We start from the raw sequence: 72,089 nt of genomic DNA, 5'->3' as shown, positions 1-72,089 counted from the left end.
TGGCTATAACGGTATCGTGGTTGATTTTGTCGAAGCCCGCGAACAGATCCATGTAACTAGCATCAGTTTGCAATCCGTCGACGAATCCACCAAGAATATTACATTGTTGTGAACGAAGGCAACTAGATCGTTGTCGATTGTTTAGGTATAAAACCTTGCTGGTCGTCTGGAATGTAGAAATCGAAAGAAGAGTTTAAAACGACCAGCTCGAATGGTTTTTTTACGACATCTAAACACGAGATTCATATGAATAGTTGTACCTCCATTCTCGTTGATGACTTTATTGATCTGCCACAGACAGGCGCTTCGGTTCGGTAGTTGTCCATAATACAACTGGCATTGTTAATAAGCGCAGAATTTATGGCAGCCACTACTTGTCAAATACCACGTCAAACCCGGCAAGCTCAAATCGCCCAGAACAACAAAAATGTACATCGATCAGGTCGGAATCACGAATTCTTTCAGCTCAGAAATACACGACACACAAGAGTTCGACCTCCGGTCACCGTTCAACACATGGGCTTTAATACCATGGCAATAAGCACACCACCACCCAGTGTTTTATGGCTTCATTAAATTCTACCCCAGTTCCCTCTGTGGATTCGCCGACCGAATCGAATAATGCTACTAGCATTGATACTCCAACTGTAAGCGCCTCAGTTATAGTGTCTCGGGTTCAGTTGAAATGACTCTATTAACGTTGAAAAATTTGTGCTCGGGTGGAAGTCAGTCGATAGTATTGACTATGCGTCGTGCAAAATAGTGCTTGATGGAAAATGGAAGCCACTAGCCATACACACAGGGTCCGGCACTCCAAGTGTAACCAATTAAAAAGGCTATTGGCTTGAAAAATATTAGTTTTATTTGCTTTAAAGGCCTCGCCTTTAAAGCAAATAAAAATGAAAATAATAACAAAAAATCAGAATCAATTCGCTTTTGCTCGAAATGCCTGCATTTTACCTGGTCCTTGAGACGATCAAAAAACGAACCGCAAACTGCCCGAAGGTGACTTACCGGTATTTTGGCCCACCCACGGACAATGGATTCTGCAGCGTTTCGAGGTTGGTGTATTTTTTACTTCGGACCTTGCTCTGATGAAGTTTTCAGCGATTCTTGTTTCACTTGCACTTTGTGAGACGGTGTCGAGTCTGTTGAAACGTTCATGGTCTGCGACCGAAATATTTGTATGCTCACTGCTTCAAAGCAGCCGCCAGAACATTTCCCTGAGAATATGTCGCATTTATTTTGACGTCATGTTCAATGAAAACAATTGGAAAGCACCCATCTGCGGTTACAGCGGCCCAAACCATTATTTTCGGCGGGTGCTGCCTCCTGGTGGTCAAGCGATGACTTAAGCTCTTGTATGAATGATCGGTCACGTAAACCCTATCGTTTGTGAGTTTGCGAATTGCTCAAAAAATTGTAAGAAAACACGAGGTTTGGAAGTTCCCTCTCAATTCTAACTTGTTCCTGCTTCTGTGTGAGATCATGGACCTTCTGGAACTTCTAAGGCATGACCTTGAGCTGATTTTTCGATATGCGTCGCTCGTATATTTTCAGTTCTTTAATCGTTTGATTGGCACTTCTTCTTGGACTTCGCACAAATAGCTTCTTCACTTTTTGAACAAGATCACGTGACGTTATAGTCTTTTGATGACCACCTATAAGGCGTTTGGCGATGCTACCAGTATTATTATAACGAATTATGGCGCGATGAACAAAAAAACTTTATTCACATTAACGAAATTTGAGCTCACGAACAATCGCTGGTTGCGATGTTTTTTACCTTCACTCTTGTGTACGCTTGTAAACAATATTCCGAACTGTAATTCAGCCTATTTACAGACAGCTGATGCCAGTGTGACAGTTGCGCGAACGGTCTGAAGTTGGTTACACTTCGAGTGCCGGACGCTGCACCTAATGCGTTACGGTAGGAGAGGTAATCATTAACCCTTTCATGCCCAACTTTTTTCTAGTGCATGTGGGGTTATTTAAACTATTTTTACTCGAAAACGGTGGGGTCAAGAAACACAAAAAGCCTTTTTTCATAAAGACAGGTGCTTGCCTCGCAGTGCTAGAAGCTACTCAATTTTTACTTTCCAATGCTCAATATAATTCTCCTACAATATTTACAATAGTCAGCTGGTGTGGAAAACGTAGCCAAAGACAGTCTAAATTGATAAGTTTTATCAGTTTTTAATAATATTGCAACATATCGAAGATATATGAAAAATTCATTTTCCGTCGTCAACGTAATCAGTCCTTGGCAGCACTGCTCTATCGGAATCCAATCAGACTAATTGCAATAGCTTCAGTTCTAGAACTGATCCTTGTAACTGTTAGTACTCAAATGAAAGGCAATAAACACATTTATTAGCCTTACTTGTCTTTGTGAGCACATCTTGCCTGAATCAAAAGTTATAGCTGTTTAAAAACGTTGTTGTCCACAAACAACATGGGCATGAATGGGTTAATTGCTGAACTAAACAGTTGACGTGACAGGTTATGGATATCGAACTACCCCCGGTCAAGGTCAAACGAGTAGACCACTAGTACCCCCATCCAAGCGAATTGATCAATTCACAGGTAAATAGAAACACACATCCACCAACCAGTCATAAAGACATTCGCACCAACGAGAAGATACCATGGCCACAGGTCCAACACCAACCTGTTCCGTCTCATTAAAACACCTGTGCTTGTCCTTAAATCTGTAATAGTCTCATGAAATCAGATGTCACTAATTGGTTGATAATAAAAAAAAACATCATCCTACACAGACCGCACAATGCGTATTTTACCAGTATATTAAACTTCCGAGGTATCAGTTTCTAGTTTATCAAACTGCCGAATGCAAGAAGGCTGAACGGGGAATGGTACGCCAATCGAAAACGAAGAGTCAATCAGTAATCATACTCTGAATATGCTGACTGACGCCCATGAAACAATCATTTTGGAATTTCACGCAGTTCTTCTATACACCATACATCAGGTAACTACACTGCACATGATCGCATATTTATCCCGTTTTCTCTGGGATTTTCTATCATCTATCATGCGAATATGGGCAGTATAAGAGCGTACTATATTATATTGTTGCTAAGCCAAACCAAATGTTTCGATTTCACTAATTTTCATTGGCTTAAAAATGAAATCTTTTTCTTGTGGGATATTCGCTTGTCTAGGGATTTGCTCAGGAACACAATTAGTGTCTCCGTTTTTGGAGCTAGAGTCAATCCGGTGCTAGTTTAGTCCTGTCACTGTATTGTCGGATTTTAATGAGGCGGACCATTCCATAACTAATTTACAAGAGCGTTTTATAAAATGAGTTTTATTATTTTTACCAGGTGACCGTTATTTTATTTAATAAAAATCGAATTTTTGGTTTCAAAGTGTAAATTTTGAGTTATGATGTAAACCGCAAAACAAGTTTTCGGCAAGGTGCCCCTGAAGAATGACTGCCACTTGCCTTATTCTCAGTATTTTGCCAAGAAAATTTCAGGAAATGTTGTTCAATTATGGCATTATTATATGGAAATTGAATGAATACTCTCTGTATCGCCCAAAAAAAATTTCAAATGGTCCTTTTTCCCAAATTAACCTTACCGATAACGATGAACACGAAATATTGCTCTATTGTTCGGGATATTGGTCGCATACTGAATCATAAATTTCTGACGATGTCAAAAGAGTTGTATCATATTGGGGATTCCTTTTATAATCAGCAATGGTGCAATGGTTCCTGAGGAAGTGAAAATCAACCATCATACCTATCATGAATTGGTCTTGGAAGGTGTAGTGGAACCACGGGCCCATGTTCGTTTCGATTCAACAACGTTTCCAACAGGATTCAACACCAGCGCACAACGCAAAATGCATTCTACTGTTGACTAAGAAACACTTTCCAGGATTAATTTCCCGTACGAAAGGGCCAGCAAATTCACCAGAGCTAAACCCGATGGATTATTCTTGTGGCTGAAAGGAATCAAGTTCCAGAACAGCGTAGCGTACAATGCGTTCTTAGGTCGTCTAAAGTAGGCCATTGCAGTCAAAGGCGGACATCTTGAATTTTATCGATGAAATATGAAAATTGAACTATTTTAAGTAAAACGGATTTAATTTGAAATGAATAAACATTTACTTTGCTCAATCTTTATATTGTTTTTCAATTGCAGGACCCTGTAGTTGTCAACTCTTTTAACCTTGAGTATGAAGCTTGTTCAAAAAAGGAATGCAAGACAGGCTCCTGAGAGTTATTGTCCATTAAATCTGGTTCTTGGAAATTTCGAATCGCCTTCTCGAATCGGTGTAATCTGTTAGAATCAGGGGATTCAACTCATCTCTGAGAATGGAGATAAATATTTCTCAAATACATACATGGACACAGATTCATTCTACCATTATTATCACATGACTAGTATTCCAAGATGCATGATCACTTTCGAGTCAACATCATTTGGTCTCACTTATTCTCTGCTAGCCACCATACACTTTACTTTGCCTTTGAGTCCAAAGGCAGTCCGATTCCCGCATATTTAATTTGAAAAGGTAGAAATCCTATTCCACGGCTGAGCGATCGACGTAAATTGTGTCGATTCCGTCCATAAAGCGAAGAAGCATGTGCGATCCCTTGAAGGTGGCTCTGATCCCTTACACATTATATCGTCGTATCGCACTTTCGAACACTATGTTGAAAAATGATTGAAAGTATATCACCCTGCCTCAATCCATCAAAAGAGTCAAATGTCTCATCGGTTATTCTGACGCTTGATGTTGAAATTGTTACATTACTTGGCACACAGATAATGAGCCCACAAGTTCTATATCCACAATGTAGCCAAGAGTTGTCCCAGAGTAAACAGCCGGTCCATCGTTGTGTTCAGCCAATGAGTGTAATCTGTTGTACAGAACACAGAAAGTATTTTATATGTTGAATATATTCAGCAAAAATTTAGTGTTGAACACAGTTTTAAGCGGATTCACATTATCACATTAATTTGTTTTTTAAAGAAAGCGTAGAAGAATGTTTTCGTCTAAAAAAGGGATTCTTCATAAATCATGTTACTAGAAACAAAAATAGTGCGGTCATATTTTTTTGGTTTTGTTAGCTTGGTCCTAGTATTAAGTTAGTGACGGATTCTGATGAGACAAGGTCGAAACTATTCCATAACTAATTTAGTTATAGAGTAGACGAGTCCTTATTCATTTCATTAGTCAGGACGTCACACTATTTCGTTGATAACTCGGCCAAATGTCAGTGGATTGCATTTAAATAGGTTTCAACATCTTTGCTTCGTTCCTAAGAAGTGACACAATGAAAAGTTTGGCCTGGAAAATATAGAATACTCGCGTTTGAGGGAAGTGAATAAAAATAGCAGGTACTGCTCGAACTAATGTGTTCAAATGGGTGGGATGAATAGAGGTGCTAAGATGAATTGCGACACAGTTACCCTGGGTCTTGTGCAAATGTTGTTTTGAACAATTTTCTCCTTAGCGCAAGAAAAATCATTTTTTTCTCCATTAATTGGAAGTCCCTTCCTTGCGGAACATCACGTAGGACTAGGGGCAACACAAATAGGGTTTTCGTTTTTGAAGCTAACGTCAGTTTAGTTCTAGCACTAAGTTAATTTCGGACGCTGATGAGACGAGGTCGAAATGTAAATTCTATGAATATCATTTTTCTTAATTGATTTCCCGTTTAGAAAATTCTTCAAAAAACTCTTACTCGAACAATTCCAAATTCTTCTAAATTTCAACTATTTGAAAACTCTCGTTAAATTAGAAAAAAAATTGATCCATGGAGTCATTTGTCAGATTAAACTGTATTTTCTAAAGCTTGGGTACCATGCATTTTGTACCCGCAATCGCTAAACAATCAAAAGTTTCACATCAAAGGCGTTCAGTGAAAGTGAGTGCAGGTGGTTATTGCATTGAAACTTTCACCTGAAAATTACGAGCAGCTGTGGGTAAGTGTAAATTTGGGCGATGTTTGCCTGCTCTGCGCGCCCGGAAATAGCACACACTGGAACGAACGAATAGAGTATTTTTACTTTCCCCCAGAAGTCTCCTTGAAAATAAATCTTACAAAACTTCCGCTATTCAATCGTCGCCCAGTCGAACATTTCACTTGTGTGCTGTGTCTGGCTTTGCTTTACACACAACCTCCACGGTCAATTCATGTGATTTTGACAAGCGGCAGTGGTGGTTGTCGATTTACAATACATTTTATATAAGAGGGTGTGTGTTGAACGGAATATAGTTTTTAATGGACGATCATAAAACCATCAGAGCCATACTACTAATAAAACTAAGGACCATTTTCGAGGCATACACCACTATTGTAAGATATTTCGTCATACAGCAAAGGTACTTCGTGAAGCGAGACGGTTATCACGTTGTGATCGGCGTATTTTATTCTCATGTCTCATGGAAACTCATGCTGTAGGACAGAAAGTTTACGTTTGCAAAACATAGATCCGTCACTATTCGAGAGAATTTGTTGGTAACTAAGAACAAAGCTAATTATGCCGTGCGGCTTGAAATCCCAAATTTTCTCTTACATAAACTGATGATAAACTGATCAAAATTTAATTTCAGAAACTAAATGGACGCATCTCGACGTATTCTCAAATAGACAGTCGCTTTTGTAACAACGAAGAAACAAACCGGAGATACGGGTCAGACACAACAGTACAGTGAGCTTCATCCAGAATATTCGAATGGCCTCTTTTTCGCGATGCTCTTCTGTCTGGCTGTTGCAGCTTCGCACTCGAATGATTGTACCTCGACGACGGATCAACATGGTCTGAGTGAGTTCGCCGTTTGAATAAACGAGAACGGTATATGTGTACCAAAGCAGAAAGCTAGCTGTCAGTGCTGCCGGCGATTCATCCATTGAAGGGGAAGAATTAGTCATGTTGCGAGCACCATGGCGTCATGCAGTCATATGATTATTTGTTGACTTTTGCTCTAGTTGCAGCAGATCCACTTCATATTTATTTTGATTTATGTAAACTCATGAAGGAGGGGGGTAAAATCTTGCGTTCAACTAGCCACCTGACAGTCGATCAAAGTATATTCCATGTGGAAAATCGTCTGTTGGCAAGAAAGTTCGAAATCGATTAGACAGAAGGAATATAGTGTAAAAAAACTATGCGTGATGATAACAACTCTAGCAAACAATACAAACACCGGTTGGCTTATTAGGTTTTATAAATAAAATGTGAAGCGACATTTGCCAACTATTTAGGCGAATGACATTAGCCCGAATGTTATTCACCCGAGAAACCTTTTTTATATTGGAATTTCCAGGTACCGTACATTTTTAACCGAAAACTAAATTGTCTTATGTGAGCAATGGCAACGCAGAACCAAGGCGATAATCGAAAGATCTACGTTTTGAATGTAGGTAGTTGGTCCTCCCACCAGTCGTGTCTGCGTTTTTATATAAGCGTTCGTTTGCTTTCATGTGATTGCAGGCCTGACCGCGAGTGTGTTTCTCTGATCATGTATGCGATCACGATTGCATGTTTCCATTTGTGACCAGGTTTGTATTATCACGAAGGGCTCGAGCGTTTGTATTTTAATGTGTTTGAGCACGGGTATGGTGTTGTCACATGTGCCTGTGTGTAACTTTACGTATATAAAATCGTTTATATAGCTGCCTGTGGGGTAGCTACGCACATCAATAGTCTTCGGCGATGGTGCCCTGAAACTTATTGTCTAGGGTCTGAGTTTGACATTTTTGTGAGAACTGAAGGCATGTGCCTTATCGCTAGAACCGGTTTCTGAGTGTTGGTGATACGTCATCACGTGAGTACGGACGATTGTATGTTCGCGTTTGAAACGGCGTTTATAAATTTAAAAGTGCACGCGTTGACTTGATCATCGGAGCGTTTTTGTTTGCGAGATCGCAAAAGTAGGTATGGGTGAGTGTGGTGCAGTAGGGCGCCAATCAATATGGTCAAGCCTCGCATCAAACTAGGTACAACCAAGGGGAGCCGTGAAACAGTCAACGCCCGAAAACCCCATGCCGTGAAAATTGAAAGAATTCCAGAAATCGAAACCGCATCCCGACGACAAATGTTGAAGAAATGCATGTGCCACCCCGAAAACAAACTGTGCATTTAAGGATTAATAAAATAATTATCGGGACGGTTACGGTTACGACGGTTACGAAATCGTATACATGTATGTTCGTGTTTTGTCCAGGTTTATATTATCGCGAAAAGCTCGAGCATTTGTATGTTATCATGCGCGTAATTTCACGCCTACAAAAGCGTGTGTATAACGTGTGGCCATTTGTATATTCTAGTAAATTTGTGAATACGCAGGTGAACTCTAAAACAAAATTTTTTTTTTTTTTTTTTTTTTTTTCGAGAGTTGTCCTACTGGAGCTGTAGAGCTAGGTTCTCGGAAGGGCTCCCCGTCAGAATCACATACTACAATTTGCAGACGAGACAGGCAACGTCGCCCAATAAAACACTGCAATAGGCCAATTGTAGCGGGCCGTGATTCTGAATGTGATATTCTTTGTACGGTTCAGGCATGTGCGGGCGTAGGGACTCGGAATCGCGTGTATCATCGCGAAGGGCTCGAATATTTGTACGTTAATGTGCTCGATCGCGTGTGCGTTTGTATGTCGCGTGTGCTAACGTGTAACTTCGCGTGCATAAATTCTATTTCATAACCGTGTGCCTTTTGCATATTCGCGTGTGTTCTAGAATGATCGCGCGCGATCCATATCATTAGAGATCCCAATCATGTCGTCGTAGAACGCGTGGTATAGTGGATATGAGCTTTTTTTTTTTTTTTTTTTGATTGGTCCAACTGAATGTATGGACCTAAATTGCTAGAATAAAGGTTAAAGATTTCCAGACGTGACCGATTCATGATCGCGCATTTGCGGGTTGGCGTTTGAGATCGCGTTTGTAACTTCGTAAGTACTAAAACGTTCACACAATTGCCGCAGTGTTATCAAGTTTACGCGATCGCGGGCATAGGTGTGCGTAGATGATCGCGAAGGGCTTAAGCGTTCGTATGTTGACGTGTTTGTCCCGTGTGCTCGCGTGTATGTGACTTCGCGTGTATAAATTCGATTTTGAAACCCTGCGGCGATTTATATATTCGCGGACCGTCATTCTGATCTTTAGTTTTCGGTGTACGGATCACATTCTGACAGGGAGAGAGTTACCCCATATCACTAGAGTTTCCGGTCATGTCGCCATGGAACGTTTTGTCTAGTGGATATGGTAGTTATTTTTCAATTTTATTATTTTTTTAATAATTAACAAGGACCTAGATTGTTTGTACCGAGGATAGATACTTCCGGACGATCCCGATTCATGATGGCGCGAGCGCGGGAGTTTGTAGGTTGACACTTGAGATCGTGTTGGTAAGTTTATGAGTGCTGAGATTTTCACCTTATCACCGGGGAGTAATCATGTTTGCGAGTTCGTAGGCTGCTTGGAAAATCGCGAGGGGCTCTAACGTTTGTGCGCTGACGTGATTTTGTAATGTGTGTTCTTGAATGGTTGCGCGAACCGTGAGTCTGATATTAAATTTTCAGTGCGCGGTTTGAATTCTGGCAGAAAGTGGGATCGTTTATATCGATAGGGTTCCCGGTCATGTCGCCATGAGACGTGTTGTCTAATAGATATGAGCGTATTTTCTTAATTGGTCCAGCTGAAGGCATGGACCTAGGCTTCTAGGATCAAGGATAGACTTTCGGACGTGACCGATTCGTAATCGCGTGCACGATGGCATTTTTGTAGGTTCCCGCTGAGACCGCGTTTGAGAATGTGTGAGTGTTAAGACGTTCACTATCACCATCGTTGTTGATTCAGCTGAAGGCGGGTGTAGAATGGCAGTATAGGACTCGAAAAGAAGAAATAAAAGACAATATATGAAAGACGTAGTAGATTAGATAGGTACAAGATACAGCTGAAGTTATGATCATCACATGAGACATACATTAGTACTTCAAACACTACTAATACTTGAATAGCCAATCACCACACATAGCACATCCTTTCTCAATTATCTATTTGTTACTGGTTGATTGTTGGTTATGAGCTGGTGAATAGAGGAAAGGTATAGAACAGACAAAAGGCTCATATCAGCCCTCCCGGCCTCCTCGACACACCACTATCGGGGCGTATTGTAATCAACATCTTGAAGCGGGCTTCTTATATAAATCAAATCCTCAGTAGTCATAATGTTTGGTGGATTATTAACATGAGAACTAATTAACCTCTAGTAGTAGAACTTGGTGCAAATAAAAACTAAAAAGAGCGAAGGTCCTTATATTTAGATAACTCTATTGAATATATTGTGGCTTGATGATGTTTACAATACCGTCAATCCCATCAACCTGCGAGAGGGATGAACTCTAAAACAAAATTGTAACAAAAAAAAAATGAGACTAGGTATCCGAAAAAATAGTTTTTTAGAAGGATGATAGGACTGCTCAGTCAACGGCTAAATAGATCTCGGTCCGTCTCGCGAGGCGATGGATCGGACGAAGTGGCGACTGTCTGCCAAGAAAACGCCGGCCCTCGGGAGGACAAAATTTCAAGCAGTTGTTTGTCAGAATAAGATGCTGCGTCGTCCAGTTTGTCCACTCCTATAAAATGTTCAACTGTCAGTGCGTTTGAGTCATCGTTATCTATACTAAACAAACTTCTGATACAAAACGCCTCTGCTGTTTGTGCTATTTATTTTTCGTTGCTTTTACAAAGATCAAATGAAAATGACTCATTGCACTCAATAGTTGCCATGTGATAATTGAGTTTGCAGTGGCCGGTTGAAGCCCTGGTCAGCATGCTGCAGTGATGTTTTGAAAAATCCAGGTTTTTAAAAATCACGCGACACGTTTGTTTTAGAAATGTCTTTGTTTGGCGACACGTTTGTTGATTTCTCCAATAATTGTTGTGCTCGGGCGAAGCCCAGGAGAGCATTTTTTTTAATTCAACTTGTCGAAATTGGTAAGGTTGGCTCAGGACTAACGAAGTCAATCGCTACACCTGTCCCGGCCAATTCGTCAGCCTATTCCGGAATGTCCAGGCATCCAAACAAGGTAGATAGTGTTAACAATGCTTAGTTCTTCGATTTGGTATCGGCATGCGATCACTAGCTTGAACCGTGATTCGTCTGAGCTAAAGGCCTTGCTTGCAGCCTGACTGTGGTACATATTACCTGTATGGTACACACACACATTGAAATCTGTAATGATGATCGCCCTCGACCCTAGCAGCACGATTTAGATAGTCTTACAATATATGCAGCGGCTACCACACTGACTATCGGAGAAGTTTATAACTTCGCCGGACAAGCTCTGTTGAAGGACCCATTGTACCGCACATAAACGCAAAAATTTCTGCTTGGAATACAGTACAGTATCTACCTGGAGAGTGAGAATGTTTCAATCTCATTATACAACAGTAGACACCAGCACCAGTATGTCCCTGCATCAGAGAGCCATCAGTGGAACAGGCCACTAAACTTTTTGCTATCTCTCCATATAGCCAGACAACAACTACTCTCGAGAGTGAATCTTCCATTGGAATGTCCTGTAAGAAAAACTGTCACCATACAAGGCATCCGTATAACAGCATTGGAAGTACAATTGTCATGTAAATCCAATAGATGTATTTAGATTTGGCTCTGAACTCAATGTGCGCAGACCAATTCAGTTTGGAATCCTATATAACTCCAACGTATTTGAATAGATCTGCACACAGTTCAAAAAACTGCGCGGGACTTATTAAGCGTTCTGCATGCACGCTTCATAGATACAGTTAAAACGCATTCGCATCGCTCACCGCTATCGCACCACATACCGCGTAAGCATGTTATCGGCCTAAGTCAAAGATTGTTCCGATTCAAGGTACAGTAAATACCCTGAGGACAGCCACAAATACTCGATTTCCTTATCTCCGTCTGAATCAGTAACGAGCAAAGAATGCGGTTACTAAGCATTGCGTTTGTCCAACCAGAGATACATGCAGATACTCCATCACTGCACGTCACTTCAAGAATAGACTAAAAGGACACATTGTCAAAAGCACCCTCAATATATAGGAAAATAACCAATCTAGATTGCTTAAGTGTGAAGGCCAACACATCGCGAAGCAGTGATCGTGGAGTTCTGTCTTTCGATTTTGAGAGAATTTTTTTGATCATATAGCCTCGTTCAGACCAGACAGTAGTACATAGGTATTGCCAGACAGCCTTCTATGCAGATCTAATGCATCACTTATTTGCACTACGAGCTGGTCAGAAAAAAACCCTGGAGTCTTTACGCTGACGCCAGTTCCAAACTCTTCTCATATCCTGCTTATTTTTTCAAGCTCAGCCCTCCACCAAGGGGTTCCCCTAGTCGATTTAACATTACGAAGCCAACAAGCTTCTTCGTAGGGCGCTACTATGAGTTCGTTGTTTCCACTACGTAATCTAAGTCAGTTGATTAATTGTTGATAAGTATCCATGAAATTTAGTTCCCAACTTTTCCAAAGAGATCCCAGCTTGTAGATTTATAATTCCATATGTAACCGCCTTTAGGTGTGGTACGAATGATCAAACAATATATATTTATGATCGGATAGACGGTTTAGTTTCATATGGAAGCTACCAATTTCTCAGTATTTTGTCCTTAAAAGAAATAGGATGATCCCGAAAAGGAGTTCCTGTCTTACCTTTAAAACCTCTCCTGATTTCCTCCAGCTATGGCGGACCTGGCCTATGATGGCAGAAATAGCAAAAGGACTCTGCGGAATGATGGTTTTCGGAAGAAAACACTACTTAATATTTTTTTACTTCAAGTCGTCTCAGCTACTCAGACTATACTGACTGCTAGCTGCTGATATTTATTTCAGATCGCTATCGAGTATTGATAGCGTTATGTATCGATACGCTTCTTCTCTAGACAAGTAATTTCTACACTGAAAGAAAAGCTTTCTACAGAAACTGTTATACATTGCACTCAACAGATGAGAAATGCTTGCGGAGCAAAGCGTTATGCCTAACGCCTCCTCTCTCCCACCCTCTCAAAAGTTATTCAATTCATTACATTCAGAATATGTAGATATGTACTTCTTGTGTACTCCATCAGCCTCTCAAATTGATGGGCGAGCTGTACCAAATGATGTGATGACCATTTCCATCGCTGCCCATAAGAAATGGAAGCTCATTTTTGCTACAATATGACACAACGCTTTTGTAACCATCAGAAGGTGGTGATCGTTATGCGGCAGATATGCCGAACAATACCAATACTTTGTGTCTATGTTACCGACAGTCAGAGTGACTGTGCCAGCACAGATATCACGAGTTGTGAGCTCCGATGTGAGGCACGCGTCAAGTCTTCTTTGAAGGAATGTAAGCACGAGCCATTTCACGTGGGTTAGTCTGTCTTGTTGTAAGCAATGAAGGCAGTGTTTAGTAACTTTTCAATATAGAAGTTTCCTTTACAAACGTATGGTTATTGAACCAAAGCTATGGAAGCTTTACCTTTCTGTATAAGTCGGAATAGAGTCATAGTTGTTGTACGTTTTTGCTGGAGATTGATTTGTGCAATTTTAACAAATGTTAGAAAACTATACATTTCATTTCCAACATATATTGAGCAACTACCAAAGGACTCCAAGCAATGACCTAATTCGCTGCCGCTCAGTCGGCTTTAAACTAGCTATAGCCATGTTTGAGTAAACCGGACAAACGAGAGGATCACAGGTTTGCTTATAACTTCGGCGACGGGTGGATCAACGCACCGTCCAACGGAACCTCAGCGGCTTTGCGCCGCTTCGGATCCTTGGCCTCGGATATGCGACCAAGTCGCATCATGTTAGCTCCGCTGCATAAGCTGACTTGTTATTGTTCAGTTTATCAAACTTTGGTTAATTATTTCACATTTCCGCTCGCGGATTTGGTTTATTTAGGGTTAAATACACCCTTTTGCCAAAAAAACGGCATTTGAATCGAACCACTATCACTAAAGTCTCTAAACTAGACAATTACCGATTTTATATTATGCTTGAGTGAATGTGGTATTCGGGTTAATGACATTCGGGCGAGTGGTCCATTCGGGTTTATGGCATTCGGGTAAATGGTCCATTCGGGTTAATGACATTCGGGTAAATGGTCCATTCTGGTGAATGGTTTTCGGGTGAATGTCATTCGGGTAAATGACTTTCGGGCGAATGTGAAAGAACCGTACCATTTGCCACTATTTTATTTAGCGTTAATGCTTTTCCAAAAAAAAAAAGCATCTGACCGCACTGCCTGCTCCGAAAGCCGAAGAAAAAGCATCACTGCACATACACATATGTAGTGTAGATGAACAACCTACACAAATAAAAAAAATGTACCGCACGAAATAAACGAGCTTCTGTGTAGCAGCAACTCGGCGTAGAGAACGATGCGAGAAAGAAAATTTGCTATTTGCGGTTGCTGTATAGTCCAGCTCAGGACAGCCCAATTTTATTTTTTTCGTATTTGGTTGAGTGCATGTATACGGATTTTCCATCATTAGTCCTGTATCTGTCCAAATCGTAAATATCTAACGTATGTTGGTAGTCCTACGTCTTTAAGCATAAAAAATCAATTTTTAGATTCTCACCGTCCTAAACATGGCGGGCGGCTTTCATGCAATCCTATTGAGGTATAGTCAACTTACGGCAGACTTTTCTTACGACTTGAAGCATAGGGCAAATAAATTCAACTTAATCGGCGACTATGGACAGTTGGAAACGTAATTATGGCTAATTACCTGTGTTTCTAGTGAGATAGTCCGCATGAAAATCGCGCAGAATACGGCCTCAGTACAACACAAGCCACTAGTGAAGAACACAGGCGCTTCACTTGACCCTTGCGCGACACTCGTACACACATCCACACACACTCACACTACGATGCTTGAACACGTACCCCGAGTAGCAGGAGGCGCAGCGAGTCACGTTCGTTTCAACGCAGCACCACAGTTGGATGTTGCATAGGAGTATGTGTACACTTTCGCTGCTTTTGATTTTTGCTTTGATGTGTGCGTGGTTTGTGCAAGTCAGCCCTCGAACTCGGAAGAAAAATTCAGCAGATTATTTTCAAATTTTCCACATAAAATCGCAACTTTCCACTGTAAACCTTATGCTGCTCGCATACTTCACATCGTAAACTTCCACCACAGATAGTTTTTTCTAGGAAATTTCAATTTTTACAGCTCAAATTTTCCGCAAATCCAGCAGAACCTTCGGACCGAAAATTCCTTCCTTCTTGGCAGAAACTCTAGTGGTGGTCGTGTATTGACAGTCATATCAAAATTGCTGCGACAACGATGAGCGAATCCGACGGTGTTGAATGAAATAAAATGGCGGCGGACGGTTTTATATCATTTCCTTCCGCCGAACGCGTCGCGATTTTGATGCCACACACTTCTTTGCTTAAGCACCATAAACTTGTGAAATACTAATATCGCAATTACGAATTATTGGGACAAAATATTTGGAAGTAGACAAAAAATCCACTTTTTGCAATTTTTATAGAAAACAAAAATTCTGTTTGCTTTTTATTTCATCACAATTGGTAATTTAATTCATCTTCTTTGCACTGACATACCTATTTCCCAGTTAAAACCATCCTTTTTCACGCAACTTATTCATTATGGTTATCACAAAACTCGGAACCATTGATGCAGACACCCGTTAAAATCGGTAAATAGCATGATTCACCGTTCATCAGACATCTTAACGTCGACTCCTCTCACCAGAACGATGCGACGAAAATTTAGTAATTACTTTACACACGTACGCGTATTTTCCACCCGCAAACAAATCGGCTTCGAGAAACGCGACGAAACAAGCACTCTGTTGAACGGTACGGGTTGCGGTCGGTACAATTTGTTTCGAAAGCATAATCGCGAAAGTAGAAGGCAGACGTAATAAAATACACACACATACAAGATATTTCGCTCCGAAAATCGGAAAATATTCTCAGTGAGCGAGGTTCACGTATCAAAACAATGTAGAATATGCTTCCGGCCGACGGGCGAAATGGAAATAAATATTCGCTTGTGATATTTTTCAAGCTCTTATCGAGTGAAATGATTGATGGAAAGTTCCCATCTAGGGTGGTCAGCTTAATTGTGTAGAGCTGCTGTCATTTGACGGATTGAGAAAAAGAAGAAAAATGTAAATAAAAACGCAACATTTCTCGAGTACTTTTTCAAATAGACGTAAGTAACAATGAGAGATTCTCTTTGAGGTCTTTCTCTTCTGTTCATTACTCGGCCATTTCAACATGTACTACTCTACTCTTTGCATAATATTGTAGTAAAAACCGTCGGCTTTCGATATGTACTGGAAAATTAGTACAAAGTGTTGTAATGACGTCGTAATAAACGAAAGAGAAAGTAAACAAAGAGAGGCTCTCAATGTTACTTACGTCCATTTGAAAAAGTACTCGAGATTTTTGTGCAGTTTTTCACAAGCCAAATTTTCATTGAAAATGTATTAAGCTTATCATTTTCAGCGTAAGGTACTCTATGTTTCTTTAAATATAACCTTATACTACGTTCACACTACGAGTTAAAACGTGTTTTAACGCTATCTTGACATTTTTTTTGTTGCTAATTATTATAACGTGTTTTAACTCTAGTGTGAACATAGATGCTTGAAATTAGAAGCAATGTATTTGCGATCACGTAAACTAGCCTCGAAAGCAATTGTTTCACAGCGTTTGTTGATTGGTACCACTTTTTACAGAAACTTTTCTAAATGAAAAGTATGTTTCTATATGCTCCACTCATAATTTCAAGAAAGTTCTTGGCGTAATGCTCTGGAATTTTTAGAATAATATATCCATCACGTTGAAATAATCGCTATAATTAAGGATTGAAGAACTGAAGAATCCAACATTCCTTACAATTGTGATCACTTATTCTACAGGTTTGTTCATAACAGCAAAAAGAGATAGATAATACATGAGAGAGAAAGAGACAGTTGCATTCGAATATCTTTTGAGAGCGAAGAGCGCATAACTGCAGCTGCCGGTGTTGCTCGGCATGAAAAACAAGTGAAAAATTATCTTATCAAACACACACGAAATCTTTCTAATAAATTAGTGTCGTATATTCTGATTATACGATGACTATACTGCCGTGATCCGCATAACAGTCCCATTTGCTATGTGTTTCCTATGCAGGTACTTATAAGACTAAATTTATCGTCTACGGAGAGCAGCTTTAAATGTTGAAAATGTGGGTTGTTGTTTTATATTTAAAGGCAGTCTATTCCATGCAAGAGGGCCAGCTATAAGCACACTTTTCCTTTCCGGTGGTGGTGTGACGAGGAATGGTGAAGTTTCGAGCCCGTTCCAGTTGTCCCTTTTGCAGGTGTTGTTGAAGATACTCAGGCAGAGTTTCCAAGTACCCTAGTCGCATGAAGCTGATGATTCGGTTCTGGTAATTTGTTTCGAGCTCGTGACCGAGAACCCTGTTTCGTACAGCTGCAGTTGAATCTCGTCGACGAATGTTGAAGACAAACCTTACCGCGGCCTTGAAGCATCTGTTTAGCTGTTCCTTGCACGCAGTAGATAGACCAGGGTGGTAGACGACGTCACAATAAGTGAAAAATGGAATCAGTACTGCTTGGACGAGTCTAATCCGTGTGGTAGTGGATAATACTGTAGTAAATTTCCGGAAAGTATGCAGCGTTCCAAAAACCTTTGCTGTGACACCAACGACACGACCTGAAACTTCATGTAACTTTCTGATGAAAAAGTGTCCGAGTAGTTTACCGCCAGTTACCAGTTCATTGAGTCACCCCCCGAAACAGTTAAAAAAAAGTTTTCTTCAGCAACACTTCTTTGTTTATTTGATTTTCTGTTGCTGTATAGCAACCATATTATGTTTACAACATATACTACTTTTCTTCATCGCGAGTTTCGTTTCGCTCGTAATTTTAGTACACAAAAATTAGCCTTGTTTCTTGCAAAAAACAGGTGCAAAGCTTCCTTTGGAAAGAAGCAAGACTATAATAGCTAGATATTTACTAGCAGTGAAATTTCATCTCGACCGGTGTGGTTTTTGGGCCTGCGAATATGCAGTGAGTTGAAAAGCAGCTTACTGTGAAAAGTGAAAAAAACGCCAGCCGTAAGTTTCGAAGTAGTTGTCACCAAGTCGATTATTAGGGGCATCGAAGGTACGGCAGCTTCAAAAAGGACATTCTGTATCCCTAGGTGCAGAAAAATGACGAAGAATAATCATTTAAAAAATGTAGCATCATCTTGATACTATACTGATGAAAAATTACTGTGTGGTCTTGTAACTCTGGAGCTCTGATAGACCAGAAAAATCACTAACAGCCTACGGGAGAATACTACTAGAGAAAATACTTATACGGTTCGTTTGAAATTAAGTTTGTGCAAATCGGCCCAGCCATCTCTGAGAAAATTGTCATTTTAAATGCTATTAAATTTTTAGGAATTTTGGTTTTCTTATCTGTTTGTTTGAGCTAAGAATCATTCAAAACTTATTTCTGTTTTTATTGATTAATTTGTGCATTTAATTATTAGACGCTTTCCGAAGCAAAATCCTGGCTGGAGACCCGATTGTGGCATGTTGAAATGTTCCCTATGTGTCCCTTATCTGCCTGTTGTTGAAATCAATTAATATCCAAATTTAGTTATCTCTTCTATTCTCATATGTTTCATTTTAGTTTCCTTGCCCACCTGTTATCCAGTGGCAGACACCAGGATCTGCATCCTCTACAAGCACTGCAACATTTGCCGTAACAGTGAAGCGAATCGATGAGAACAGAAATAAGTCAACTAGCTCGGATTGTGCGGCACCAACTCGGCGTGTTACTGACCCGCCTCAAACCCCTACTACGCGATATCTCCACTTTCACCTCTGTGCTTAATTGAAGACACTGGAAATCTGAAGCCGCCGGCACATCCTGGTTCGTGATATTTTGGGAGTCCGAAGATGTCAATAGTATCGTAGATTTTCCTCCGCTATAAAACTACAAGTTTAACGGCTTCCAAACTATCATTGTTGTTCCCCACTCTCCGCTGTCTCTGTTATGTGCTTCCCCTAGTGTTAATTTAAACCAATATTCTTTTTTTGTTGAAAAATTACCAACTGGATTCCTAGTCTTCAAAAATGATCGCATTATATAATTAATGTGAAGAACTTTTAGAAGGTAAAATATAGAAAATTGGCATCTACAAGTTAACGTAATGTACCGTGTCAAAAAACGGAAAAATGGGTGTTAACTCACATATAAAATGTTGTTTGGCTGTGTGTTGAATATTTGAATATTTCCCTTCTTTCGTTTTCGGTAGAACCATATCAATGTATGTCCCTGTGTCTACAATATGGCACCGCAACAGATTAGCGATAAATGATTTTCTGACTACCTGACTGACGCCTATCTCTCCCAAGCAGATGATATAGAAATCTTTACAAGAGCATCAGAGCACGAATAAAACCGGAATATTGAGGTTTCCATCTATGATTATACCAGCTGGAAACCACTACTTCAAGCTGTCATGAAGCATGTCGTCCCAATAAACAACCAGTCAATTACGTCGTCCATCAATTCATCTCACTATTCTTCACATTTTTTAATAACTGTATTTGGGTAAAAATTAAAAAAAATTATGTGATTTTCATGACCCTGGAACCGCTCAGTGAAAATGTCTTTTATTGTTTTGTTGTTATTCTCACAAAACTTCGTTATCAGAAACCTGTACCTAGACCTGACCTCGTACTCCTGCCCATTGTAGATTGCTATACTGCACTTTACGCATAATTGTCAAGAGATTTATCAATTATTTGTCCGGAGAGCATTAGGTCGTCTGCAGCAGAGGCAATACGACTGCTGGTCTGAGCTGTTATCCATTGATTAGATTAGTGTATCCGATCATTAAACCTTCTACAGAGGCGAGATGAGTTCTGTAAACCATGACCCCAACCGAAAACCGTAAGATCGAAAAGGAGGAAGGTGACAGTTAAGGATCATTTTAATCAGGAGAACCTACGAAATACTCCTATAATAAAGCCAGTACTTTTTTTGCTCTCATTGTTAAATATTGCTTTTCAATTATCTCAATTACACATCACTAACCCCAATTCCATAATGTCATGCGACTCGTGCTATGGTTAAAATTGTTGAAGGGGTTTAATATTCTCAATGACGAATGGAGCCAGGGAAGTATCAGGGCGAACTCCCCCGTATGAAGCATTTGCTGCATTACTATGTCAGTGATGCAGTGGACTGTTTAGTGTTTACACACTGAACTTTTTTCGCCGGGGTTTGGTAGAATTTTGCTGGGTTTTCAACAGTTAGGGCTTTGCTAAGATTTTCAGCTGATGTAAGTTCGCTGAAGTTTTGCTGGGTTTCTGTCTTCAAATTTCGATGCATACGCACGAACCTGTCGTGTTGGTTGTGATCCACTAGAAGACTGATAAGTCTGTTATCTTTCTCTGAAAAAAATCAGCCTATTGGCCGTGTGGCATCCGGCGAGTTGAAGCATCTCAGCCAAGAATGGCTCCACTGGGTTCTTGCTCCAGGTCGTAAGAGGCGACTGAAGGCAAGAATCCCTAATTCAAGATGTGTCACCGTGTCGAGGATCGAATGGCTGGCGGGTATAAAATACTCCAGTCGCGAACAGACCTTGCCCTTACTGTGTTAAGCGAATCTGAGTTATACGAATGCCAATCATATACTATAGCCGAGAAAGGAATCTGGAGGATTGGTGGACGAGGGCAAAATTCGGCCTTTTCGCTTGAGCTGATGTTTTGCGGGTCTATTAAGTAATTTTAGATATCCATTGACGAGTCTGTTGAGCTGCATAAGCTGTGGTAACAAGCGGATGCCGCATTGTATTGGCATCAGAATCAACGGCTAACTCTTCTGAGTGATCTCCAGGGAGCTGAAATCAAGTTATCAATATAACAAATTGCTTTTGTAATGAGAAATTTTAAATAATTTGTGACTTTATCTACTATGTAATTAGATTTTTTCTCTTAGCGACTTGATGTACTACATTAGTAAGAAAAAGTTTGTTTTTATTTTCTTCTTCGTAACCAGGGGTTGCAACGGTTGCAACAATAACTAAAGAAACACAACGATAACAGTTTTATCAGTGCAGCTGGTTTCATGCATTTTCTACCCAAATATCAAATTTGACAGTATGAGTTACCTGAGTCACTGAGGGGTAGTCAGATTTGCGATACAGTTTTGGAATGCCAGTGTCTAGTCGTGTCGTTGGTGACACTGTTAACATGAGCTGACCATCTTAGATTGTTGTCCATGAGTAGGCCGAGGTTGACAACTTTTTCAGCTATGTTTATGTTTTCAGAACAGAAAATGATGTTAACGTTTGGTTGAACTGTGCCTTCCTTACAGAAAATAATCGCCTGTGTTTTTTGGGATTGGTAAACAGAGCGTTATCTATTGCCCTTGAAATAATACTTTTTGTAAATAAAATTGGTTTTGCTTTAATATTCGAAATGCATTGATTCAAGTATTTATTAAGTTTAAATTAATGAAAGGTATAGTTTGAACTAACAAAAAGGTTTTTCCGTTTTAAAGACTCACATGCGTTGAATCAAATATTTATTCCATTTAAAACAAAAAAACTAATGTATTGAATCAACAAAATTGTATGTTCTTTCGATTGTTGATATTATGAGACCAACAAAATATTCTTTTTTATTCAAATGTTTTGCATGTTCGATCCAAAAAATTCTTCAGAGTTATTTCAACTTTTTTTATTATTATCTACCTACATATTTTATTGAACACAGAACAACTTGAGATATTTGTTGTTTCTACCCTCATTTTATTTGAAATTAAAAATTATTTTTCTGCGTGTATATTTTTGATGGCTGGATCTTTTGGTTTCTCTAAAAATGCCGAACTGGCGCATATTTGCAACATCATCAGTAGTGTAAACAGCCGTTGTTTGCGGAGCATTGCCGAAATGTTCCGTTTCCGCCACGGACTCCGATGCAGGCCAATAATATGCAGGTTCCGATACGATCCTTAGTTTGCAGGTTAACTCGCTTGAAATATTTCTAAAGGATTTTTCACCTTGTTTTTCACCCATTATTAAGATCAATATACCCATTGACATTACCTCATCGAGTAGTTGTAAAATGGATAAAAAGTACTCATTGTTAGAAACAAAAAAATACCCATCTTTTTGACAGCTCGAATAACTTCCGAAAATGGGCAATTTGAATACAGAAAATGGGTAAAGTTTTTTTTACCGTGTATGGGCATTTGGAAAAATAAAATCGATTTTGCTACATCGATCTTTTTAATTCGAAAAAAATCGATGTTGTCAAATATCAAGCCGGGGAAAATCGATTTTTCGAGTTAAAAATAACTCGAAAAATCGATTTTCCCCGACTTGATATTTGACAACATCGATTTTTTTCGAATTAAAAAGATCGATGTAGCAAAATAGATTTTATTTTTCCAAATGCCCATACACGGTAAAAAAAACTTTACCCATTTTCTGTATTCAAATTCCGCGGATCCAAGGTTTGAGCAACGACGTTGGTTTGAGAATCACTGGATCTTTTGATTGATAGTGGAAAAAACCGCAATTTTTCAATTGACTAATCCAGTGATTCTCAAACCTTGGGTCCGCGGACCCCTAGGGGGCCGCGAAGTTGTTGCAGGGGAACCGCGAAGAAAAATATATTTTTATTTAAATTAAAAATAACATATTGATAGCATACAAAATTGATGTTTATCCGTGGGGGTTTGCAGCAACCCAGGGCGATTTCGAAGGGGTCCGTGGAATGAAAACGGTTGAGAACCGCTGGACTAACCCATGTGCAGTAGTGTTAGTGCGAGATTGAGGTTAAATCGCGTTATATGTATGTAGTCTATACACATTGCAACTGTGTTGGTGTCCTACACACTAAGCCAGCCAAAAGTTGTTCAGTAATTTTTTTCGACGACTTGCACAGTAAAGTGATATTTTGACGGAGCTGTCTGCAAATTGTTTGAAAAATTGCGGAAAAGTTTTCATTTTTTAGCGATTTTCAGTAATTTTTCGAATAATTTGCTGAAACCCGTAATATATTCCACTGAATTTATCAGCACTTCTATTGTTTTCGGTACATAAACATTATTCAGTAAAATTTCGAGAGATTGTTCGGCAAAACTATACCAACATTACCGAACCTCGTCAAAAATTTACAGAACAGGTACAGCAAATCATCTGTCAAGTCGCTATTTTCAGAGGAAACTGCTGACTGACCAGTATTTTTTGACGTTTAGATGGAACGGATTGCGGAGAGTTCGGTAACCGAATTGTTTTACTGAATTGATTACCGAACGGTTTGCTGTTCAAAACCCCAGTAAAATTTTACTGTACCCAGTAATTCAAATTAAGTGTGTAGAGTCAAATAAGTCAATGGGAATATTGGTGAAAGAAAAATCGATTTCACCAAATTGATTTTATTGAATCAAAAAAATCGATGTTGTCAAACATCTAACCAAAAAGATGGTATGCAAAAAATCGATTTTTTAAGTTGAAAAAATCGCATCGTCGTCGCCCATTTTTAGTGTCAAATGACGTTCATCTGCGCTAACATATAACATCTCTCAGCATAACAGAGCATAACATGTGCGGTCGCATTTATGCTTACTATCTGCCATAATATAATATTATATTCATTATTTGTGCCGTTAATAAGGCGCATGAGTTGCCAACGCATTAGGTGAACATTGAAAACTCGCTGAAATGGGGAAAAAGAGAAAACTTGTCGACGAGGACCATAATGTGGAGGAATACAATTTACCGGCCAAACATATGAACACAAGTCATATTAGAACAAATGAGCGAAGGCTCATTGTAATACTGGAAGGTGCTCAGCTAGAAACCGTCAAGGTATTCTTGAAATACCGGCATCATAAGTTTTGGATGCTTTCACTCATTTCCGTTTGATTTCACAGGTTGGACCGGTTTTTGAGCTTCTGAACTGCGATGATCACCTAAATATTCTGAAAAAACACAATCGTGACCCCGGAAGCTGTCGACCTGATATCACACACCAATCGTTATTGATGTTGATGGATTCGCCGTTGAACCGAGCTGGATTGCTTCAGGTGTATGTGAAAACTGAGAAGAACGTCCTTATTGAAATCAATCCACAAACAAGAATCCCACGTACTTTCAAGCGATTCGCAGGTTTGATTGGTATGGTATTAATACATATTCGAAAAGATGTATATTTTTACTTACATTTTCTTTCTTGCAGTCCAATTACTTCACAAGTTTAGTATAAAGGCTAGTGATTCACCACAAAAGCTAATGCGCGTTATCAAAAATCCAATCACGAACCATCTTCCTGTTGGTTGTCGAAAGTTTGCTATGTCATTTACTGCATCTAAAGTGCAGCATCCCAGAGAGCTTGTACCCAAGCAGGACGAACCGGTAGCGTTTGCTATTGGTGCTTTCGCACATGGAAATTTGAACCTGGACTACACAGAGGGAACATTTTCCATAAGCAACTATCCGCTATCAGCGGCTCTCGCATGTACCAAACTATGTACAGCCTTCGAAGAATCGTGGGCAATCATTTAGTTTGTAGCTATATTGTTCGAAAGAAATATAAGTCATTACAAGAAAAAGGAAATAATTGTGGGCGATATAGAGAAAATTTGCGAGTCGCACTTCAGCATTAGTTTGCGAGGTCTTCTTACATAAAGTATAAACTTATAAAAGCATTTCGACGAAAAAATCCTTTCACTTTTAGGTAGTTTTTTGGATGCGTGAGGTTTTTTTTACCACGATGTAGAGGGCTAGACCGTCTTCGGTTTTGACAACAAATTATTGTTATCAGCCTTGCAAAAAGAAAAATCCATGCGATAAACATCTGTCGTTCGATGTTTTTCGAACCCATGCACAATTATTCGATATAATTGAATCAATGCTATAATATTCATATTCCCCGATCATTTTAAATATTCCACAGTGAAATATGTTCGCAGTGGATATAGTACTTGTTCACCGGAAGTGTAAACGCAACAAAGGACGGAATGGATGCGGAGTGGTGAATATAAATGTCATCGCTGTTCACGGTGATCGTTCGCCTTCGAATACGGATCAGAAGCGTCTTCTTACGGATTGCCTAAAGTTTGATTTACACGATACGTCATGCTTCCGTCACCGGTACAGGACGTCAACGGAACTTCAAAATAAGTTACATGTTTTTAGTTCTGTGCAACTGCAAACATAAAAAGCGGCCCTTACACGTAAAATATTTTTGTTAATACTAGAGAGTATTAACAAAAGTATTGTGCGTGTAATGGAAAAAAGTAACTGTTGTACTGACGATGTGGATTTCAAATGGGATTGAAATATTGCAACAATATTGTCAATCCTGGTATTGACAAAAATATTGAACGTGTAAGGGCCGCTAAACATCGCACAGATTATACCTAATATGTTTATAAACAACACAAAGTTGTAATTGTCATAATATTGCATTTAAATTATTGTTGTTATTAAGTTGTGAAGTTGAGTTTGTTAATAATAATCAATTATTGATCATTGCTTTCTTCAAAAATTTTGCAAAAGTAAGATGTTGCCATCCTGTCCACGTTGCGTCGCAACCATCCGGTCTATTTTCGTTCATCATCGAAGGTCCTTTTCGAGCACGAATTTGCATTCTAGTTCTTCCGGTATTCGTCGCGTTGTTATCACCGGTCTCGGTGTTGTTTCGCCGGTCGGGTGTTCGGTGTTGAAAGCATGGACAAATGTCCTCGCAGGTGTGTCTGCCGTTGGTAAATTAACCGATGTCGCGTACGAAAAACTACCTTGCCGAGTGGCCGCACAAATTTATCGCGATGAATTGGACGTCGAGACGCATTTTAGTAAAAGTGAATTGAAGACGATGGCGCGGGCGACAGCCTTTGCTTTGATTGCAGCAAAAGAAGCACTACAAAGTTCAAAGTTGCCTTCCACAATGGAGGACGTCGAGGCGGGTCAGCGAACAGGAGTTGCAATCGGAATGGGAATGATAGATCTAATGGATGTATGCGATACTAATGAAGCTCTGAAAAAGGGCTACAACAGAGTAAGTCCGTTTTTTGTTCCGCGAATTTTGCCAAACATGCCGGCAGGGCAGTTGAGTATCAAATATGGCTTCCGTGGACCAAACCATTCAGCTTCAACGGCATGTGCAACGGGGGCTCATTCGATAGGAGATGCATTTCGGTTTATCAAGTACGGTGACGCTGATGTGATGGTCTGTGGTGGGGCGGAGTCTTCCATAAGCCCTCTGGGGATAGCCGGCTTCTGTAGACTGCGGGCATTGAGTACCGCTTTTAATGAAAATCCACAGAAAGCTTCCCGGCCGTTTGATGCAGCCCGTGATGGTTTTGTGATGGGCGAAGGTTCGGCTATATTTGTGTTGGAAGAACTGAATCATGCTAAAGCGAGGCAAGCGAAAATCAAAGGGGAAATATTGGGATATGGACTTTCGGGAGATGCTTCACATTTGACAGCTCCGCGAGAGGATGGAACCGGTGCAATTCTGGCAATGCGAAGAGCTTTAAAAGATGCTAATTTAAGTACGAGCGATATTGGCTACATTAATGCTCATGCAACTTCTACACCAATGGGTGATGCAATTGAGGCTCGATCTATTAGAACTCTGTTTACTGACAATTGGCGAGAAATAGCTATATCTTCCACCAAAGGTGCTCATGGTCATCTGCTTGGAGCTGCTGGAAATCTAGAGGCACTGTTCACGGTAATGGCCTGTCGGGAGGGTAGAGTTCCACCGACGATCAATCTAGAGAACGTGTCCGAAGAAATGATTGGTATGAACTTTGTTCCCAACAAGGCCCAAGACTGGCAGCCTAGCAATGGCAGAAGAAGAGTTGCTTTAAAGAACTCATTTGGTTTCGGCGGCACGAACGCATGCCTTTGTTTGGGAGAGCACCGAGAGTGAACTTTATGGAAGTGATGTGTGGATGATAATTACTAGCAATATTTTTCACTATGTATTCTGCGGCATTGTTTTGAGTAAGTAGTGTATATCACTAGCCTTGATCACTGTACAAGATAGTATTTGGGATTTTAATGTGTGGCTTCGAAGTGGGCGAATGATCTAATGGTTGAAACCCAAATAAACAAATACAAATAGTTCCAACAGGTAAGTGATACTAATATATTTTTTTCCTGTAACCTATTTTAAAACTTCCATTCAATGTTCAAACTGAGAACACCGCTATCTATCCCGTGCAGTTTTCGGTTTCGAACTGTGGTTGTTACTTGGTGATTTGGTCTCAGCCCGCTTTCTTTGTTGTTTGTGCTCTACTGTAATATTACTGCTACTATCTTTACACACAATGTCAGCTGCCGGTTGCCCAAGATACTCTGTCAGTGCTTCCGTCTGTAATTGAATGAGGTTTCTAATCTCCTCTTGATATGTTAGGGGATTCTTCGCCACTCTATATTTTTGATTTCGACGACGAATATCCCGTCGATATACAGCAATATCAGCGAGTGATGTCATTTTTGCATCCTTATCTTTCTTCTTGAAACTGAAACGTATTTTTAACGTAAATGTCCTCTTGAGAACGAACTACTACTTACACTATTTGGATCTCTGGAAGAGGCTCTAGCTTTGGTGTGCTAGCAATGGCGTCCTGATACATGGCAAGTCTTTCATCTCGAGTAAAGTTTAGCAGCAGATCTCTATGACTTGATGGTACCGGGCGTGTTTCTACAGAAAATGAGGTTCGATAAATTCAATCGGATAGAAGCTATGTGCATGTACCTGGTAATATACTGCTAGTGTTTTGCGGAGTTCTTGGTAGAAATTGTCCATCTGCAAATAAATCATTGAATGATATTTATCACGGGAAACGTATTCAACATACTGTATTTGGTGGAAAATTTATGTTTATCCGACTGGAATGTTGGAGGAAATGATTCATTGTCCTTTTGGAAAATTTGCTTGCGCACACTTTTATTAGGAGGTTTCTAAAAACGAGTTGAATTCTAATTTAAATATATTCGTTCAATGGAATTTCCGTTTGGTATACCATTAATCCGTTCCTTTCCCATCCAAAATCTGCCAATATGTTGTTCACGAATTTATCAGTTTCGTTAATGAAAGTTTCAAAATTATCCAGCGTCTTTTTACGATCATCCATTGCATACATTGGTAAAATTGGGACTTGCAGTTATGTTCTGACAAAATATTAAAAAATATAAACAAACTTGAGAGGAAATAATTTAATGTTTTTGCTTAATGCAACCGATGCAACACTGCTCCTACACTGAAAAAATCCAAACGTTAATTCTATTTGCTTCAAACTATTTAAAATCCATATGATGAAAGAATGCTAATATTATTACGCGAACACATACCTTCTATGTGTTAACTGTATACACTATGTATGCGAACACATAAGTTATATGTGCGTGTTGTTATAGAATCGGATTTTATGTGCCTTATAGTTATAACATGTGAATGTAAGATTATTGTCTTGTAAATACACACATTAGGTTTATGTGCCAGCAAATAGTGTCTATCTGCCTCCGCTAATTGCAAAAGTCTACACGCAGAAAAAAAATTAGTAAAAATAAACAAATTTTGGTTTTAAATAACAATTTTCCCGTTTGATATAGTGACAAACAAGATTCAGGTTTGATTCAATCAGTCTTGTTGGTTGAAATTACCAACTAATTCATTTGTTGGCTTTTCAGCAGTTTCAACAAATATTTCGTTTGAAACAACAAAATCATTATGCTATATTTCACCCTAAGGAGGAAAATTTGGTAAAAACCAAAATTTCTCACTAGGGTGAAAATTTGTTGGTAAAAACCAGTCTTTGTACAGGAGGGCACAAATCCTTATTTCATACTATGTTGCGTTTCGGCTTCGCCTCATCAGAAACCGACACTAACGTATTGTCGGAATAGATTAGCGCCGGCTTGACGCAAATCCCTTAAAACTAAAACACACTATGTGTTTCAATCAAACGACTGATCAAACGTGATGTCCCGTTAGAGCAGAAGTTCTGTTTATGCCGATGAGACACAAGTGAAGCCGAAACTTGTCTTGGCTTAGCAGGCCTATGCGAAAGCACTATGCTATATTTCACCCTAAGGAGGAAAATTTGGTAAAAACCAAAATTTCTCACTAGGGATTTGCGTCAAGCCGGCGCTAATCTATTCCGACAATACGTTAGTGTCGGTTTCTGATGAGGCGAAGCCGAAACGCAACATAGTATGAAATAAGGATTTGTGCCCTCCTGTACAAAGACTGGTTTTTACCAACAAATTTTCACCCTAGTGAGAAATTTTGGTTTTTACCAAATTTTCCTCCTTAGGGTGAAATATAGCATAGTGCTTTCGCATAGGCCTGCTAAGCCAAGACAAGTTTCGGCTTCACTTGTGTCTCATCGGCATAAACAGAACTTCTGCTCTAACGGGACATCACGTTTGATCAGTCGTTTGATTGAAACACATAGTGTGTTTTAGTTTTAAGGGATTTGCGTCAAGCCGGCGCTAATCTATTCCGACAATACGTTAGTGTCGGTTTCTGATGAGGCGAAGCCGAAACGCAACATAGTATGAAATAAGGATTTGTGCCCTCCTGTACAAAGACTGGTTTTTACCAACAAATTTTCACCCTAGTGAGAAATTTTGGTTTTTACCAAATTTTCCTCCTTAGGGTGAAATATAGCATAGTGCTTTCGCATAGGCCTGCTAAGCCAAGACAAGTTTCGGCTTCACTTGTGTCTCATCGGCATAAACAGAACTTCTGCTCTAACGGGACATCACGTTTGATCAGTCGTTTGATTGAAACACATAGTGTGTTTTAGTTTTAAGGGATTTGCGTCAAGCCGGCGCTAATCTATTTCGACAATACGTTAGTGTCGGTTTCTGATGAGGCGAAGCCGAAACGCAACATAGTATGAAATAAGGATTTGTGCCCTCCTGTACAAAGACTGGTTTTTACCAACAAATTTTCACCCTAGTGAGAAATTTTGGTTTTTACCAAATTTTCCTCCTTAGGGTGAAATATAGCATAGTGCTTTCGCATAGGCCTGCTAAGCCAAGACAAGTTTCGGCTTCACTTGTGTCTCATCGGCATAAACAGAACTTCTGCTCTAACGGGACATCACGTTTGATCAGTCGTTTGATTGAAACACATAGTGTGTTTTAGTTTTAAGGGATTTGCGTCAAGCCGGCGCTAATCTATTCCGACAATACGTTAGTGTCGGTTTCTGATGAGGCGAAGCCGAAACGCAACATAGTATGAAATAAGGATTTGTGCCCTCCTGTACAAAGACTGGTTTTTACCAACAAATTTTCACCCTAGTGAGAAATTTTGGTTTTTACCAAATTTTCCTCCTTAGGGTGAAATATAGCATAGTGCTTTCGCATAGGCGTGCTAAGCCAAGACAAGTTTCGGCTTCACTTGTGTCTCATAGGCATAAACAGAACTTCTGCTCTAACGGGACATCACGTTTGATCAGTCGTTTGATTGAAACACATAGTGTGTTTTAGTTTTAAGGGATTTGCGTCAAGCCGGCGCTAATCTATTCCGACAATACGTTAGTGTCGGTTTCTGATGAGGCGAAGCCGAAACGCAACATAGTATGAAATAAGGATTTGTGCCCTCCTGTACAAAGACTGGTTTTTACCAACAAATTTTCACCCTAGTGAGAAATTTTGGTTTTTACCAAATTTTCCTCCTTAGGGTGAAATATAGCATAGTGCTTTCGCATAGGCCTGCTAAGCCAAGACAAGTTTCGGCTTCACTTGTGTCTCATCGGCATAAACAGAACTTCTGCTCTAACGGGACATCACGTTTGATCAGTCGTTTGATTGAAACACATAGTGTGTTTTAGTTTTAAGGGATTTGCGTCAAGCCGGCGCTAATCTATTCCGACAATACGTTAGTGTCGGTTTCTGAATCATGTTAAGTTTAACCGAACAAACAAGTTTGAAGGAACAAAAACATATCTTTTGTATCAACCAAAGGAGAGAACAACTCAAATTTAGATGAAATTAAAGATTCTGTTGGTTTTTAACAAAGGGATCAGTTAGATCTAACAAATTTAATTTTGATTCAACAATGTTTCTATTTAAAATGTAAAGTTTGTTGAACTAAACCAAATACATGCTTTTGAAAAACGCCCATTTCAGTTTGAAACAGTCATTCGCCACGTTTTAGATTCAACAAAAACATTTTGTTGATTCCAAAAGGCCTGATTCTTCTGCGTGTATGTGTAAAATCAATAGGCATAACGTTTAATTTTTTTGGTGGTCAGCAAAATGAAAGAAAGGAAAGGTGGGAACATTTGGCATTTTTGAGTGTATTAGTTTTATCACAGATAACAGACAAAATGTCTTCAAAAACCTGTGGAAATCAATGTTTCACTATGTTTATTGTTTGCTGCAAGTGTTTGACAGCTGCATTCCAACTGCATTGCATCGATCACTGCGCCACCTGCAAACGTTTACCAAATGTGTTTCCCATGTCTAAATTTATTCGGAGTATCAGTAGTGGGTATTTACACATTTTGAATCGAACCCAAACGTCTGTTATCTGTGGTTTTATGCTTATAGAATTAAGTATGGCCGTCCGGGCCTTTGGAAGTAAACATAACATCCGGACGAGTATCCTGATTCATAGCGTACGATAAAAAGAGAGAAAAGGCCGAGCTTCACCTCGGATCTTCCGATTCGAACATTTAGGGACACTTTATCTCGAAACTACCGATAAAAATAATTGTGAATGGGCCGAAACAAAACTTATATCAACAGAAAAGCCCACTACGTCACTTGCTTATTGTTATAGAATCTTCTTCATATATTCTTTTTTTATCGGCTTCATCGAAGAAAAATAACAACACTCACACATAGAAAAAAATGTGCACACCTGTATCCGTTTTGGCTCCAAGACGAGACAGCACAGCTCAGTTAAGAAAAAGCAAATATAAAATAACAATATGGTTCACTTCTACATTTCTAAAAAGACACAACTGGCGCCCAGGGTTGTCAAAATTAAATCTGTATTTTTGTCCTTAAAAATCTTTTCATCTGTATTTATTCTTCGAAAAATCTGTGTCGATATCTGTATCGAATCAGTTGAGTCGTTTAATCTGGATTTTGCAGGATTATCTATCGAAGATATTAATTCCTGTGGTTTAAATCAGTCAAGCAAGGACCTGTCTACGTCTTCATAAAAAACACTACAAATCGTTCTGATATTCTACATCCAGAAACTTGAACTTTACCGATGTGCACAATGGAAAAATAATTTTCTTCTTCATTTAAATACTCTTGTTGATATATAATGTTATATAGATTAGGTCGACCCATGTAGTTATCGAATTTTCGGACAAAAAATTGAGAATTAACAAAGTCACAGAGCATTACAATTAACGTTTCTGGAAATAGCTTTCAGCCAAGCGTTTGCTGGGTGCTAACCTGAGTATATTACAAACCTTTACCTTTCAGAATGTGCGACCACTCTCAAAAGTAAAAATATATTTTAAAATAGAGGGCTAAGCTGAGAGAGACACAGAGGAAAACTGAAACAGAAAAAAATATTTCAAAAAATAGTTTTTGTAACATCATTTCTCAAAAATCTGTATATCAGTACATACACACAATAATCTGTATATCTGCACATACAGATTCTTGGTCTGAAAATGGCTGAAAAATCTGTATAAATGCAGATTATTCTGTATTTTTGGTAACCCTGCTGTCGCCACCATAATGACAATTCGATCAGTTCAACACAATATTGTGTTATAATCTAGAAATGTCGCCACCTCTACTATAATGTATATACATTATAGTAGAGGTGGCGACCAAAGTTTTTAATAGTAGAGTTGCGTAAAGAGGATTGGCAACATTGGACCAATCACTGATCTTTTTTAAATTTTGGCAACCTTTTATTTTTAGTTAAATTTCAAATGACTTCACCTGAACGCTTCAGTTAGAAGTTTACTTTGCGCATTTAAAAATTTTAAATAAAGTGTTTAGTTTTATTTTGTAAAAATCAGTACGATAAATAACATCGTATAAAGAATTTAAGCTTTTTCCGGTTCTCAACTGATCCGCAACCAAGAACGAAATGCATTCATTTTTGCCGCTTGCCGTCTGATTGGGGTGTGAAAAAAACAGTCGAATTTGCAGCGTAAGATAAATATGTATAAGTGGAACGCATACACAAATTTGTCAAAATTTTAGCTGCACTTTAACTATGAGAAATACCTTCATATTTCCACTGTCGGTGAAAGATTATTAACACTACCCAGAGCTGTTCCGGTGTTTGAAATAGTGCCAAATTTGAATATCAGTGAACATATATTTTTTAATAATTATGTCATTAAGCGAAATATTCCTGGTTTTAAATAATGTTAATATTACATCATTGATTTTTTTTCTCATAATTATAATCACATAATAACGATACTCCCCACGCATACGAGCATTGTTATTCTTCGTGTCCGATAGGTAGACGTTTTGAGTGTTCAATAGGTAGATTTGCTTCAGTCTTTGCGCAACTGTTCTTTATAAACTGTGGTGGCGACATATCTAGATTAGGGACACTGAAAATAATCGAAACGATAAAACCATATGCAATTAAACATCACTTTCATGTGCGTTCTCATGTTAAAAAGTAAAAGAAATGATTTCCCTTTGAATTTCACATGAAAATCCATTAAAAAGCATTTCATGTGGCGTTTCAAATTAAATTCAAACAAATTCCACGTGAATATGACATATTTATCCATTGAATGATCATTGCCATACTATTGAACTTTCCACATGACTTTCGCATAAAACACATGTAGTGCATTTCTACATGTGAAACAATTGATTTCACCGATTCTTCTGCCAATGAAATCTATAAGTAAAACTGAGATATTCACGTGTAATTCATTTGAAAATTTTGTCGATGGTATTTCTTATGATGTTGATGTGCTTTTCACACCATGTTCGCATGAGTTTCATTTGAAAACCATATCTCTAACACTCGAATGAATATTCAAGTGGCAACGGTGTGTATTTAATGTGTTTGTGGATTGAAATGATTCAATAGATTTCCACATGATGTTAACGTATTAAGTTTTTTTAGTGGAGAAAACTTTTTTGGATTTATCATCTTTCCAGCAGCAGAAAGCTACATGATTTCGTTCTTATGATCATATTTTAATACCCACATGAGATAACGATCATTGCGTAGTCTGACCAGTTCATTAAGAGGCACAGTTTACAGAGAAAAGGAAACAGAAAAATATTTCGCTGACGAAAATGCTGGAAATCTCATTCTCTGCTTACACTGCCCATAAAAGCATAAGAGCCCCATATGAATTTTTGACGAAAATGAGTTATCTGTTGGATTGTATTCTGTATCATCACTGAATCACAATGAACAAATAAGATTACCAGGTTTGTTATGAAAATATCGGAAAAATGCCAAAACATGGTTGTCCCATCCATAAGGCTCAATGAGAATGTAAATCTTCAATAGTGTTTTTCTCGGCTTGCTGTTTTTCAATATGGGATTCTTATGCTTTTATGGGCAGTACATGTATTTGGGATAATTTTTTCTAACGCAGCTGGAGAAGATTCTGGTAGTTTAAAGCAGCATCCCTAAAATGCAGCTGATGCAAAAACAAATTACACCGATAAACCCACGATATATTTTACACTGAGCTCCAACTATTGATTCTTACGTTGCGCAGGCCTGGCAGCACTTTTTTTCCATCTGTTGATTCTTACGTTGCGCAAGCCTGGTAGCATACTCAAGATTTCAGACACACAAATACCAACACGTTAGGAAATGAACAGTTTGCCCACGGCTTTAAGTGTAAACATTTGACTAACGCGCGTCATAGAAATCGTCGTCGAAAACAATTACATGAAATTCCTATATTGTTTGCTGCTAACGAATGGTCGACACCTGATAAATCACAAGGAAGCTATGCCGATTTCCAATATCCTTGCTGTGAACAGAAAATTACGGTGCGATATGTTTTTTATGGAATGCAGCTGAATTCCCGATTTACGCTAATAATCACATAGATGCACTGATTATCCTCTGTGTCTAGTGTAATTATGGCGTAATTTACGTCAAGAATCCATTGCACACTATTTTTCCACCATAAGAGCTAGTTTATCTCAACGATTTCTCTGACGTCACCGAAAACTGTCAATTCGCGGAGTAGCAAGCCTCGTTTCTCGATTATTTATTGAGATTATTATCGTTACAGTTCAAACCTGTATAATCCAACCAGCGACAATCGTTTTTTCTCTTGTTTAGTGCCAATCCATTATGTCGAAAGTAGTGCGCTGTATAGCGCATCATTGTATGAATACAGCGCACTACTACGACGTGATTCCATTGTTTAGAACCAGCGAAAATATGATTGTAGCTGGTTGGATTTTCCAGTTTTCAACTGCAACCAGAATAAAAACCTTTTTCGTCCACAGATGGCGTTACATTTATGTCCTTTGTGATTCGTATGGGATTTGCAGGAGTGGACTATATTGTTAATGTACAATATTTGATTACAATCTAAATAAACCGAACCCGAAAATGGAAATGTGAAATTTTCAACCATAGTTAGATAAACTGAAAAAATAAGTTGTCCTTAATAACAGTCTTAACAATAATAGTTCTTTAACACGTGATCTTACACAGCGGAGCTAGTGTAATGCGGCCTGGCCGCATATCCGAAGCCAAGGATCCGCCGGACGAGGAATTGTTTAATATGTTGCTGGAATTTGCAAGCAAACCTGTGACCCTCTCGTTTGCCCGGTTTACTCAAACCTAGGGGCTATAGCTAGTTTGAAGCCGACGGAGTAGCAGCGAAGTTGGACAGTACACCAGAAAACGTCTTAGTCAACCGAGCACTGACTAATGTGGCTACGCCACATCGCTTTCTTGTGTACTGTCCGACTTCGCTGCCGCTCAGTCGACTTTAAACTAGCGATAGCCCCTATGTTTGAGTAAACTGGTTAAACGAGAGGATCACAGGCTTGCTTGCAATTCCTGCAAAGGGTTAATCAATTCCTCGTCCAGCGGATTCTCAGCGGTTTTGCGCCTCTTCGGCTCCTTCGCCTCAGGTATGCGGCCAAACCGCTTCACACTAGCTCCGCTGTATAAGCTCACTTGTTTAAGCAATGTCATTGTTATGCATGTTAGTATTCACAACTTATTTTTTTCAATTTGTCAAAAATTGGTTAAAAATTTCACATTTCCGCTCTCGGATTCGGTTAATTCAGGCTGAAATACACCCTTTTGGAGAAAAAAAAACCTCATTGGAAATGGACTTCTATCACTATAGTCTCTAAACTAGAAAATTACTTTTCTCTTTTTCCTTCTGCTAGCAAACCGGAGTAAGAAGGAGCACGTACTTTTGCTTTGGAGCAACATCCGTGTACTGGAACAAACCTAATATTTTCCTTGTCATATTCAAGGTGAAGCGTTTTATGTACAATTCTCGACAAACATATGAGTACGGCTTAAAAGCCAACTGTCAAAATTCTCTTTGAATGGAAATTCCGGACAAACCGTTACTCACCAATCACAGATGTTGGTAGTAAACAAAAGAGAAAAGTTTTCTCTTTCATTAACTGCTGTTAACTGTGTTCGACGGAAGCACGGTGCTATTCGTAGATTGCAAACTAACGATTATCATGTTGCCTATAGGTAGTTCAACTCATCTTGCTTGTAAGATAAATGATCGGGAATGAACTTTATCTCTTTTGAGTTCATTAAACCAATAGCATGAGAATCGTTATTGCCGGCCGCGACCATCTTCACCGTTACTTAGGATAGGGTAGGAAATGTTGATGTAAGACCTACTTAAGGAAGGCCACCGACTCAGCGACGCTTCCATAGGTATTACGGAGTTGGATTAAAGGACAGGCGACCATGAAATGAATATATTTTTATGCGGTGGGATGGTTAGTCTCGGAGTGCACGTATAGTCAGAGAAGAGATATTTAGTTATGTTTTTCTTGTGTTTAAACTCTGGATGGCAGGCCATCGACAGTGATTGTCCCTAAACTGATGCAATTTGAACTCTAAAACAGCCGGTCGTGGGAGTATTTCTACAATTGTAAACTAGTCTGACTTTTTTTTTCGAAGTTATCTAGTGTTAATTGTGAAGACTAACAAAGTGAAATTAGTGCTTGAAAAGTTGGGCAACGGGTTTTGGAACCTTCTCTGGAGTTTGAAGTGTAGAAGCTGCACCACGTATGTATTTTGTGACTCAGTGCTCATCAATGTATGGGGATACGTATCTGTTTTGGTGTGATTGCACGGGTGTGGAAGATTACTACTCCCGAGGTTTCTTGGTAACGCTTTCTCATTGGCGTTTGTCGGAGGGAAAAAGATGGGCTATCGACGGATGATCAACTCGCGGAACTGTTCGGATCTGGAAACACCAGTGAGAAATGCTGAATAAGGATAACTTACGAGATTAAAAATTTATTTGTGGTTCCTCAGCCAATGTGCCCGGCGATTATTCCCCGAAAACGGAACACTTTCTGAATTATTCAGAATTGATTATTCGTTTGTTAGACTCTAAAACGAGATTGGCCTACGTACGGTCTCTGCCTGTAAAAGTAAAGAGTCAAGCATAGAAAGTGGAAATAATGCGAAATAAATCTACTGATCGAATAAAGGACGTAGAGATGCTGCCTGAAACGGTCTTCGATACTGAAACTGACACATGCTGGTTGCTTTTCTGGATACGAGTCTCTCGAAACAGTCATTTTTATATAAATGTTGTAAACATTAGAGCGAGCCCAGCGCGACCAGGATTCGCTTCGGGGTTTTCAAGCAAAAACGACACAAAAAGGTAAGAAAAATTGGAATTCTCTCACTTATCTGCAATCCTGACTGGGTTGTGCCCTCTTGCTGGTGAAAATGTCCCGCATTTGATCTGCAGATGAGCCGGAAACGTCTGCCAGATGGTTGCTTGATTTCCTTCGGATTGTGGATCTTGAGTTGGTTGCAATTTTCTTCCAGTGTAAACCTTCTGTAATTCGCAGAACACTTTGCTAGCTCGACATTTTGTCCTTGAACCGTGTACACGATGTGTGAAAAAGCAGTTTAAGGCCCATCCACAAGACAATCACATCAAATTTTTTCCAGTGAGTGTAGTTATATAAAGTACACAAACTCGGCTCGATGGAACTATCCAAGTAAGCCTTAGATATCACGTACATTTGGTGCAACATCAGATGTTGCTGCAAGCTGTTCTCAATTCCTATTCGGCAGTTTTCACGCCGCCACGGCTTGGTAAGGCCAAACTGGTGTCGAAGCGGGTCAATTGAGGTTATCTGACGTATTCTTCATGATCACATCATTAGCGTTTCTGCGCTAGAATCGACACAGTCTTAGTTGATTATAGGATTAGGGACTATATTTAATGTGGTAAATAATGTCTTTTTCGCTTCAGATAGTTGATATTCGAGCCAGTAGAACTCCTTAAGCGTCTGATATACGAGTTCCGACGCAACTGGAGGATACGATAAAAGAGATCTCTTCTATGAGACGGTGGACCGACGGTGTCGAAATGCCGGAAGAGATGAACAGCGGCATGTGAGTTTAACAAGAGGGAATGAGACACTTACTACCATTGAAATGAAATCTGTAAGTCGCACTAACGAAATTCTTAATTTCAGAAACTGTACGAGATGGCGCTGGGCCTGTGGCCTTCGACGGGCATGGTCCATTCTCATTGGTTCGGAAGCCTTCTTGGCTGGTTGGTAGATATGTGCTCCTACTTTTAGGTTGATTAATTCGCTTGGGTGGGGGACATGGCGATCCTACTAGTTGTCGACTCTTTTGACCGTGGGTATGAGGCTAGCTCAGGAAAGGAGTGCAGGACTGGCACCTAAGAGATAGTTAATTATTCAGAACTTGTTCTTATGATTATTTAACTCGACGAAGCGCACCGGCTCTCAGAAATGATAAGTAACCCTTTCGAGTCGGTGTGGTCTATTCGAGTCGAACCAGGCGGACATTCGGTTCGAGCAAACTTTATGGGGAATAGTAGATAAACATTTTTTATTTCCTTTATGGGCAGAGATTCTTTTTTTGAAACCTTAAAATGCCTTCACTCGTCTAGCTACTCATAGTAATAGAAAAAAATGAGGGTTTGCCTGGTCCATAATGTAATTAATACGTATATTGACTAGAACAAGGATAATCAAATTCTGTTATAAGATAGAGATAAAACAGTACAGTTGTAGGAAAAGTATTCGCGAGAAAGGACTAATATTTCTAGTATGTTTACCGTTTCAATTAATAGTCGATTGATCCGCTTCGGACCTAGGAGACAAAAAAGGAGATTAGGAAGAGACAGAAGTGGATTCAATGCGAAATTTGCCAATATGACGTTGAGCCCAAGGCGATGGCAGGCTAAATTCACTGTCAAGGAAGATCGATAGTGTCAAACGAGAACGTGTTTACATTTTTTGAGAAAATCAATTACAAATCATTCTGAAGTTTGAAGGTTGAATATATATATATATATATATATATATATATATATATATATATATATATATATATATATATATATATATATATATATATATATATATATATATATATATATATATATATATATATATATATATATATATATATATATATATATATATATATATATATATATATATATATATATATATATATATATATATATATATATATATATATATACATATATATATATATATATATATATATATATATATATATATATATATATATATATATATATATATATATATATATATATATATATATATATATATATATATATATATATATATATATATATATATATATATATATATATATATATATATATATATATATATTGTTATATTTAGAAAGATGAGCTCTATCGGTTGATGAAATAAAAGGAGCATTTTATTCTTCATTTAATGACCCAATTCAGTACTCAGCTATCGTTATCGGATTTGATTGGGGTGCAGTCTTAAACAAATTTGCTAGTAATGTAAAAAAACTTAGTAGGGATATATGGTGGGTGTTAAGTCAGACCGGACTAAGTCGCAAAACATAAAAAAATAACTTTAAACTCGTTTTTCTCGAAATCAATAAATTCTGGTGTGACTTAACACCGACCATATGTTCGATGTAAAATAAACATTTGGAAACGAAGTTTACGATTCTATTTGTGCACTATCTTGTAAGATTTTTTTATAATACGTAATAATATCACATTCATTTGAATCAATTAATCTACTGCAACGGTCCATTTGGTTTAAAACTCGTCATGGAAACTTTCGGCCGTATTTATCATTTTGGAGGAAATGAAAATTGATGATTTGGCGACAATCTGAAATAAAAAAAAACTGATTGGTAAAGTTTTCTTTAAGCAAAAGTTTGAGATTTTTTATAACAATAATTTATTTGAAGTTGGATGGGGCAAAAGTACGCATTGGATTTTTTGAAGCACACAAGCATTAGAAATCGGCCACAGTATATGGATTTGATTATAGATTAACTTATCACAAATATAAACATGAACGATTTCTTTAAAGTGGTGTGAGGTTATGAGTTAAGCAGGATTTTTCGCTGTTCACAAGTATCTTTTTTTTTTTTCAATTTTGGGGATTATAACTTTGCTGTTTGAATAATTCAGCACCTCAAAATCTATAGAGCCCTAAAAATTTTCAACATATGGTAGGGTAGGTACTTCGTGAGATATAGTTGTTTTGATGAAAAACATTCTGTAATTTTCGTAGCAATTAAAGAAGTTAAAAAACTGACGCTGGGGCGATCTTCCCTAATAATAAGGTGTTAGACAAGCTTTTCTAATTAAAATTTATTTTTTTTCCATTAATTAGATAAGGGACCAACATCTGAAATAAGCACGAGCTCTCCGATCAAACAGCTCAAGAAAAAAAAGTATCAGCATCACTAGTTCCAAGACAAAATGTAGACTGACGAGAAATCAGATTAAATAAAACAGACATAGTAAAGTGCGAAAATGTAAATAGAGTTTAATTTACAATATAAATAGTATGTTCGAAAGAATGCCTGTAATGGTACGAAAGAGTATTATAAATAAAGTGCTGTAAGCCACGAAACAGTACCTTCTCAATTAACTCCCTATAAATGTATTATGTTACTCGGTTCAAGTTATTCAAAGTTACAGAAAAAAAACTGTGGTTGCCAGAAACAAAGAAGTATAGTCATCATTTTATATAGTGTTGCCTATTTCTCTGTATGGATCTCTATAACACAGCCTCTATCCGTCTAGCAACTCATATCGCGGGCTGTGATGAGCAAGCCCACGCTCGCCAAAGGAAATATTTAATTCTTCCACGAAATGTGAAATTTCACTTTCCAATTAAATTTTCGATAATATACTAATGAACTTAGATAAACATTCCTAAACGTATTTCAAATGAAGGCATAAAGAGGACGGCAGCATATACAAGCTTTAAAGTTTGAAACAAAACTGTTCGAGATAATAAATCGAAACGCTTCCAAATATAATGTCTATATTGAATAGGGGAAGATGGCGTAAAAGGCACTCATGAACATGGTCATAAATTAGCTATAGAACATTAATTGGGAGAATTTTATTAATTATGTCATTCAACTAACATTTTCCTCTGTAATCATTCATAACGATTCGCAAAATATTCGAAAAATATTCGATTTTTCAAACTCATTATACATTACTTTTTGAAAAATAGGCGGGGCAAAACGCACCTCTGCTGGGGTAACATGCACCACAATAACGGAGCATAATGCACCACTATAAGGGGGCAAAATGAATAAATTATTGTATTCCAATTCACAAAATCACAAGTAGCACACACAAGTCGCATCCTGCAGTGCTGAACTCAATCCAAACTCACCCTACACACCTACCCTTCCTACTCACACTGCTAATCATTGTGTGTACACAACTCGAACCTATCGCACATCTATTTTCGTGCATGCGATAAGCTTTGCTCATAGCAATGAAACGGGTGCAAGTTGTACACAGTTTAACTTAGTGCGGGTTGCAGAAATGGCATAGAGTTTACCGCTTACTGTACTGTCCGGAAGATATAGTTATGATGTTGCTCGTTTGAAATGCAAGCATCGACTTACTCAAACATACACGCGACACTTCTATTTATAATCTCGTGGTGTTTGATTGAGTCGTTAGGTGTTCGCTATTGACGGCTCTGCCCAGACTAGACTGAATCAAGTATATGAGTTTTCACATTTTCCGATATTTTCTCCTTTTTGCGGGTTTTCAATAGTGTACTATTAAAATACATAAGCTATATAGCAGTAGAACATAGGGTAAGGTGGGGGCAAATCCGACCTAGTAAATGGTTTTGGCTGTAAAATGCTCATTTTACATCGGATCAAGTCATTTTATATACCAAATTAAAGGCTTTTAAAGTGTTTCACAACCGAGGTTTATTCGTATTTTTAGAAAATTTGGAGATACAAGCGTTTTACGAAAAAGTTCATTTTTGCTGTTCTCCAAAATGGTGGGGTAAACCCGACCGCCTATGTTTTTGGTTGATTTAGTACAGATATTACCCAAATTTTATGGTTGTTCAATGATAAATAGATGAATGTCATGTTATTCAATTGTAACATGAAGAAAATGGAATGCAGTCAATCTTGGAATGTCAAAATCATGAGCAGTAGCACGTAAAGATATTCCCATTTGCATCGGAGCAATTGCTCGATGAATACTATATTCATCACGTTTTTGTGTTTTTCGTTTGTAATTATGAACCATTGTTCAAAAAATAATAAATAAAGATAGTAAAAATATTTTTCAAATTGATAAATAAACATTTTCTTAGCAAAAAAAAAGCGGTCGGATTTACCCCACTATTTAGAGGTCGGATTTGCCCCCACCGTGTCATTTTTCGTTACGACGCGATTAAAAAAATTATGAAAAAAGTTGGACTAAATTAATCTATGCACTTTGTAGGACTTAAATCAAAGAATTTAAATCCGCTTACATTTTTTATGCTATCACTTCAACAATCAGAAATATCTTAAAGTCAATGATGCAAAAAAATCAAATCAAAAGTTGTAAAAACACACTTATTGTCGTTTGAGCATCTCAATGTAGACTAATAAAATGCTGTCATGCCACCATTATGATTATTTTCGATGCTCTACACAACAACATTGATATTAGTTCTGGTAGTGCTTTCAACAACAGAGGGGGGTCGGATTTGCCCCACCTTACCCTATTTTCAGTTAGTTCCGAATTGTTTGTTAGCGTCAAAAGGCAAAAATAATAATTCATTCAGCATAACATAAAGCGGAGTTCAGCAAATCTTTGGTAAAATTTCTGACAGTCCCCGAAAAATGAAAACATTTCCGAAATGTTTTAATCTTATTGTGAGAATCTCCGTGGGAATATCATTTTACTGTACAAAATCTCAAAAAATTACTGAACGACTTTTAGCTGGTTTCGTGTGAACGAACGAATGGGTGTAGGCTCGCTAAATTTTAGTAAAGGTCGTTAAATTAACATCTTTATACAATAACAACAAACATTAGCTGTTACTATGAATGTGGGACACAGTGAATAATAATAGATAGAGAGTATTCAAAGATGGATGGATTCTGGACGCGTTTGGAAGTATCAAAAGAAAGAGAATATTTCAACCATTAAATTCTTCGAAGATGCTATTTGCCAAAATTTAGGATGTAGCGTTAGTGATTGAATGCTTGTTGTTTCCAGATATTGGAAAACGGTAAAGATTGATCACGCGTGTTGAATGTTAAATATTTCTTTTAATAATAATATGATGTCATCAATCTACAGTTCGTTTGAAAGATATTCGCAAAAGCTTTCTGATGATTTGTGCAGCATTTGTCTATGTTGGCAATTTTGACAATTTTCCTCATCCTCTAGGTTAGGTGTATCCAGAGTAAGATAATAGTGTTGTCAACCTCCTAGTGCAGCGGTTCTCAACCTTTTTCATACCACGGTTAGAAATCAGCTTGGTATGTTGCAGACCCCCACGGGCCACGGTTAATCATTGATTTTGTATGCTATCAATATATTATTTTCAATCTGTTAGGAAACAAGACTTGATATTTCAGTAACCTCTCGGAAAATATATTTTTCTTCGCGGACCCCCAGCATCGACTTCACGGACTCCAGGCTTTAGCGCTAGACGACGAAGTAGTCTGCTGGGATGACAGGCAGGTTTGCCCTGGCTAGCTGAATTTCTAGATCCCACAGCCCAAGTCAGCTTCACTTGTTTTTCCCACTTCTTCGATTTTTTATTCTTCCGAAACTATCAAAATCACAATTAATTACTGTTTAATTCTTAAGACGTTTACGCTGGCAACTTACTGCCCACTCTTTTAATTTAAAAACTCACGGCTTACGTATATTAAATATTTTTAGTAACATTTCAAGCAAACTTTGAAAAATGTTGAAATTTATTTACATTTATCGGAAATTACTTTTTTTACATAGACTTTATGCTTAGCTTAGCTTTTCACGTCACTATAACTTAAAATTCAGTTTTGTTGTATTATTCATTTGCTAAATTTGTTTCCTCGGCAGTCTAAACGAGAAATACCTACTGTACCAGTCATCGACCACGAAACCTAATCTCTTGCTTCTTTCTATTATAGGTTTTCCACAAATTCGTTAGTTATAGTGTTTCTGAAGTTTTTGCAACTGGTATTCCTGAATCTAATTTTATATGGAATAATCCTTCACGCTGTTTTTTTGAACATTTGAATTGGATGATCCGATCAAAAGTTAGATGCAGAAATCAAAATCTGTTGCAAAATCGGGAACCATCAGCTACTATTGATGTTCGAGCTAATTACATAATTTATCAACAATCAAAATCATCGGCGTGTTTCCCTTTCACAAAGCAAATACAAAAACAAATAATTTTAATTTGCATTCATTAACGCCTTTATCAATTGCACGATCAACCGATTAAAGCGGCATCGGTATGAGCAACGATAAATGAACATAAAAAATCGTGATCTATTATTAGAAGATGAAATGAAAATTTCGAAAAAAGAATCAGCTAATAATTCGGCAGTCGAATCGTATCTCTGCTATGGCACAGCTGAAATATTCTAACATACAGATCGCTCTTGTTATCAAATTGTCAAACACCGCAGTTCAATGGAGTAATGGTGGGCGCGGCCGTTTTAGCGTTGTTTCTGATGTCGGCGCGGCCAGTGGCAGGAGTTTTTCATGTAGCAGCGCTGAATGCTTCACTCTATTCAGAATTTCAGTTTGAAACCTATTTGACTGATTCGTTGTGGTACACAATAGGTAATTTTAAAAATTCTGCTATTTTTAGTACTATTTTACCATGGAACTATACTTTTGCAGCTGATATCGTTTGTATTGCTCTTCTGCTATGTGCTTTGTCCATTTATTATCTCCATCCTGTTTTGAGACATGTGCACAGTTTCACAATTTTAATCTTTCTCTGTGAACTGATCGTGCTGTACTTCAGTTTTCTATGCATAAACCTGAAATCATCTATCATTTCATGTGGAGTGGACGGGTATTTCATGAGTTTTTCCATATTGTTTTGCATATGTTGGTCCAATGTTATGTGCTTCGATTGCTACAGCATATTTTTCGATAGAAACTCGAACGTAGGCAAAACCGAGAAAGTAATATATTACTGCTTATATGGTTGGGGCTGTCCAGCGACTTATCTTGTGATATGTTTAACTTTGGATCATCTGGACAGTTTGAACCGGTCGATAAAACCACCATTTTCCGTGTGGGGTTGCGAACCAAGCGGTGAGTAAATTGATTCGATAGGTCAAGCTTATAAAAATTCCTACTACTTATAGAAAGAGCTGCCTCTTTTTTCTACTTCCACCTGCCTGTGATGTTGCTGATGGTTGCAAATGTGTGTCTCCTCGTCGTGACTGCTTGGCAAGTGAAGATACTTCAGCGAGTACTGCACAATACGGTTCATTTTGATAGAAGCACTGACCGGGAGAAGTTTGTCCTCACCTGGCGACTAGTTGCAACACTGTCCGTTTTGTTTTGCTTGCAGTTTTGTGCATGGGCTTTCGAGAATAGTTTTGGGTTATACATTCTGTTTAGTATCTATGCCTATTTGATGGGTATACTTGTATTCCTGCTATGCATTTGTAATCGTCACGTCAAAGAGAGTTTTTCAAAAATGATGTGGTGTTAATCGGGTAAACTCTACTTAGGCAAACTGAAAAACTGTGCATATAAAAATATAATGGTTGCGAAATATGCCAAAACTTGTAAAAAATATTAGTTTTAAGTGGAAAAATACAAACTATGTTTTAAAAATATAGGTAAGTCTTTGGTAAACTAAAATTAGTTTGAACAGTATCACCAACCAAAACCAACAACCAAAAGTTTTTTTATTGGTTTTAATTAATTAAATTCTCCTAATTCATATTCTATAACCAAGTTATGATAATGTTTCCTTATGGGGTGCATTAGATTGCCTAAAAAACAATTGAATTTGAACCATACCTAACAAATCTATCTACCCAACCAATCAACCCTAAAACCCCTAAAACGTTGTTTCGGCAATTTAGGTTTCACCGCTAGATGGTTGTATATACATCAGATTATCACTACAAGTAAAAGTATAGGAAAATGATTTTATTATCTACACTTTTGTCGAAGACAGCGAGTAAATACAGGTTGAATAAGAGAAGTTATAAATTATATATTTTTTTAACAAAGTGGTGTCTATGTCAGTTTTGCATGGGGCTAAAGGGCATATAATGCTGAATCAAATGTATAATTTCTGGAACTTTTTTGTTTGCGTGTTAACAGTTTCGTTTAGCCAATCAGTATGTTTAAAGAAATTTTAGTGCATAACATAAGGTGCTTTTTCGACGAAAAATGAGTTCTGTATTTCTTCGAATAGATGGCGTTACCACTAACTTTTAAATGAAGGGAAAATATGGATATTGGATAAGTTCAAATGAATTACTGTGAAATGTCTGTTCTATAACTTAGTGGGAGGCTCCTAGTTTCTATCTCCATCTTGAACAGCTTGTGTTGACACCCTCGATAGGGTGAAATGTGGAACCAAATTTTTCTAGCCTGTATTAAGTTAAAGACAACCAAGCGCCATTTTGATATACAACCCAAAAACCCAATCGCAATTAATATAGAACAAGAAATATGCAAATAAGTGTCCCATAACATTCTATTTTTTTCTTGTTTATTTGAAACGGTTCAATGCGTTAGCATACCCGAGCAGAAGAAAATAACTGCGGAATACTAAATTTAGGTATCAATACCAACGACTGTTTACCACAATATGGTATTAATGAGCTCTACATAAGAGGTAAAATACTAAAACAAAATAACACAGATATGTTCTACAAATAACTATTTGATAATAAAACGAGTTATTATAATACCTGAATAATAATAAAACATTTTTCAACCTTCCAGTAACAAAATTCACATTATGGAGGTATTCAATAAGGTATTGATTTGGTATTTGAAAAAATCACTGGAATACATAAATAATACTAAAATAAAGTATTATACCTCATTGAGGTATTAGGCAGGTATTGAAAAATGTTTCTTCAATACCTGCTTAATACCTCAATGAGGTATAATAATCAATTAATACCAAGTTTTGGTATGAATACCAAGAAATAGTATGCTCGGGTTATTGCCCAGTTATTTTCTCCTGGTCGGGTAACTTAGCCGTAGGTCTTTAAAATTCGAAGTTTCATGAATTTTAAAGGCATTCGGCATCAAAATAATAAATTCGATTTTCTTTTTTTCCTGTACTACCCTCGAACATTTTTCAGTTCCTGCTTAGATGGAATCAAGAACCATTGTAAGTGACCAATGTGGTTAAAGTGACTTTGGTTAATCAGTATTGATTTAGTCTTTGCATTAATTTTAATAAGTTTTGCATCATTTTGTCATCATGGTTGTACTAGTTTATATGAAAAATTGCCATATGACCGCACTCTTCAACCTGTAACTCCGAAACCGGAACCCCGATCGACAATAAATTCAATGACAGCCGACGAGAAGGTTGTACCTTTAAGTTTGTACAAATCGGTTCAACCATCTCTGTGAAACAAAGGTGAGATTTTTGCCACATACACGTATACATACATACATACACACAAACGTCCTATATCAACGAATTGAGTCGGATGGTATAGGACGCGCGGCGTCGATTTTCCGAGTGATGGCATAACATGTCTATATGAGAAAGATAAAAAATTATGACGCTCCGTCCGGTTTGACTTACCACAGGTATATTATGTACTAAAATTATTCCAAATATTATATTTGGTTTAACTCAGCCGTTATTTTCGAAATAATGAATTTCGCGGGAATCACCTACTGATTCACTACTTACGCTGTCTGGCTTCATGCAAAATTGACTCAGGCGTCACTTTGTTAAAAGTTTGATAACTTCTACTATCAAAGCACAGTCTTCGACAAAGTTGTAGATAAAAACTACAAGGGGCAGCCCTATGGGGTTGCACGAGCTGTAGACGTAGGACTATACTACTTAATGTAAAATATTTATCCGATTAAACTTATTTAAGAAGATCTGGAGAAAGAAGACAGAAAGCTGTGACCGAGCTAATATCTGGAGCTAAATCTTTATAGCATAAGATTAGCTTGTAAAAACTTTTCGATTGCGTGTGGTAAAAAAACCCGAACCAGAAAAATCAAATTTTAGGCAATATAATCACATTTCATGTATAGACCAAGCTTTCTAGTTATATTTTGCCATTATCGTAACTTTCCTAAAGTACGCATACGAATGTAGCGAATGCAGTGGTCTTAATCATATATCGAAACAAGAATCTAAAACAATTTTATATATGGACTAAGATGCGTTTTTGCAACGGTTTTTCAAGTGGCAGTGTATTCATTCATACATAGGCTTTGTAGTATGTACCTATTAGTAGGATAAAAATACTATATGCTGAGTGGAAATGAATCACGTGAAGGGGAAATGAATCAATGAATTGATCGAACGTAAATAATAAACTTTCGTTGTACAATTTAGTAACAAATTAGATCTACCTACCTAAACATTCTCCTCAAACATTGAACCCACGCGCACAAAGCAAAATGAGTCAACGCTGATGATGATGGGTAGAGCGAAAGAGGCAACTAATACCACGACACTATGTTAACCGTGTTTGCAAATCGAGCCCACATGTACAAACGATTTTGTGTACGAATAATTATACATAAAAGTGTGCTGGATACGAACACAACACAAATAAAGCATAGTATTCGAACAGACTAGCTCAGTCGCGTGTTGGACAGCACTGGGTAGCGAACTTCTACAGCCAGTGCAACGAACTTCTAACTCAGCTACATTGGCTGTGAAAACACACAGCGCAGTGGTCTGCTCCGCTTGCTGTTCAAGAGACAACTGAGCGTTTTCGGCGAAATCCGTCCGTTTAAATAGTCGATGATGACGTCATTCATAGAAGCGTAGCGCACTAGGTACACAAATCTGTCGTGCTGGACTAGGGAAGCGTATCTTCTGTGTGTAAATGCGCGATATTTTGACTAGGTTGCTCATTATTTAAATTTTTAATGCTATGATATCAAAAATCTTTGGGTTTATCTATTGGAATCTATTCTTAGAAGTATTTCGGGGCGATATGCGCAAAAAATTTGAAAATTTATCGTGAGATGGCTGAATTATATGCGTTTAAAATTGGACCACTTTTCGTTACATACCATTTTTGTAGAATTTGCAACGTGCACCCCTATATCGAAAACAGAGACGTAGTCCTACGTCAAAAAATATCTTTCCTATCTTCCCTTGTAGTGATAATCCGATGCATACAGTTTCACCTAATGATATAAAGGCGTGCATACAGTGCTACCTAGTGGTAAAAATGTTTTCTTCGGGCAAATTGTCGAAAAACTCCATACAAATTTCGAGAACGTTCTGCTAGTTAGACTTGTTCAATTTGGTTCAAATGTGGAATTGACTGATAGGTGTGTCGATGGGGGCATATTTTTGTCAATCTAGAGTGCATCTTTCCCTGCATGTAGAGCATTCGAAGTTTATCACTCCACTAAACTCCACCATTCATCCAACCTCACATTTTGATATTGTTTAATTTTTTACACATAGTTGTATGGCCAAGGACTCAATATATATTTTTTAACACTTAGGAACTGATTGTGTCATAGTAAGTAAACAACCACTTTTTCCACTTTCAAAGTTTGATGTTCGAGCTAATGCCAAACTGGAACAGAGTGTGGCGGACGAAAAAGGGGTGTTCGATTCAGTTGCGTTCAACACTAGTAGGGGAAAGTCCGTAATGGTGTTCCTAGGGGTCAGTTTTAGAATCTTTTGACAGACTTTGTTTACAAAGTCTTTGTCTTGAAATCATGCGCAAATTAAGTTGGAAAGAACAAAACCACTAAGGGCCGATTTCTTCACCTACGCTTGACTCTTAAATCAGGTTTACCGGAATATTCAACCTATAATTACAATATTAATAGTTAGGCGGACACAAAATCCGAAAAACTGGCAGCTCTTATTCCAGGAAGAAAATACTGGCATCGCATGTCAATATTCAAGCTCTAGTTTAATAGTTATTGTCCGTGCGTTTCCAAAGGAGACGCGACGATTATTTTCCGTCGCAGCAAGATTCGTAGCGCTATTTGGCGCACGATTCGTCGCAATGTATTTCTTACGGGATGAGTGACACTTTAATAAAAGGTGGTGCAATTTTGTGTAAAAACCTTACTGTAAAGCAAACATACGAAAACCTGAAACTTTAGAAGAACAGTTTTCAGTTCAGTTTTATTAACAAATTCAGTTAAAGTAAATAATTAGCATACATTACACTTGGATAATACATATTTATTATCAAATGTGCCAATTCAATTCGTCGCATCAAAATGATTGAATGGTTCGTTTCCAATGAAACGTACAATAAAGTCGCGAGCAAGAACTTTACATAAACTTGTAGCGAAACGAATTCGAAGATATGATGTGGTTTTATACGAATATTTCTCGGTGTTGCAGAAAGTTACTGTTTATTTTCGTTCCTCTATGCTCGATAACACAAACAAAGAGTAAAATAATTGTCACCACAATCACAATATCTTCTTCATATATATCTAAAGAGAAAATGTTATGTGTCGTCATGTCCGATTGGCTCCGGTATTTGCCATGTTCGATTGGCTCCGCCCAGTATCTCCGCCTAACTGTGAATATAGGAACTATAGTTCAACCTGGTTTAAAAAATTTGCAAGTATGAAGAGATCGGCCCGAAATGAGCAGTTTCGAAACGGTTTGAAGAACTTTTTTTCTGTTTCATGGAAGGTGCCATTGAGGCGCTGTACGTCGGACCGGAAAATGTGCCAGCAAGTCATGAAGAACTCGAAAATACCTCTATTCAAGTAACAAGCAGAACAATTTAAGCTTATAATAACAGCTGCCCAATCAAAGTACGAGCAACAAACATCCACCTTGGTGGAATAAAAGATTAGAAAACTTGAGGAAACATCCTCGTAAAATGTTTAATCTAGCAAAGAAAACAGCAGTACAGAGTTTACAGTGGGCTGAATAAAGAAAGGCCCTCACGTTGTATAACAAAGAAATAAGGAAAGCAAAACGTATAAACTGGAGGCACACTTGTGAAACAATTGAAAGTACTTCAGTGGCGGCGAGATTACAAAAAGTTTTGTCAAAAGATCACTCTAATGGTCTAGGTACTCTCAAAAAGGACAATGATAGTTATACCTCTAATACATTAGAAACATTGAATGTAATGATGCAAGCACATTTCCCTGGCTCTCTTACTCTATTGAGTGGAGAAATGATCTCCTTGGATTCCCATGCTGGATTACAGGTGACCAGCACAGGAGCTCCTCAGGAACACAATGATATCGCAGGCATAACTGGACAAAAATGACCAGGGGAGCCAGGCAAGATCTTGCAAGTCGTATCTTCACTCAAACAAGAGTTGAATGGGTAATAAACTCGTTTGAATCATTTAAATCCCCAGGAATAGACGAAATTCGTCCAATTATGATTCAAAAAAGTAAAGGATTTCTAATACCTTGCTTAACTGAAATGTTTAGAGCTTGCGGTTCAATTATATTCCGAAAACTTGGATTTCCGAAACGTTAAATAAAAGAGAAATAATATGCAGCCATGGAAGTTCAACAATCATTGCAAGGGCTGTGAAAGGATGTCCACAAGGAGGGGTACTTTCACCTCTGTTGTGGTCGTTGATGGACTATTATCACAACTGGAGGCAAACCGATTTGAAATAGTTGGTTTTGCAGACGACTTAGTGATTATTGTTCGTGGGAAATATGAACAAGTAATCAGAGATAGATTGCAATATGCTCTCAATTCAACTGCAGCATGGTGCAAAGGTGAGGGGTTATCCATAAACCCTCATAAGACCACGATTATTCCATTTACACGAAAAAGAAAATTTAAAATATCTGACTTATATTTGGAAGGAACGAAATTAGTCCTTTCACTGAAGGTAAAATATCTAGGAGTGATCATTGATAGCAAACTCAATGGGAACTCCCATATTGATCAAATTATAAGTAAGGCTACTGGTGCCTTATGGATAAGTATAAAAACCTTTGGAAAAAATGGGGAATGAAACCTAAAATGATTCATTGGATCTATATGGTTATAGTAAGACCTAGAATAATATACGCGATTTTAGTTTTGTGGCCGAAAACCAAAGTTAGGTACGCACAGAAAAAACTTGAAAAATTACGAAGACTTGCTACGATCTCTATCACAGGAGCAATCCGTAGTACGCCATCTAAAGCGCTTGATACCATGTTAAATTTATTGCATTTACATTTGCTTGTGCAAATGGAAGTTGAGAAAAATGCACTAAGGCTGAAAAGAACTAAACAGTTCTTCGATGGAGACCTTAAGGGCCATCTCAGTATTTTAAAAGAGTTCAAAATCAATCCGTTATTAAATCAAACTGACTGGATGAATAGCAAATATAACTTTGAACGCCTATTCAACGTGTCTGAACCAAGCCGCACTGAATGGGAAACAGGAGGACCTACTGTTAAACCAGGATCAATAGTTTTCTACACTGATGGTTCTAAACAGAGCAACAAAGTTGGGGCTGGGGTAACTGGTCCTGGAGTTAACGTGTCAATATCTATGGGTAAATGGCCAACTGTATTTCAAGCGGAAGTACAGGCAATTATTGAATGTGCCACGATTTGTTTACAACGCAACTACAGACATACGAATATATGCATCTTCTCTGATAGTCAAGCAGCCCTTAAAGCATTGAAGTCAGTTACGTGTACCTCTAAATTGGTTTGGGAATGCATTCAATTGCTACAGCAGGTGGCTAGAAAAAGTACAGTGGATCTTTTCTGGGTACCTGGGCCCAGTGGAATTGAAGGCAATGACAAAGCAGACTTACTAGCAAGAAATGGATCATCAAAATTATTCCTTGGGCCTGAACCATTTTGTGGGGTCTCAGAATGAACCATAAAAATGGAATTGAAGAACTGGGAAAATTCAATTATAGATGACATTTGGAAAAATAATACTACTGCCCGGCAATCTAAAAGATTTATCTCACCAAATAAAATAATAACTCAACGGCTGCTTAGTATGTCTAAAAAGGATTTAAGTACTTTCAGTGGTTTAGTAACAGGGCACTGCCCGAGTAAATATTGCCTCAAGCAGATAGGAAAAATAGAATATGAAATGATACCTGTCGCTTCTGCAAACTAGATAAGGAGAACTCAGAACATTTATTATGTAACTGTGTGGCACTTTTGCACAAAGGGAGCAAATTCTTCGATAAGGGGATAATACAACCCTTAGATGTATGGACGACTGCGCCCAGTAAGGCAATATACTCTCGAAGGCTTCATCTTCAAGAATCGGGTGATCGAATTGGACCACACAAAAACATTATGACCAGGATGATGAAGCGTATGTCGAAATTTGCTTGCAATAGCTTCAATGGCTGAAATTTTATGTTGCAAGGTGCGATACCTTGCAACATAAAACTTTCCTGGAACTTCCAAGAAACGTTTGTTTTTGTTTTGCGGACAAGTTTGCCGGTAAACTGATGATCTGGCAGCGAATATGTAGTTGTGGGCGGAAGGTTACGGGTTTCATCACAAGCAACAATATGAACGGCAGGGATGCATGAAGCACAGCACGAGAGCCTAACACAAGCTGAGCGGCCGCTTTGAACAAAACAAAAGTAATAAGCACTCACACTGCTCATGCTAGGTAACCGTTGCGTTCGAGTTGTAGATTCGAAGAGCTAGCACAACGAGTTAGCACGATGAGCTAGCTCGGTAAGCTGGCACGAGCTAGCTCGGTAAGCTAGCTCAGCGAGTTAGCTCAATGAACTAGCACGGTAAGCTTGTCCAATGAACAAGAACGGTGCAGTAGTGTAAGCTATGGAACGAAAGAATAGGACAAAGCAAGAAATATACGTTGGTAAATGTACGACAGGTTGCTGAAAAAACGATGCAGGCATTAATACGCACCAGAGCCTAAAATTCTCATACCTATTCAATGAACGACGAAATTCAGAGAATTCATCTTCGTCCTTTCCTTGCCTCTTTCGTCGCTAAATGCATGAAAAAATAAAACAATAAAGGCGATGTCCCCTCCTCTCTCGATTCTACGAAAACGAGTAGCAGCAGCAGCGACTTTCGTTTTCCTATGACAATCCGAAATATCAATTTCGTTGTGATGCATGCTCAGTAATTTGCGACTATCATTCATTAAATGAAATTAATGCAATGTGCATCTAATAATGCAACTAGAACATAGTTAAAATGAGAAATATGCACACCGATCAGGCTTCCGTCTTACAATACCATCATTAGCTCGCAAATCTAAAGAATCGAGCATCGACAAATAAATATCATTGCTAGTGTATTTTCGTTTCCCCAGCAGTAAGGTCAATATCGAAGTTACCAATATCATTCTGAATCTCAAAGCGAAAATGAGCGTGCGGAGAGAATAATGAAAATGCTCTGCTACATGCTTGCTTTGTCCTAGCCCGTTGTCTCATTTTCGATTTCGCAAAGTGCTAGTGGTATGGAAAGAAGCTTCGTTCTTTCGTCAGTTTCGCCAGATTTTGCCAAATGAAAAAAACATTTTCCGACTCTGATACGCACACTAACGCGTTGTATTTTTCTACTTCGCTATAGCTGAGCTATACCTCCGTGATGCCTGTCAGCTATCACCGCGCTAGCGAAAGCTCTCGCTCATCGGTGCTCGTGCTACTTGCTAACTCTAGCTCATCGAACACCAGCACAAGCACTAGCTCAATGAACTTAGCTCTGACACACTATGAGCTAGCGCACAGGAATAGGACACGGTGCAGCACCGCTTTTGTGCATGCCTGATGAACGGACAGTTTTAAACATCGAATAGGGGAAGATGGGGTAAAACGCACCCCTTAAGAAAATATGATCATAACTCAGCTATAGAACAATCGGGAGAATTTAATTAATCTCATTTAGCCAACGTTTCCCTCTGTAATCACAATCATAACGCTTTGCAAAATAATCAAAACATGAAAAATATTCGATTCTTTAAAATCATTTAAAATTGCCTTTTGAAAAATAAGCGGGGCAAAACACACCTGTACGGGGGTAAAACGCACCACAACAATGGGGCATAATGCACTACAATAACGGGGCAGAATGCACTGCAACCAGGGATGCCACATTGAAATCTTTGTTTCGGCCAAAAAATTGTTTTACCATCTGTGATGACTAAACATGAAAAAAAATCTGTGAAAATCTGTGATAAATTTCCAAAAAATCTGTGAAAAATCCCAATATTTCCAAAAATCTGTGAAATTTTTATCAAAATGCCAAAAATCTGTCATATGTAAAAAAGAATCTGTGATAAAAAATTGTGAAAAAAATATGTGACATTACAGGAAAATCTGTGAATATGGTAACCCTGACCGCAACAACGGGGCAGAATGCTCGGTGAACAAGCTAGTAGTTTTGTTTTCTGACGAGATTCCACAAAAGTGTGCCGTTAAATAGCCCTAGGTTATGCAATTAGTGGGTTTTCAGAACATGTTTTTTGTTTTCGATTATAAAATCAGCAAAATAAAAGAAGAGGGCATTTTGCCCCCGATAGAGCAGATATAAATTTAGCAAAAAGTGAATTATTTAGAAGATTTTTCATATATAGTGCGACAGAATAATGAACGACGGTTTAAATAGAACTGGAATGCACTGATATAATAGTACAAATTGCATTTATAAGAGCTGAAAATGCTTGTTGCACGAGCCACGATAATTACATGAGAAGGGCACGTTATTGTCTTTTGTTTATTTCTCGAGCTGCTATTGATGTACTATTATCAAACTTTGATAAAGTATGTTTACTATGGTGGACTTCCGACTGGTGTTACCCTTTTCTTGAAATCTTTAGCAGTTTTCGTTATAAGCAAGGGGTGAATTTTGCTCCGGGGGTGCGTTTTACCACATCTTCCCCTATTTGGAGAAACTTGTGTTGCCATTCATTAAGTCCTAGAGGCCTTCAAAGTAATTTTAGGTGAAAAAAATAAAATAAAAAAAAGCATTTTTGGCGATGCAGAAAGTGTTAAGCCTTTCAGTCAATTTCCATACAATTATTCAACATTTGAACATTTTCCGAATTTTCATTGCAAAATATGCAAATCTTCGGGAGGTACCTCGAAAAAAATGCGAAAATATACCACAACTCAATATCTCCTGTAGCAATTGTTCTGAAATTTGGCGTAGTTCTTCTTTACATCATTACCCAGGTAACTACAAAAACTCTTTACAAATTATTTTTGATTATTTTTTTACAAGAATATATCGATCGATTTTTTTTAGCAAAAATCTGACTTTTGGCTTTAAGCGCTACGATAAATTCAAAAATTGAGCAAAAAGTAAAGTATAGTTACCTGGAAAATGACGTAAAGACTCCAAATTTTCAAAAAGATTTTGAGTTTTGATGTACAACGCAAAAGAATTTTTTTTTTTTTTTTTTTTTTTTTTATTTCAATTATAGAGGTTTTAACCTTAAGGTCATTCGCCTCTTCGGGTTAGAAAAATCTCTTAGGAAAAATTTCTAACCCTATGTGCGGGGTCGGGACTCGAACCCAGGTGCGCTGCGTACAAGGCAATTGATTTACCAATACGCTACGCCGACTCCCAACGCAAAAGAATGTTACGACGAGGAGCCTCCGAAGATTCACTGTCACTCATTTAATTTTCAGTATTTTCCAATGAAGTTTTAGTTGTGAAATTGAAGGAATGTACAAACTCTTTGTATCGCCATTTTTTTTTTGGAAAGATGTGTCTTTTACCGGATTAACCTTACCCTCTCTTGATGGACGAGTAGAATAAAGAATAAATTAAATCTAGGGATGTCCGCTTTACCTACATTCTCCTATATCATATTATTTATGCCAGTTTTGTTATTATAGAGCTTAAAGTTATTAAAGTGCGAAGCAATCATATTGATATCGATTGAAGCGTAATCCATTGACTGTAGGCCGAGTAATTAATGAAATATTGTGCACCTTGAGCAATGTGATAAAATAGACCATCTATCCCTTTTTGAAATTTTCATATTACGCATATGCAAAAAACTGTACCTCTTGTAGGGTTAGTCTCCTGTCTCCGTCTTTATCTGCCAGACTAAAGAGGGTCGATGCCTCCTGGATGGCATATCTCGGATGTCGCGGATCAACGTAGGACAGCAACTCCCCTCGGTCAGCTTTTCCATCCTTATTTTTATCTATTATTTTGGTGAATTCCTCCTTCCGCTCGCGTTCACTTTGCGAGAGTATAAGCTTCCTGCTGCTGGCATCGGCAACTCCAATTGGTAGCACGTCGGAAAATTCGGCTGCCGTGAGCCGATCATCCCCGTCCGAATCGAACTGGCGTAGTATATCATCTACCAAGTTCAGAAGGTTCACCGGACTGGATTCAGGATGACGAAACGCTAGGAACTCGTCAAGTGTCAGGCTCAGTGGGTCGGTACGCGCCGCCTCAAACCAGAGAGCTTTATCGCGTACCAACGACCCCTTCACTTTTCGGTCCAATGTTTCGAGTATTGGCTTCACAAGATGTGTTTCGCTGATGCCATAATCACGAAGGGCATATATTTGATATTCATCCCAACTGATCAGTCCATCCCGTGGTTTTAGGTCGATTTCCACAAATGTGGTTGGATTGTTGCGTATGGCATTGTCAATGTGGTCCCGTATCTTAAAATTGATATATTTGGCTAGCTCTTGCATCGATAAATATTTGTCTCCATTGGTATCTGCTCTGTGGGAAAGAAATCCATTAAATTCAGGTTGCAAACAAGTTTCACTAAAACTATACTTATTGAAAGCGGCTGTTAATTCTCGCCGCGCATTTGCATCTACGATGTACCATTCAGAGTTTATGCTGCTCTTTTTGTTCACACCGTTCCCATCATTTTTTTTCTTCATTGCACCAGTAGTGGAGTTGAAGGGGAATGCTAACATCAATATGCAGGTGATGAAAATAAGATAGAAGAGTACGGGCCAAAGTGTGGACCAGCGTGGAATTTTCATGTTACGTAATATTTTTATTATGAAGCCCATCCTGTCTGCTTTCACGGTTCACAACTTTTCATGAATTTTTGGAATGTGGTACAATCGATAGTGAAATGGCGAAGCGATGCTATTCACTGCGGAAGTGGAGCAAATCCATCTGTTTTCATTTTCTGTTTTGCAATTCCGTAATCAATTCCACATGTTGCACAAGATAAGCTTCGTGGGTATTCACTCAATCTACATCACACTATCGATTTCAGCATCAAATCTTTCGCTTTAAAACGTCTGGTCCATTCTCGCAGCAATAACACTGCTGACATACTAACTAGTTAACGAAAGTGAAAGAGAAACCATTGTCGCTGCTGTTGCTGATGCAGGCGCGACTTGAACCAGCGAACCGCTTGGATTGGTGGCTGCTCTTACTCCCCCCACGGCTGGGCTACCAAGATCTCCATCAATACACATAACTGAGCGAGCATAAAAGCGGTGAGTGCATGTTTCTCTCTAAAACAGACTTGGAGTGATCTGTATCAAAACAAACTCGTGGAAACGATGATTTATAAATAACGAAATGTGGTGGCCGCGTGATATGTAGGTACATATTGGTAACGAGAGTGAAACGAGCGGCTAGCAAAAGAGATTCTTCTTTTAGGAGAATAAATTTCCACGCAAACGAGAGTGGTCGAAAAAAAGTTTTTCATACGATAATGCTCCAATAAAATTTTGAAAATAGAAGCAAAAACAAGAAAATTAAGCTTTCGCTTTTATTAAAATTACAACCAGAACCACCCACACAAGTCGCTTGAAAATGTTACGATTTTCACAGTTTTAGTGCACAATGCTTTATTTCGTACCAAACATGACTAATTTTCAGGTTTCACAAAAAAATGAATTTTAAAATAATATTATAAATTATTTTGAATGTGAACACGTTTTTTTCATTAATTCTCATCAATATGCATACAAACATATATACTAAAGGTCAGAATTCCTCAATGATAGATCCTTAATACACCCAAAAAGGGTCATCTTAAGCATTTTTTTTTCTTCAAATTTAGGTTCTCACTGTTGGTAATTCATGAACTTAATTTAGTAAGAAAAACGCTTTTAATCCACCTAACATTGTGATGAGACCTTTCTTATACCTCTTAGAACACCCTATTGGGATATTATATCGATCAAATAAGCATGGGGCAACATCATTGCGAGAAATTTCAAAAGTCAAATTAAATCAAAGGTAAAGCGAAAATTAAAATAGGCGGACAATCGACTTATTACTAATACTTTGCGAATACAAAAATTAAAATCTTCGTTCAATGCATTATGTATGGAAAAACTGAAATTCTCTTAAGGGGCTATATATGTTGTACTGGGCCAAAAAACTAAAAAAATAATTGCACCAGCTACACCTAAGATAGCAGTCCCACCACAGTGATGTAGGTAGCGCGACCCCGGTAAGCTAGTCTACCGAAATACCCAAAACATCACAAAAGGCAAGAATAGAGCAAAAAACGAACTGGATTTACGGCAAACGACCCGGCAACGAATTAAGGATAATGATTGAAAACTCGGATCTTGAAACGTAAGAACTTTGAATGAGCCCGCATGCGCAGGGCTTCTGGCTCATGAACTGCGTGGCGGCAATACAGGAAGTACGATGGCCTAAAACCGGACCCAGTGGACCCCATTGCAAACACTTCATTCAGGTACCACATCTACAACAGCGGTGGTGCAATAGCAGAACATGGTTTTGGTTTCATGCACACCAAAAAATAATGAAATTTAAACGACATGTAAATCAATACGAATGTAAACATACAACGATTGAATCAAAAATTTGATTGAAAATTACGTTAAAATCAATTGGAGCATCAAACAGCATACAATTTTACACTTTCATTTGTGTAATATTACATGTCATTCATTTTACAGCAGTATTCGAGTAAAAATACATAAGAAGCGCATTGGTTTTCCATTTAAAGAAACTGTAATTTTCAATCCACGTGTAAAATTATAATAAAATTCGTTGGAGAAAGCACGACAAGTCGTGTGTGTTTGTGGAGGAACTTAATTTTACATTCATATTCATGCTCCAAATATGTGCATGAAAATAAACTTAAAATTATAAAATATTTTTTTCTGTGTGGTGATCGGGAAGCATATGAAGCGAGTTATTCGGTGGAAGCCGATAAACGACCGAATCTGTGTGATAAGTATTAAGGTCGAGTTGTTCAACTACAGCCTGCTCAGTATTTTAGCACCAACCAAAGTAGACTTTTACCAACCCCCCCGCCCACGCCAAAAGTCTACGTAGACTTTTAATTTTTTTTTATTCGCAGGAAATGTGAATTTAGTAAGAAGAAAATTTGCGTTCAGATTTATTTCAAGGTTTTTAAATATTAAAGAAACATTTTCACATTGCTTTTTTGTCTATGATTGCTCAAATCAATTAATACCGATTCAAGTTGCTTTCCAACGTTTGTGTAGCGGAATACTTCTTTTCAAGGTTAGTCATTCAAATATATGTAAAAAGATATATTGCTATAATTAGCTTGAATTTTGACCGAAGTGCGACCTACACCAACAAAGCAGAATGGCTAAAGACTTTTTGATAATATAAGATAATCTAAATTATTTGATTAAGATTTGATTAAGAGAACGAGGCTATTTAAATATTCCCAAAAATATTTATATTTCTTATGTAATTAATAGCAGTATCACCTAAGAGTATTATCGCAAAGTATCAAAGTTTAACTCCGAATATTTTCGAAGATAAATATAGTAGAACCGGTTTGCACGGAGTTGCATAGGGTCAAGACGTAAAATTTAAAGGGTGTTTAAAGATTTTGAAATCAGTGTAAATGATTGCAAGAGAAACTGATTAACTCGAGTAAACACTTTGTTGTAGAAGTTTAACTACACTACTGCTTTAACCACCGAAATTAATAAATAAAAAATAAAAAAAATTAATCTACTTATTGTTAAAAATCGGGTGTTTTGTTGTTACAATGCTTAACTTTGACCATTTTTTAACTTTTTATGGTTCATGCATTTAATGGTCCATGCATGTCTGCTAACTAGTGGTGTCTCAGATGATTTCACAGTCAAAATCTTCCGTCGAGAGGAATTTTGGGCGATCGTCTTCAGAACTGTCATTTTGTATTATTTCTAGATCAAAACTATATCAAAATATACGCAAGAAACAACAACGTGTGAGGTTGTCAAAAAAAATCGTGGGTTCTGGGTTGAGTGGTCGCTTAACGAGTAGTTACCTCAATAGTGTACTAGCTTTGAAGTTTCTGCATAAATACTGAATAGACCGAAATTTTGAAAACAACTCTCTTAAAATCCCATTCATAATTAGTAATACGAGAATAACAAAAAATAAAAGTCTTCGTAGAACTCTCTTAAAATCCCATTCATAATTAGTAATACGAGAATAACAAAAAATAAAAGTCTTCGTAGACTTTTTCAAAGACCCTCCCTTCCCCCCTCGTAGACAAACTTAGACTTTTGCCAGACCCCCCCGTCCCCCCTATGAGTCTACGTTGTTTATTCCCCAAAGCACACCTGGAGACACCCAAGTACTTGTTCCCAAATAGACCACGTACTGGTAGATGGACGGCATTTCTCCGGCGTCATTGATGTAAGGACCTTCGACTCGGATCATTCACGAGTCCAAGAAACAACAGAACGATGCTATTCAATATCCAACATCTTTCGACTGAAGGTGTAGCAACTGAGTATCGCCAGAAGCTGCAAGAGCCGTTAGATGAGACCAACGCAACTGGCAATGTCAACGGCATGTGGGAGGCTGTCAACGAAGCTGTGACCATAACGGCGCGAGAAGTGGTAGGTACAGCTCAGCGACGCCAACGAAGTGATTGGTTCGATGAAGAGTGCCAGAGAGCGACGTACGAGAAGAAAGCCGGAGGCTAGTGGCTGTTACACGCCTCAACAGTGAGCGGTACGGTAAATCGAGATGTGCCGAGAAACGAATCCACGAAGTACGAAGAAAATGTGATTGCTGAAGCGCAAGAAAGCATTGAACAATTTTATGCAACTGTCAACGGTTGGCGGCATAAATCAGAGCCAGTGCCCGTTAGGTGCAATGATCGAGGGGGGAATTTGCTAACAGCCAAAACAATGATGGCTGCTAGGTGGAAGGAGTGTTTCGAGCGTTTGATTTAGAGGTAATATAAATCACTTTCTTTGAACTTCGATGCGTTCGGGGATTTAGGTCCTTTGGCACGAAGTGGAGTGGAAGTAGGTGCGGTTGTCTTCTTTCAAATATACAAACTCACTGACCGTTCCAGTTGTCACGAACGGGGTGTTTCGTTTTCTACACGAGCAAATTGCCTGCCGAATCATGATTTTTTGGCAAAAAAGTCTAATTCTGCTTTCTAACTTCCACAGGGACGTCGAATTTATGACGAACAGTTAAGAAAAGGAGCCCAGAAAGCTTTCGGTTTTGTTAACTGTTATCTCCCCACTGTATTCTGATTATCATCGCGATTCGAAGCCTTTTGGACTTTATACGAGAGTAGTTCTTCACGTTTTTGGCACAAAAGTTTTGCTTAAATGCAGTTTTTTCGCCTAGCCTCTCACTAAACTATTGGGATTCCTCTTGAGAGCTTCAACTACCCACTTGTGATTCTTCATACTATAAAGAGATCTATTTTGGTCACTTTTTTCCTTCCTATGGAAGGTCAAACACGACATACTGTAGATTGGATCATTCTTGCTAATGGAATGGTGGGAGAGATCCGGATTTTCTAAAAAGGTGCACACAATTTTTTTTACGCTCCTGATGTTCTTCCGACTCCATTTTCGCAACGGTTGCACAATTGTTAGTGAAACTTACACAATACAAATAATACACATTGAACAAAATTTTAAAAGAAAATACCTAATAGAAAAATGGTACAGCAATTTAAAAGTGATACAATTTGATTCCGTACTCCCTTTAATATACTGGAAATATTAAGGTGAACAACAAAAACTGGAGTTATTCAGTGCTTTCCGAGATGCTTTTCAGAACTGTTTGTGGAAGGATTAGAAATAATAGAAATGTTATTCCGATTTTAAAATAAATGGGTCAAATTAATCGAGAGAATAATTGTTTCTGTCAAAACATCAAATGTATCACCAACACCAACAATTTAAAGCTCAACATTTTCATCGCGGAGACCATTGAACCATCGGGCCATTCTGATATTATTAATCACATGTGTTATTAATCATTCAATTGCCGAGGTGAAATTATTGTGATATATTCTTGGATAGCTTATTTAAACAATAAAACTCGACTGTATCGATCTCGTTATGTAGAGCACCCTTATAATGGTTTTATTTGACTAAAAGAGAAATGAAGCTGTACAAAAAAATTTCTACGTTGATAATAGCCTGGTTTTGATTCGTCCGCACACTCTACACACACTGCAGTAAGAGTACAACGTTAGTAGGTCGAGAAATTTGCGTTTCGACTTTGTCTCCTCAGTACCGTGGCAAACCGATTTGGTCACCACATATAGACACTCTTATTACTGCCCATGATCGCATATCAGTCCCATAAAGATAGGAAATCCCATAGAAAACGGGACAACTATGCGATCATGGGTAGATTAGTAAATAGCACTTCTGTACATATGGGACGCCACCACCGTTTTAGTTTTTACCACATCAAATGTTTTTATTTTGAAATTTAACAGAGCATACACTAAAAACCGTTCCTTTATAGAAAACAGTGAAGCAATAAAATTTTATGTAAATCAACCGAGAATTGAATATTTAATAAGACAATGTTGTGCCTCTGACGGTGAATGCCAATACTTGTGGCACAGTTAGAATATGACTTACAAATTTGAAATAGTCAGTGGGACTTTCATTTATTAAATTAGATTGGAGCGGAGCAGGGTAGTGTTCAACATAAGGCTCGAAGATGTACCTACAGTGAAAATAGGGTGTGTAAAACTTATTCACCTACATTGGTATCTGATAATTCAGGGACTGCCATCTTATGAAATGATATATAACAAAAATAGTTGGTCAGTATTTAGACATTTATTTATATAAATATGTTTTTTATATAAAATAGTTGGCCTTCTAACCTCGTGTTCAAAACATTCATTTGTAATTGAAAATAAAAGTATGGATATAATTTAGCACCGGTTCCATTTTTCCAAAAATGTGCGCTTTTCCATACAATCGATTAGACAGTCATCGTAATATCTGGTTTCATCAACTACAAGCACACTTAAAGCTAGTTATTTTGGTTAATAATGACGTTACATTGCATCCAATTTCAAACTGTTATTACCGATAACATTAACAACTTATTAAGCTAATTGCTGTTTTTAATATTTTTCAAGCAATGGCGAACCTTACTTTTCGCTGACAAAACACATTGCAACATTCAGCTAAGTCTCTTTAGATACATAAGTTTAGTAGAGTAAATATATTTATCTGTTTTAAAATCTTTAAAATAATGTGTGTATTTTTCGATACGATCTTTTTGTTGGCGTTTTCGCAAACGGTGGAAATCATTTTGTTGATATAGCGACTCGGTAAACGAACTATGAATATTTCGTTTTTTGTTGAAACAAAAAGGAAATATTGTACCAGCCGTCTACACCGCATGGGTTTATCCCTGGATTGGTTTAGTTAAATTATTTTGTAAGAGATATTAAATATCGATTAGGCACATTTGTATACTGTCTATTAATTCTTGCTACGATAAAATCCAATAATTGCAGGCCTATGGCACGTCGTTTGGATTCAACGTTAAACTGCAGAAGTTTGAGGATATCAGGTTTATGGAACTGTTACAATGTTTGGTGATTAAATCGTGCCACAGTTTGTATTGTCCAAACACTTTTAGACGCTTCCTTAATCGAATAGTACGGCAGTTTTGCATGCATTCATATAGTATTTGAAACAAGTTTTCGGATTGGCACAAAGCAAATCTCTCGTGCGCTTCGAAATTGTGTCAATTCCATATTGTGGATGGAGAAGTTTAATCTGTTCTAGGCCTTTGAATGCCTGTTTTTCTCTCCTACGTCGGAGGGCTGTTTTGTGCACTTGAGCATCCACGGGTTTCGATATTATAGAATACAGCACTTTTTCTTTCCACCCTTTCGCTTGCCTTTTTCGTCAATCAGAGGACGCTCGGAAAGCTGAAACTTTCTGACAACCCGAACCAGTTCGTGGAATGCCTGATCAACGTTGATCCTCAGCTTAGCACTACATTCGATGTAGGGAATTTTGAGCTGCCTGCTCAACTGCTGAGCTTCCTCCAGTGATACGACTCTTTGATGATCCAAGTCCGATTTGTTACCCACCATTAGCATCGGAAACTCGTCACGATCCTTTACGCGCAGGATTTGCTTGTGAAACTTGTAAATTTCATCGAAACTCGCATGATCGGTCACGGCGAATACCAATAGAAAGCCCTCGCCCGAGCGCATGTATTGCTCTCGCATTGCACTAAATTCTTCCTGACCAGCTGTATCCAGAACTGCCGAGATAGAGAAAGAGAAAAAGATAAGGAATTTGCGCTAAATAATAATATATTATAGCGATCTGGAATTGTAGATTAGCGAACTTACTGTCTAATTTAGCCGGAACATCATCGATGACACATTGCTTGTTGTACGAATCCTCGATTGTTGGGTCATAATCATGGACAAAATAACTCTGGAATATAAAAAAAGTTTTATAATAATTATTTAAAGGTTATAGAAAGAGTACAGATTATAACGTTTGTTGGGATACTCGTTGTTTCATTACAAATTATGCTGAACGCAAGCATGTTGCTTATTGTTGGAGCTTGGTTTTAATCGAATATTTGCAGAGGTTGAAATATGTGCTCATCTTTACGACAAGTAGTTTATCGTACATCCTTAGTAGGCCCAACTTTTGACCTTTCAAAAAATTACAAAATGTATTCCACTTTTATTTAAAATGGGTAGTTTTTTATGTATTAATGGGTACTTTATTTTATCAGTGTAGTAATATGGTGACGGTAACTGGCGAAGAAACATAGTATTGCCAGCCCTACGGGTTTGAGCCGGAGACTGCGGTTTTTGGAGATGATCTCTGGTTCACCAGGTTTTACATTAATTTCTCCGGGTCTAGTGAGACGATGCTCCTGCAGTGGTCCTTAACTGTTGGCCAGCAAGAAAAGCTTTGCTCCTTTGTTGGAACCACCCTAGTGACTGCGATGACGAATAGGTGAATTTTTTGCGCCCAGCGAAAATTTCAGTGCAGTGTGTTTCCCAGAGGTTGCCGTTTTCCAACTTGCTTTGTTTTACATCTCCTGTTAGCTATGGCATAAAGGAATTTTTATTCAGCTTGTCCTCCACAGAGAGAATGGCCGTTGCCTTTGGATTTTTGTAGTTAGTCAGGGAAGTGAAATCTGAACAATCGAAATCGACATAACGGTTCACAAGCGCGAAAAATTTTACAGCCTAATGAGAAAAGCTCAGAACAGTCGTGTGCATTATGCTTTGCCAAAACAAAGCACTAAAAGTGATTTTGAGTCAATTTTTGTCATGAATACCTCGACGAGGTACAGAAAGACCAGGTCAGTAAAAATCTTCTCACCGGAGGTTGCTACCCTAGAAACATACTTAATTCATACTTCTTTCTTTGCCTCGAAAAAAATATTTCGAGGTAGTAAACAAATGTCAAGATACGATATTAAAAATTAATTTGAAAAATTGTTTCTTTAATCGTTTAAAATTTTATCAAATATACCTTTATTTTAATACCAATTACGTCAAAATCGTTTCGTGGCTATCAATTGTATAATTTTGACTTATGCGGTGTTTTTAGTTTTCGGTCGATGGTGCATAATATAGATACTCTGACGATTAAATGTAAAGTCACAAGGTGGCAGCTAAAATGGCTGCCGTCGTTTCTGCTTCTTCTTTTTATTTCATCGTCGAAATCAAATCATTGCATTGGCGCGCAAGACAAAATCGTTTGTAACTTAAATGTCTTATCTCAGATAGCTTAGAAATTGAATCACTATATGTAAGCATCTTAGCACGTGCAGCTGAATAGATTCTCTTCACGGAATTTCGATTGGTTTGGGAAATTTGTACCTTTTTATTTTTCAAAACAAATGAAACACATGGTGCAAAAATCAGTCAGCTGATTGCTGAACGATACGCTCGTGTGTGCGCTATCTTCTATCGGTATAGTACGTTCTAGCCGCTCACAGATGCTGAACGTAACCCGAACATAGCCGAATATAACCGACCCTTTGTTGTGATTTTGGCATCGCTTCACCTTAAGTCATGATTTCACAAAAATGTCGGGCGGCCTTACGGCGAAAAGAAATATGTTAGCATAGTCTTCAAATCTCTGGTTGCCTTGTTGACCATTACTTTTCGGTTTTCGCCACGAAATTGTTCGAATAGATCCTCCGCTTGAGATTCGCATAGAAAATTGGACATAGCTGGGGCACGTTGGCGAGGTTGGTGTTTTTAGGGACGACTGGGATTTTCAAATCTTCCATCTCCATCAGTGACAGCTTTGCATAATGTGCCGAGGCCAGGTCTGGCTATGACATCGTCCTTCGATTTATTTTTTAATTAAGTCCACGACTTCCGGTAAGCACTTCGTGCAGTTCGCCTTCACAGCATGATCTCATTTTCACTTCGCTGGACTTCGACACGAACCCAGTTACCAGAATTCACGAGTACCGGGACCATGTCAACTTCGATGCACAAGCTTTGCGGAACGCAATTCTTCCCGTTAATTGGGATTCCTTCTATGACATCTAAGACCTGAGTGAGCAGGTTAGCTTTTTCAACTCTAGGATAAAGCAAATACATGATGATATTCCACTTCGTACGATTAAAAGCTGTATTTTTCCAATGTGTGGTTCAGTTGTGAAATTCGTAAAGCTATGGTGGAACGTGATTTGGATTATAGAAACTGGCGTGAAGCACCAAGGGATATGAAGGACCAAGCACGCCAGCGGTATAATGTTCTACGAAATAGTAATACCATGATATCAAACGCTAAAGCACACTACATGAAGCATTTCCTGGATAGCCGAATCCCACCTAAAGTTCTTTGGAAACGCCTTAAATCGACCGGTGTGGATAAAGGCGACTCAAGAGCCGCTTGTGGATTACACTCAGATGAAGTAAATCGCATGTTCCTTTCAAGCTATATCAGCGATGAACAGCACCGCAGTTCACGAAGAACATCTCCAAACTCGCCATACAGTTTCTCATTTGTGCAATGTTGGGAAGTAGTCATCGATATATGTTATTTCAAATCAAACGCAATTGGGCTCGATGGGTTGTCAATCAATTTTATAAAAATCCTTCTTCCATTGGTTGTGCAGCAGATTACTCATTTGTTCAACATGATCATCGAAATCTCAATATTTCCTGCGTGTTGGAAATATGCCAAGGTTTTACCGTTACGTAAGAAGCCGCATCTAAACGCGTTGACAAACCTCAGACCGATCAGTATTCTGTGCGCCCTGTCGAAGGCTTTCGAAAAGGTACTAAAGCAACAAAAGTCGTCCTTCATTACTGAGAATAACCTGCTAACAGAATACCAAGAAGGTTTCCGGAAAGGTCAGAGCATCTAATCTGCGGCACTCCGTGTGTATGACGACTTAGCGGGCATGATTGACAAAAAAGGTATTGCAATATTGCTACTGCTAGATTTTTTGAAAGCTTTTGATACGATTCCCCATCGTAAACTTTGCTCTAAACTGGAAGCGCAGTTCAACTTTTCCGTATCTGCTGTGAATCTATTGGAGTCTTATTTAGTAGAACGAAGCCAAATAGTGTTCTGCGATGACCAGGAGTCTGAGATTGGGTATTCCCTTTCTGGTGTACCACAAGGTTCGGTGCTCGGACCTTTGCTATTTTGCTGCCACATCAACGACTTCCATTCTGCTCTCAAATATTGCTCGATTCAACTCTATGCGGATGATGTTTAATTGTATATTGTTCGCCATGATATCCCGGCGGACGAGCTCATCAGAATGGTGAATGAGGATCTCAAAACGATTGTTAAGTGGTCTCAACGGAACCAGCTATTCGCCAACCCGTCGAAAAGTAATGCGTGAATGGTCGACGAAGGCATTTATCTTGGAATGAACCACTACCACCAATCACAATGTACAGACAGCTCATAAAATGGACCGATACAGTGAAAAATCTCGGGTTTATGTTTCAAGCAGATCTCGGTTGGGACAGTCTAATAACTCAGTGCGGAAAATATATGCAAGCCTCCGTACTCTGTATGGATGTACTTCCATCGCTCTTATCGAAACGTGCTTGAAACTGTTCAAGAGTTTGACCTTGCCCCATTTCCTTTTTGGGGACATACTACATGTGAAACTAAGTGCGAACAAAATGGATAGGATGCGCGTTGCGTTGAATAGCTGTGTGCACTTTGTATATGCTCTAAACCGCTATGAACATGTCACCCATTTGCAGAAAACTAATAGATTTACGCTACTAGACAAATAAACAAACAAACCTTGTTGATTGTATGTTGCGAAAAAAGGGATACCGGATTTAACTTCTTCTTTTCACTGATTGTCAGCTAGACGAGGATCTTCTTTGGGAACTTTGTGTGGGTCATGTACTTTACGTCGCTGAACACTCTCGTTCCTGGGGAATGTGAAATAGTCGGGCTCCTACTAGTCACTTCCGTCGAGCGTCAGGTACGTTTCGTCGTCCATGATCACAACCACGTTGCGTCAATTAAGTGTAGCGAATCGCATCGAGTTACAAGCAATTCTCAAAATTCTAAACGATCATCTGATCGTAATATAACTAATGTCCCAACAGATCCACACCATAATACTTCGACCTCGATGTATAACTATTTACATCAAATTACATTGCTCCGAAAACATAACCATTTTAGCAAAATATTCGGCGCTAACTTGTCAAGATCACTAGCCGCATCCAATCTAAATATATGCTCTAGTTTTATTGTTCATCTTTCTAAATATAGATGCAGCTATGGAAAGGAACGAGATCATTTCAGAAGTGAATCCCATTTGCAATACTGATAACGTGATATTTACTTTGTCCATTAATCAGTGTTGATAATACATGATGGATGGTCTAGTTATGAATCATTAATTTCAGTGTTCGAATGCAAATGTGCGCATCAGCCGTATTTTGCAGTACCACTGTTTTGAAAAAATGTGATTTGCAGTCTCAATAACGACAGAAAAATGAAACGGGAGTCGGATTCGATCGAAACACATTAGTTCGAAAAATTAATCCATCGTTATGCAGAATAAGGCTGCTATTACATAAACCAGATTACATATGACATCATTTTGTTCAAGGCATCACTTATGGCGCTTGTATTAATAATCTGATTCTGTTTGCATGTTCCTCGATCCGTTCAAATTTGAGCGCAGCGCCGAGCTACGAAAATTTTGTCACTGTTCGTATCGCCCGCCTGCATGGTATTGTGCATTACCCGACAGTCTAATACTATTATTGTTTTCTTTTCTGTACAAATTTGGCACAACGTTCGTTTTAGTACTCCCATAGTCGACGATGACGAAACTCAACGAGAATTATGTGGGCGATCAATGCTCACCGCTTCCTCAGTCGCGCGCGCGTTCAATATGAATCGAGAAAACGTTAATGAAATGAATGAATTTGCATTCTGGCCGATCTTTACGGGTGAGGCTGCGACTGTGCTCGATCTGAACTAATCTTTCTGATGATCCACTTGAGCCGATCACTATAATACAAGAATTTTACGACCGACGGATGCCAGATGCCAGCTGCTTTTTGGGGGATTCCATTTGTGTGGCTCTTACATTCACTGAATCCCATAATTCGTAGTGTGAATCAACTGAATAAGTAAAATCTTCGCTAAAAATACCTGTATAAACTGAATAGTAATTGCTGATTTTCCAACACCTCCTCCTCCCACTACGACGAGCTTATACGTCTGAGCATAGCTGCCTGGGTTCGACTGGTTGTAACGGGACATACTGGGTCTGAATGCACTTTTCGGCAGATTCGGTCGTTGAATCGACTCAAATAAGCACAAATCACCGACTCAAACTACACTAGAACTATTTGGCAGATAATATCAATTAAACTTAACAGATAAAGGGACAAGATTGACCACTCAGCAAAAGATTGTGTACATTTTTTGGAAATGAGCAAGAAAAGTGACACCAGATGTCCAACAGAAGAGCAGAGGAAAACGGACTCAGTAAGATATGACAACGGAGATAGACTGCTAGCGAGATGCGTTATGGAATAACGTAGGCGTCCCACCGGTTTGAAAACTACTGGATCTGGATGTAACGCGAGTAATTCAAAATGACCGTTGGTATGGCAGTGAATAGCGGTCCTTTAAGGTTGCACAGAGAATGCGCAAAATTCACAAACGAAAAAAGCAGTTTTTTTTCCACACCGTAAGTCAGATCTTCATAAATATCAATCAGCGT

General features: G+C 38.3%; 5 protein-coding genes across 8 annotated transcripts; 2 read left to right on the top strand and 3 right to left on the bottom strand.

The window, feature by feature from the left end:
- Positions 1-23,598: 23,598 nt before the first annotated feature.
- LOC131683560 (ribosomal RNA small subunit methyltransferase NEP1) lies at positions 23,599-24,684 on the top strand. The gene is made up of 3 exons (XM_058965626.1): positions 23,599-23,904; positions 23,970-24,213; positions 24,275-24,684. Exons 1-3 carry the CDS (start codon positions 23,758-23,760, stop codon positions 24,598-24,600), a joined length of 717 nt encoding a protein of 238 aa, XP_058821609.1. The 5' UTR covers positions 23,599-23,757; the 3' UTR covers positions 24,601-24,684.
- Positions 24,685-25,238: 554 nt separating this feature from the next.
- On the top strand, positions 25,239-27,029 carry LOC131683558 (3-oxoacyl-[acyl-carrier-protein] synthase, mitochondrial). The gene is made up of 2 exons (XM_058965621.1): positions 25,239-25,425; positions 25,529-27,029. Exon 2 carries the CDS (start codon positions 25,601-25,603, stop codon positions 26,972-26,974), a length of 1,374 nt encoding a protein of 457 aa, XP_058821604.1. The 5' UTR covers positions 25,239-25,425; positions 25,529-25,600; the 3' UTR covers positions 26,975-27,029.
- On the bottom strand, positions 27,003-28,574 carry LOC131683559 (U11/U12 small nuclear ribonucleoprotein 48 kDa protein-like). Of its 4 annotated transcripts, none has more exons than XM_058965624.1 (6): positions 28,535-28,574; positions 28,074-28,221; positions 27,909-28,011; positions 27,806-27,856; positions 27,622-27,751; positions 27,003-27,569 (listed from the first exon to the last, which is right to left on the bottom strand). In XM_058965624.1, exons 2-6 carry the CDS (start codon positions 28,191-28,193, stop codon positions 27,254-27,256), a joined length of 720 nt encoding a protein of 239 aa, XP_058821607.1. In that variant the 5' UTR covers positions 28,194-28,221; positions 28,535-28,574; the 3' UTR covers positions 27,003-27,253. The 4 variants fall into 4 exon arrangements, with proteins under 4 accessions (XP_058821607.1, XP_058821606.1, XP_058821605.1 ...); XM_058965623.1 differs by having other exon boundaries at positions 28,402-28,539; XM_058965622.1 differs by having other exon boundaries at positions 28,074-28,310; positions 28,402-28,535.
- An 11,371-nt stretch (positions 28,575-39,945) lies between these two features.
- On the bottom strand, positions 39,946-59,052 carry LOC131683557 (45 kDa calcium-binding protein). The gene is made up of 3 exons (XM_058965620.1): positions 58,422-59,052; positions 57,686-58,364; positions 39,946-40,391 (listed from the first exon to the last, which is right to left on the bottom strand). Exons 1-3 carry the CDS (start codon positions 58,664-58,666, stop codon positions 40,317-40,319), a joined length of 999 nt encoding a protein of 332 aa, XP_058821603.1. The 5' UTR covers positions 58,667-59,052; the 3' UTR covers positions 39,946-40,316.
- A 5,610-nt stretch (positions 59,053-64,662) lies between these two features.
- On the bottom strand, positions 64,663-71,832 carry LOC131683556 (ras-like protein 2). The gene is made up of 3 exons (XM_058965618.1): positions 71,513-71,832; positions 66,226-66,313; positions 64,663-66,134 (listed from the first exon to the last, which is right to left on the bottom strand). Exons 1-3 carry the CDS (start codon positions 71,621-71,623, stop codon positions 65,722-65,724), a joined length of 612 nt encoding a protein of 203 aa, XP_058821601.1. The 5' UTR covers positions 71,624-71,832; the 3' UTR covers positions 64,663-65,721.
- Positions 71,833-72,089: the final 257 nt, after the last annotated feature.

This window comes from Topomyia yanbarensis, chromosome 2, assembly GCF_030247195.1.
Source record: "Topomyia yanbarensis strain Yona2022 chromosome 2, ASM3024719v1, whole genome shotgun sequence".
Taxonomy (NCBI): Eukaryota; Metazoa; Arthropoda; class Insecta; order Diptera; family Culicidae; genus Topomyia; species Topomyia yanbarensis.
Note: the sequence above shows the minus strand (reverse complement) of the source record. Positions and strands in the feature narration are given on the sequence as shown.

Excerpts from the sequence above, each read along its gene's own strand:
- LOC131683560 (XM_058965626.1), top strand. The coding sequence starts at position 23,758 with ATGGGGAAAAAGAGAAAACTTGTCGACGAGGACCATAATGTGGAGGAA. Across the intron at positions 23,905-23,969 it reads CTCAGCTAGAAACCGTCAAG|GTTGGACCGGTTTTTGAGCT; the intron begins GTATTCTTGAAA and ends TTGATTTCACAG. Across the intron at positions 24,214-24,274 it reads GCGATTCGCAGGTTTGATTG|TCCAATTACTTCACAAGTTT; the intron begins GTATGGTATTAA and ends TCTTTCTTGCAG.
- LOC131683559 (XM_058965624.1), bottom strand. The coding sequence starts at position 28,193 with ATGTATGCAATGGATGATCGTAAAAAGACGCTGGATAATTTTGAAACT. Across the intron at positions 28,012-28,073 it reads GGGAAAGGAACGGATTAATG|AAACCTCCTAATAAAAGTGT; the intron begins GTATACCAAACG and ends ACTCGTTTTTAG. Across the intron at positions 27,752-27,805 it reads CACTAGCAGTATATTACCAG|AAACACGCCCGGTACCATCA; the intron begins GTACATGCACAT and ends CATTTTCTGTAG.
- LOC131683557 (XM_058965620.1), bottom strand. The coding sequence starts at position 58,666 with ATGGGCTTCATAATAAAAATATTACGTAACATGAAAATTCCACGCTGG. Across the intron at positions 58,365-58,421 it reads TTAACAGCCGCTTTCAATAA|AGCAGATACCAATGGAGACA; the intron begins GTATAGTTTTAG and ends TCTTTCCCACAG. Across the intron at positions 40,392-57,685 it reads GGAGACTAACCCTACAAGAG|ATTGTCGCCAAATCATCAAT; the intron begins GTACAGTTTTTT and ends TTTTTATTTCAG.
- LOC131683556 (XM_058965618.1), bottom strand. The coding sequence starts at position 71,623 with ATGTCCCGTTACAACCAGTCGAACCCAGGCAGCTATGCTCAGACGTAT. Across the intron at positions 66,314-71,512 it reads TTACTATTCAGTTTATACAG|AGTTATTTTGTCCATGATTA; the intron begins GTATTTTTAGCG and ends TTTATATTCCAG. Across the intron at positions 66,135-66,225 it reads TGTTCCGGCTAAATTAGACA|TTCTGGATACAGCTGGTCAG; the intron begins GTAAGTTCGCTA and ends CTATCTCGGCAG.
- LOC131683558 (XM_058965621.1), top strand. The coding sequence starts at position 25,601 with ATGTTGCCATCCTGTCCACGTTGCGTCGCAACCATCCGGTCTATTTTC.